A 60,948-nucleotide genomic window follows, 5' to 3' on the forward strand; every position below is an offset into this window, starting at 1 on the left:
CCTGATCTCAAGTGATCTACCCGCCTCGGTCTCCCAAAGTGCTGGCATTACAGGCATCAGGAATGAGCCACTGTTCCCAGCCCAAGCTACTTTTTTTTTGAGACGGAGTTTCACTCTTGCTGCTCAGGCTGGAGTACAATGGCATGATCTGGCTCACTGCAACCTCCACCTTCCGGGTTCAAGCAATTCTCCTGCTTCAGCTTCCCAAGTAGCTGGGATTACAGGCATGCGCCACCATACCTGGCTAATTTTTGTATTTTTAGTAAAGATGGGGTTTCTCCATGTTGGTCAGGCTGGTCTCAAACTCCCAAACCTCAGGTGATCTGCCCACCCCAACATCCCAAAGTTCTGGGATTATAGGTGTGACACAGGAAGTTTGAAAGGAAATTTCATCTCAAGGCATGGAAAATCATCCTGGCCTCCTTACAGAGAATCCTCTTTGGTGGCAGAAAGTGCAGGTGCCCGCTGGAGAGGGCAGGTCAGGGGCCACCAGGTCCTCAAGTGCAGCTCCCTGTGGAAATGTGGTTCTTCTGACTCATCCATCATCTGCTGGGGGTTGATTCCCCACTGTACCCTCAGGAGGTGGGCATTCTTTCAAAGCTTTGGGGCTCCTGACCGAGTCTTCCAATACAATATATTTCACAATGAGGTTACACTTTGTAGTGTATTCAGTGTGCTTTACAGCCGTTTATTCTGCCTTCTTAAATCCATAGAGAGCAATCAGGTACTCTTCTGATGCCCAGCATGGTGGCTCACATCTGTCATCCCAGCACTTTGGGAGGCCGAGGCAGGCCAATCACGGTCAGGAGATCGAGACCATCCTGGCCAACATGGTGAAACCCCATCTCTACTAAAAATACAAAAATTAGCTGGGCATGGTGGCATGCCTATAATCCCATTTACTCAGGAGGCTGAGGCAGGAGAATCACTTGAACCAGGAAGTTGGAGGTTGCAGTGAGCCCAGATTGCACCATTGCACTCCAGCCTAGAGACAGAATGAGACTTTTTCTAAAAAAAACCCCCAAAAAACAAAAAACACTATACGCAACACAGTGAGACCCTGTCGTCACACACAAATACAAAATTAGTCAGGCATGGTGGTGCATGCCTGCAGTCCTAGCTACTCAGGAGGCTGAGGCAGGAGGATCACTTGAGCCCAGGAGTTCTGGGCTGCAGTGAGCCATGATCGCACCACCACACTCCAGCCTGGGTGACAGAGGGAGATCCTGGCTTTAAAAAAAAATCACTTCAGAAACTCGGGGTACCCATACCCAAGGGGTCAGTCACTTGCGCTTACTAATTTCCGGCTGGAATGCAAGTGGCACGATCATAGTTCACCCCAGCCTCCAACTCCAGGGCTCAAAGGATCCTCCTGCCTCAGCCTCTAGAGTAGCTGCCACTACTGGCGTGCATCACCACAGCCGGCTAATTTTGTATTTATTGGCAGAAATGGGGTCTCGCCATGTTGCTCAGGCTAGTCTCCAACTCCTGGCCTCAAGCGATCCTCCTGCCTCAGCCTCCCAAAGTGCTGGGATTATAGGCGTGAACCACGGCGATCGGTCATGATTCTCACCTTCCAATATCCTCAAACCTAGTCCCTTCTTTCTGTCCTCACTACCGCTTCCCTGACCCCGGGCCCCATCTCTTGCCTGGATTATGCTGTCTTGGAGCTGGTTTATCTGAATTCACTTTTGCCCCCTCTGATCTGTTCTCCACACAACAGCCAGAGAGGTTTTCGTTTGCTTTTTTTGTTTTTTTGAGATGGAGTCTTCTTTTGTCACCAGGCTGGAGTGCAGTGGCGTGATCTCAGCTCACTGCAACCTCCAACTCCCGGGTTCAAGTGATTCTCCTGGCTCAGCCTCCCAAGTAGCTGAGACTACAAGCGTGCGCCACCACGCCCGGCTATTTTTATTTTGTATTTTTAGTAGAGATGGGGTTTCACCGTATTAGTCAGGATGGTCTTGATCTCCTAACCTCGTGATCCTCCCGCCTAGGCCTTCCAAAATGCTGGGATTACAGACATGAGCCAGCGCGCCCAGCAGAGAGGTCTTTTAAATGCATGAATGGAATCACTGCTCCGCATAAAACCCTTCAAGGGGCCAGGCGCCGTGGCTCACGCCTGTAATCCCAGCACTTTGGGAGGCCGAGGCGAGCGGACCACCTGAGGTCAGGAATTTGAGACCATCCTGGCAAACATGGTGAAACCCCGTCTCTACACTAAAAATACAAAAATTAGCTGTGGGTGGTGGCGGGCGCCTGTAGTTCCAGCTACTCGGGAGGCTGAGGCAGGAGAGTCGCTTGAACCCGGGAGGCGGAGGTTGCAGTGAGCCGAGATTGCACCACTGCACTCCAGCCTGGCGACAAAGCGAGACTCCAGCTCAAAAACAACAACGACAAAAAACCTTCAAGGACTCTCCATGGCACTGGGAAGCAGCCAGCCCGACGGGCGCACCCTTTTCGTGGGTGCGGGTCTCTGACCTCGGACCTCATGTCCTCCCTGTTTGAGGGGTCACGCTCCTCAATCCAGGGCTTCATAGCTGCCCTGGGCGCCTCCCGCACAGCCACTTACTCAATGTTGTTCTCCCCCTTGGGTCCTGAGTAGGGTCCAGCACACAGTAAGCGCTTAATGTCTGCATGCCTAACAGACGAGCGCAGGATGCCAGAGTTCGGCCCCGAGCCGCCGCTTCTGGGCTTTCTGTGTGGAGGCGAGACGAGCGTTGACAGCACAGTTCCCTCGCGCTCGCCTTTTCCACCTCCAGCTCCCTGCAGCCCCCTACAGGTGCGGTTAGACACCTCGTCCGGAGCGGGATGCAGACGCTTCAGAAAAGAAGCGCCAACACAGACAGAAACCCGGGTGGACCCCGACCCGGAAATCAATTCTAGGCCGCGACCTTTTCCCACCTAAGCAGGCGGGCCGGAAGTCTGCCTGTTACCCGCCCCCGAGCTGTCATTGGGTGGAATACCCGGAATAGGGCAGGGATGTAGTCAAATTCTGGTTCTTTATTGGCTAAAAAGAATGAAATCGAACCCCCCCACAAACACACACACACAGACTGTGAGTCGACACTTCAGGAACACACCTGTGAATGAAAAAGAGACCCTTGCCTACTTCATCTACACGGTGAAGAGTAACAAGAGTAGACTGGACCAGAAATCGGAGGGTGGCAAGCAGCTTGAGTGAGGATGAAGCACATCTTAAAGGAATGAAGTGTAATGCTTGATGCACAGGTGATAATCTGCTACATTTAAGCCCATAAAGACTGTTAGATATTATTGTAAATAAAAAAAAGTTTGAACGATGGAAAAAAAGGAATGAAATTGGAGAACGTGGGACCTACCTTCCTCCGGAATTCTCATTGGCTAAAAAAAAAAACTCGCTCGGCCTTCGGATTCACATTGGCTGAAGTCGAGGGAAGGTGGTGTCTTATTATCCTCCGGGTCCCTCGATGGCTAGTGGGAGAGACTGGTGCTTGCCCCGCCCCGTGGGCTAAGCCGCTTATTTTTAAATAAAAAGTCGAGGACTTGGCGATCGTTTCCCCAGAAGCCACGGGGCTTTTGCTCCCCGGAGGCCCTCGAGTCTTGCTGAGCTCGGGAGTTAGGGAGACGCGAGCAGTGAGGGAGCCCGGAACGATTTCTTCGCGGAACCATTGAGCCGACGCCTCTGGGAGCACTTTGTGGGACGAACCGTGGCGTGCCTGGCTAGACGCGCAGGGATGGCGGCGGAGGCGGCTGATCCGGGGCTGGGGCCCGCCGTCCCCGTGGAGCTGCGGCGGGAGCGACGCATGGTGTGCGTGGAGTATCCGGGCGTGGTGCGTGACGTGGACAAGATGCTGCCGACTCTGGGCGGTGAGGAAGGCGTCTCCCGGGTAAGGGGCTGGGCATCTCCGGGACACCGGGAGAGAGACGGAGTCGCCTGACGGCGGCCGAAGGAGAGCGAATGAATCTGGGATGTGTGGTTTCCTTGGCAACGGAGCGTGTGGTAGACTCTGGGCGGCCAGTGGGGAGGGCTTTGCTATCTGTGATTGCCGGGAAGGGGTCGTTTTTTACCCAGGGAACAGAGGGGAAGGGACTGTGAGGGAGACCCCTAGGGGCTTTTTTTTTTTGAGATGGAGTCTGGCTCTGTAGTCCAGACTGGTGTGCAGTGGCGCGATCTCGGCTTACTGCAATCTCCGCCTCCCGTGTTCAAGCTTTTCTCCTCCCTCAGCCTCCCTAGGAGCTGGGATTACAGGCACTCACCACCACGCCCGGCTATTTTTTGTATTTTTTTAGTAGAATCGGGGTTTCGCCATGTTGGTTAGGCTGGTCTCGAACTCCTGACCTCAGGTGATCCGCCCGCCGAGGCCTCCCAAATTGCTGGGATTTTCGCTTGAGCCACTGCACCCAGCCCTTAGGGCCTTTTTTTCATTCCATCCCTAAAAGTAAGCCACAGCCTTGGCACGGGTGCCAGGAACGCAACTCTGCAGCCTCACAGGGTGTGTTGCGCTGCCTCATCCTCGTTACACGGAGTGGAAAACTGAGGCACGAGAAGATGAAGCTTTCTTGACTTAATTGAGAGGGAGAGACTGTTAGGTTATTAGGATTAGAGGTGGTGATAGTTGACATTTTATTCTGTGCCACGTACGGCTCTGGGTGCCTTACTTACAGTCCATACTCCTTAGAACCCTACCAGGTAGGAACTGTCAATGTCTGTATTTTACGAGGGAAGGAATGTCACTTGTGGTCACACAGCAAGTGGAGCAGCTGGAGGATGCTCTGTGTAAGTTCTTTACATGTAACAAAACTGGAAACGTCTCTTCTTTACAGAAATTTTCCCTCATCACTCTAACTAAAGTGGCCACTGCCAGTTATCTACCTCCTCATCCTGTTAATTCCAATGTGAAAGTGTTTTAAAATATTGTCTTTTGACAAAGGCTTATAAATTATAAAACATTTAAGAAAAAAAGGAAAAAAAACTTTATATTGTCACTCTTGGCCCCTTGGCCCTATCAACTCCATGAGAGTAGGGACTTCTCTTGTTCAATTCTGTATTTCTTTATTTTTATTAATTTATTTATTTTGAATCAGGATCTCATTCTGTCACCAAGGCTGGGGTACAGTGGAGCTAATCATGGCTCATTGCAGCCTCAACTTCCTGTGCTTAGGTGATCTTCTAACCTCACCCTCCCAGATAGCTGGGACTATAGGCATGCACCACCACGCCCAGCTAGTTTTTTGTATTATTTGTGGAGAGGCAGTCTCCCTTTGTTGCCCAGGCTGGTCTTGAACTCCTGGGCTCAATCCACCTGCCTTAGCTTGTCAAAGTGCTGGAATACAGATGTGAGTCACCATACTGGGTGCAGTTCTCTGTTCCTAACATCCGTAACAGTGCCAGGTTCTGTAATTACTTGTCAAATGCATGATTGAGTCTTTACAGCAATCTAGTGAGTTAGATGCCATTTTTATTCACATTTTTCAGATAAGGACACAAGAAAGTTCAGGTCAAACATCTCCTACATGGTATAAGGGGATTTGAACTCATGCCTTACTCTAGAGTCTGAGCCTTTACCTGCTGCTTTCTCATCCTTTATGAATATGGAAAAGCCTTAAATTCATTAAGCATGGGATACCAGTACAGCCCCAGTTAATCATGTTTTCTTCTTTTATATTATTCACTTGACTTTTGGCTTTGACAGAATCCTTACTCTTGCTAACCCCAGGGATTATCTGTACCCAACTACAGTGTAAGCGCTTTGGGAAGGGACCTTCATCACCCATTCACTCTTCCCATGTTTCTTGAGCCCTCCCCTGTGCCAGGCCCACCTTTGGGTTCATTCCCACCCCATCAAGACTCAGAGGTGTGTGTTTCATGAGGAGGAGATTCCTGAGCACCAGGCCTTCTTTATTCCCTCTCTAGATAGTTCCTGACCACTTCCTAAGGGCCAGACCCTGTTCTGGGTGTTGGGAGCCAGCTCACCAGTATGTAGGTGATCTTGTCCCATTTCACGTTGTTGGTGCTTTCAGATGCACACATCCGATGCTCGCTGTGACCCAGCATGCAGCAAGCATTCATTCACATGTAGGTGGCAACATATTGAATGTCTACCATGAGACAAGTTAGGCACCAAGCTCTGTGCTTTATACATATTTAATCATCATAACAATCATATGACATAGTTGCTATTCCTGGGGTTAAGAAGAGGGACCCAAAAAGGTGTTGGTATTCAGTGTCATGTGCTTGGAAGGCTATAGGTGGCAGCAAGTCAGAGCCCAAATGGGAATTACTGATTGATTTAATCTCATTTGGACCTCAGACCATCTGCATATGAGACTGAATACTGAGATCTTTTATGGTGGATGGTAGTTAGAGTAGGTAGCCCTAGACAAACCGTTCCACCCCACACCAAGCTGAGTGACCTCCAAGATAAGGGTGATAGTACCACCCTCGAATATTACCATAAGAATCACTGATGCCCCACACTGAACAGAGACGGGATGGATGATGGCATTTACTTAATGGGCAGTTGTCGTCTCCAACTTTACAACCTCTTAGAAGGAAGGAGAAGATTCTCATTTTCTCCACTGGATACACACTAAGCTACAAGGGTTTAAAAAATGAGCCTTTGGGAATTAAGAGCCCAGAATGAAATGTGAGCCTCTTGGCCCTTCCTGGGTCACCATCGGGTTTTGTGGAAAGAGGAGCAGCTCCTCACTGGCCGCTTACTCATCATTGCTTCACTGTCTCCTTCGGCTTTGCCACAGATCTACGCGGACCCCACCAAGAGGCTGGAGCTGTACTTCCGGCCCAAGGACCCATACTGCCACCCAGTGTGTGCCAACCGCTTCAGTACCAGCAGCCTGCTGCTCCGCATCAGGAAGAGAACAAGGCGGCAGAAAGGGGTGCTGAGCACTGATGCCCACCCCGAGGTCACATTTGACATGGAGATCCTTGGCATCATCTCCACCATTTACAAATTTCAGGGTAACTGAAATCTACTCTTGCAGCATCTGGTTATTTCAGGGTTGGTTATCCCAGCTGCCTGCAGGAGCTGTGTGGGTCATCTGTACCAGTAAGGGGGGCCAGGATATGCCCAGGCATGAGGGCAGGGGCTGCGGTGACACAGCAGAGCACAGGCCCCATCCAGAAGGCAGCCTTTCTTCCCTCCAACCAATAGTTCCCAGAGACTCTGGGTTCATTGCTGCCCAATCTTCAGTGTTCTTAAACTAGAAATCTTCTAATTTTTAATAAAACCATTGTATGGGACCAAATTTGGTCAGTAGACCTTTAGTCTTTACCCCCTCCCCATAGTGTTTTGAATCTTCTCTTGGTCTGGGCTGCTGTTGGTCTTGCCCTCCTAGCTCCTGAAGCCTCTTGGGACCTCCTACCCCTTTGAACTCTCAGCAGGTTGAAGGTCCCTCATGGAGCCCTCAATTAGGTTTGCCACCTACCAGGAACCCCAGTGAGGAGGCAGTAAGGCGAGGGAGGGAGACGGGCGTGAGAAAGACACAGACTTTGGCATCGTGCCTGCCTGAGCCCTGCCAGTTTCTTTGGAAGGTGGCTTGTATTCCCTCAGCCTCAGTTTCCTTGTCTGTGCAGTGTGGGCTGCAGAGCCTGCATTCCTTAGGCCCTTGTGAAGATTCTGGGAGGCAGTGCCTGTGAATGGACCAGGCTCTGGCCCACGGGAGGTGCCTGGCCTATTACTAACAAGCCTTAGAAATAGCTGAATTACAGCTACAGTTTTAGGCAGAATCTGAAGAGTGTAAAGATTGAGAAAGGAAAGGAGGACTAAAAGGAGAAAAGAGGGGAAGAAGAAAGCGAAACAAAGGACAAGCAGAACCTGGTTCCAATGGGTCAGCCATTTTGAATTGCAGTCATTCTGCTGGGTCATGGCATTCACCTAAGAGGGCTGTTCTTTCTGGAACAAGGTTTCCAAAGTGATTGATAAAACTTGACACGTGTTTTTATCGAATTGAACCAGTACCTTGCTGCCCAGTGTGTGTCTCCAGACTGGCAGCATCAGTCTCACCTGGGAGCTTGGTAGAAATGCACCATCTCAGAACCTACATTTAGCAAGATCCCGGGTGATTCATATCATATTATTAGGTTGGTGCAAACATAATTGCAGTTATTACAGTTAAAAGTCACATACCTTTAAGAAGCACTGACCTGAACTCCATCTTCACCGATTATGTAGCTCCCCACCTCCCCAAAATAATTTGTATGTAAGTGACTTAGACTACACTGAGCCAACTTTGCAGAAGCATTTGGGAAGGGTGTGTTTCCCTGCCACCCTCACCCTGCAGCCTCCACCACACGGCCCACTCAGCACCTCCCTAAGCAGATGTGGGTGTCAGTTTGTGGCAGCTACCCATTCCTGAACGGGTATCCCTGGACTCATTATCTGCCGTCTGGCTGCCTCTCTTTCTAGGGATGTCTGACTTCCAGTACTTGGCCGTGCATACGGAAGCAGGCGGCAAGCATACGTCAATGTATGACAAGGTACTGATGCTCCGGCCCGAGAAAGAGGCCTTCTTCCACCAGGAGCTGCCACTGTACATCCCCCCACCCATCTTCTCCCGGCTGGATGCCCCGGTGGACTACTTCTACCGACCAGAGACCCAGCACCGGTAAGTACCCCTCTAGGCAGCCTCAGTTCTCCATCCTGAAAATGGGATGGGCTGGGTGCAGTAGCTCATGCTGGTGGTACACACCTGTAATTCCAGCTACTCAGGAGGCTGAGGCAGGAGAATCACTTGAACCTGAGAGACAGAGGTTGCAGTAAGCTGAGATCACGCCAGTGCACTCACTCCAGCCTGGGTAACAGAGCAAGACTGTCTCTAAAAAAAAAAGAAAGAAAATGGGATGATAGTAGTATCTACCCACCAGAGGTATTGGGATTGCATTTAAATAGTATGTGCAGTTTTCAGCACAGGGCTGAGCACAGAACAGGGCCTTAGTAAGCAGTGACCTATGGATCGCCAAGTCGGCCTCACTCCTAAGGACTCTTACAGTGCGGAGAACTCGACTGTGGGACATGTGAGTTCCTGCTGAGAAATGTCCTTTGGTTTACCCCACCTGATCATTGCTGACCAGCCACTCCCTGGACCTTGCTGTCACCAGTAATGACACTACCTAAGCAAGCCACTCTGACCCCAGCTCTTTCCTTCCTCCTTTTTTTTTTCAATTGAGATGGAGTCTCGCTCAGTAGCCCAGACTGGAGTGCAGTGGCACGATCTTGGCTTACTGCAACCTTCGCTTCCTAGGTTCTGGTTCAAGCAATTCTCCTACCTCAGCCTGGCAACAGGCACGAGCCACCATGCCAAGCTAATTTTTGTATTTTTTAGATGAGATGGAGTTTCACCATGTTGGCCAGTCTGGTCTTGAACTCCCAACTGCGTGATCTGCCCACCTCGGCCTCCCAAAGTGCTGGGATTACAGGCATGAGCCAGTGCGCCCGGCCTCTTTCCTACCTCCTTTGCTCCCCATGGCCTCACCGTCCCTGTCCCTGGCAGAGATTTCACAGCCTCTTTATCATCTGTCCTTCCCCTACCCTGCTCTCTTTGCCACACTCACCTGCCAAGCCTTTGCCCCACTTCATCCCAGCTGTTTGCCTTTTCCTGGTCTGCCCTGTGCAGCTGGAGGTCGCTTCAGAGAACCCCTGATCCTGCCCATCACCCAGTGCCATCCTTCTCAAGGCATCTGTGACTGTACACAGCTCTCGCCTGCTCTGTTCTTGGTAATGGTTTGTGTCCCCTCTGGAGCACAGTGCCTCTCCTGAGGTCAGGCACGCACTCACTCTCTCATCAGTGATGGGTTTCTCCTTCACTGAGAGCTATGAAAGGCCACATGGACGTGACTCACAGTGCACCCACTGCCACCACCTGCCACCCACCACCACACCGCCCGTGTGCACAGCTCTCCCAAGCCCATATGTGATTCAGATGACATGAGTTCTTTAATTTGGACCTTCGTGACATAATTAGAGACCCCAGGGGCTGTTGGAAAGGCAGACCTGGGCATTGTCAAATGTTGTCAAATGCTACCCACTGACATGAAAGAATAGGATTTCCTTTATATAAAATCCAAGATTGAATACTATGAAAACAAGTTTGAAAATACCCAACTGGGGATGAATAGTATTGACCAGCTTCACCGCCAGTTATTCCATGTCCCTGTGCAGCAGCACAGTGAGTGTGTCTCACCCCAGCCTGGGAGCATTCCCCAGGGTTCCTCATACCCCATCGTACACACAAGGAAGCCGAGATGTGGGGTCAGCGCCAGGTCCTGTGGGCAGCACTGCCCCGGTCTCTCCCTCTCTGCAGGCTTTGCTCGTGGCCCAGTGCCACACTATCCTGATTTTTGTGTGCTCTACTTTCTAAAATTACACACAAAAAGTCAACATGAGGGCCGGGCGTGGTGGCTCATACCTGTAATCCCAGCACTTTGGGAGGCCGAGGCGGGTGGATCACGAGGTCAAGAGATCGAGACCATCCGGGTCAACATGGTGAAACCCTGTCTCTACTAAAAATACAAAAAATTAGCTGGGCACGGTGGCACGTGCCTGTAATCCCAGCTACTCAGGAGGCTGAGGCAGGAGAATTGCCTGAACCCAGGAGGCGGAGGTTGCGGTGAGCCGAGATCGCGCCATTGCACTCCAGCCTGGGTAACAAGAGCAAAACTCCGTCTCAAAAAAAAAAAAAAAAAAGACAACATGAAAAAAAACTTGCCCTTTTAATAAAGTATGCTTCCCAGAAGCAGTGCCTTGGCCTGCTTTGGTCTCTGTCATAGCCTCAGTGCCCAGAGCAGAGCCTGGCTGGTGAGAGGCACTCAGCAAGTATCCGTGGGCTCACATTTAGGGGAGCAGGATTACTACAAATTGATGAGCAAAGCAGAAAGGACTTCGGGTTTTTATTTTTTGAGAGATAGAGTCTCGCTCTCACCCAGCCTGGAGTGCAGTAGCGTGATCTCGGCTCATTGCAACCCCTGCCTCCTGGGTTCGAGTAATTCTCCTGCCTCAGCCTCCTGAGCAGCTGGGACTACAGGTGCCTGCCACTGTGCCCAGCTAACTTTTGTATTTTTGGTAGAGATGAGGCTTACCATGTTGGCCAGGCTAATCTCGAACTCCTGGCCTCCAATGAATGAGCCACACGCCTCGGTCTCTGAAAGTGCTGGATTACAGGTGTGAGCCACAGCCTCTGACCCGAAAAGGGCTTTCAGAACTGGCCCAGGTGATGTTGTTTGTTGAAGAATTGTTCCATAGCATGTTTTAAGCTTCCAAAAATGCAGCCCTCAAGAGAACGGGCTTGGGCCTAGTGTAATGTGGCTCACACCTGTAATTCCAGTGATTTGAGAGGCCAAGGTGGGAGGATCACTTGAGGCCAAAACTTTGAGACCAGCCTGGGTAACACAGCAAGACTCCATCTCTACAAAAAACTAAAAATGTTAGCTGGGCATGGTGGCATGCACCTATTGCCCTAGCTACTGGGGATGCTGAGGTGGAAAGATTGGTTGAGCCCAGGATTCTGAGGCTGCAGTGAATATGATCACACCACTGCACTCCAGCCTGGGTGACACAGCAAAACCCTGTCTCAGAAACAAAACACCAGACGAAAAGGAGAGAGTGGATGGACTCTGTGGACTGATGGGGCCCATATCTGGGTGGCTCCCTTGCTCTATGACAATGGCAGGTGTAAGACTAGATTCTGTGGAATAAAAATAAATGGTGGTGTGATAACAGAAGCCTAGAAAACTCTGGAAGACTTTGGGCTCAGAGCAGTTTTCTCTGAAGAGGTCGGAGGACTTTCTCATTCCTCATTGCTTATTTCCTTTAACACATCCTGACTGAGCACCTGTGGTGGCCCAGGGCACTCCCTGAAGCCTGGTGTCCATGGGACCCAGACAGCACAGCAACTGGGGCGCAGTGCAGGCAGTGGGAGCTAGATGGAGCGTGAGTACATAGCTGGGTGCCTTAAGGAGATCATGGTGAGTGGGCCGCAGTGGAAGACAGTGGGCCAGGTCAACAGGTGGCAGCGAGGGCCCTCAGAGGAGCTGACATGTGGAACTGAGACAGAGCCAGCCAGGTGAAGATCCAGGGACCCAACCAGAGGATTGGCGCATGCAGAGGAAGGCTAGGGAGGCTGCTATACCCCAGAGCAGTTGAGCCAGGGTATGGGGGTGGGGAGTGAAGACCAAGGCTTAGGCTTCATCCTCAGGAGAGGCTGTGTTCTTCTCTACCTTCAGAGAAGCACTGCGGAAAGGTTCAGACACACCTCAGAGTGGAGAGAATGGAATTGTTTAGTAGCCCCTGCGTACCCATCATGAGCGTCCAGTGGGCAGCATTCTGCCCTCTCCACCCCAGTGGCACAGTGCTGCCTTCAGAAACAAGCAGTGCAGATTTCAGACAGACCCGCAATACCTGCAATACCAGTCTCCTACCCAGCAGAGTTAGCAGCGCTCCCCATGCCACCCACACCCAGCCTTTGTTCAGGTTTTCCAAATTCTCTCAAAAGCCACTCAGGAGCCAGACAAGGGCCACACACGTTGCTTTGGTTGCTATCCCCTAGTCTGTTTAATCTGTAATGCCCCAACCACCACTACTCCCTACTTTTTTGTGATTCTTAGAGTAAATTGTACCTATTAGAAAAATAAAACAAATTGCAGGAATGTGTAACTAAAAAGAATCAAGTCACTTTGCCTCCCTGCAGAAAACTCTTGCATATAGAATTTTGCAAGGTGAAGGTCCCTGGATCTTCACCTGGCTGGCTCTGTCTCAGTTCCGGATACAATTTTCTGTACGTCTATTGTACTCACTGTAGAGTTTGAAGCAGGGGGCGACATGATCCCTTTTTTTTTTTTAATCTTAAGACAGAATTTCCCTCTTGTCCCCCAGGCTGGAGTGCCATTGTGCTATCTCAGCTCACTACAACCTCTGCCTCCTGGATTCAAGCAATTCTCCTGCCTCAGCCTCCCAAGTAGCCACAATTACAGGCGTGCTCAACCACACCCAGCTAATTTTTGTTTTTTTGGTAGAGATGGGGTTTCACCATATTGGCCAGGCTGCTCTCAAACTCCTGACCTCAGGTGATCTGCCCGCCTTGGCCTCCCAAAGAGCTGAGATTACAGATGTGAGCCACTGCACCCAGCCTATTTTTTAAAGTTACTTATTGGCTCATGCCTTAGAGAAGTCGGGGTGGGAGGATTGCTTGAGGAAGTTTGAGAACAGACTGGGCAACATAGTGAGACCTGTATCTACAAAAAAATGTTTAAAAATTACTCGAGCACGGTGGCATGTGTGCCTGTGGGCCCAGCTACTTGAGAGGCTGAGATGGAGGATGGCCTGAGCCTGGGAGGTCAGTGCTGCAGTGAGCTATGATTGCACCACTGCACTGCAACCTGGGTGACAGAGTGGGACCCTGTTTCAAAAAACAAAACCTTTTTTTCCCCACCACAAGCAGCATACTCTTGTCAGAAACAGAAATATAGAAAAAACAGCGCTGTCTGCACTGCCGCCCCAGCACTAGATAGCAGCATCTAAGTCCTTGCTCTGCCCTGTGCGCCAGTGGGCAGCTGTTCTCAAGCTGCTGGGGTAAGATGAGGGAGGTGGGCCAGCTGCCCCAGCCCCGAGGCCTCCTTCCTCCCCATGTGGTTTATCGGTTTCCAACACATGGAATGAACCTGTCTTTTCTCCCAGGGATGCTATCAATTCTCCTGCCCTGCTGACCTTGCTGGGTGTGTGAGGACTGGCAGGGAGGTGGCCTCACCACCGCCTCCTCGGCCCCTGCCTGGGGTGGTTGAGCTTCCCACAAACCAGGTAGGGAAGCAGAGGCTGCTGGGCTGGGCTGACAGGGTCCTCCTAACTGGAGGATGGTGGGTCCCTGCTGCTCCTAAGGGACTCTCCAAGGTGTTCCTGTTGACTTAGCCGTCAGCACCTTTCGACCCCTGCCAGCAGTTCCCCACCTACTTAGAATCATGTTGACACAGACCACAGCCTGAGGCTGTCATGGGGAGTGGGCTGGGGGTGCAGCCGAGACCCCTCCCTACAGGGTCAGGCACAGGTGGGCTGCTCTGAAGGTGCTGGCCAGCTTTCCTTGGGGGCATCTTTGAAAACGGTATAGTGCTCACCTGTCCTGTGTGGTTTTTTTTAAAAAGAAGGCCCAGACTTGATCCCATCTTTCTAGTTTTGTTTCATAAGGTGAAATTGCTGTTACTCTTTATAAGTGTGTCAATGGTATGTACTCATGTAGAAAACTAAGGTAAGATGGAAACACATTTAAAAGGTAATCACCTGAATGAATTCTATGATGTCCAGGACATATTTTAAAATAATGGGTTATACTTCAAAATAGTGGGTTGTGTGGAGGTTCAGAGGAAAGGAAATTAATCACGTGGTAATCGTTGTTGACACTGGTAGCGGGCTCACAGGGTCATTACACTGGCTGCCCTGCTTTCGTGTAAGTTTGATGTCCAACCTTAAAGAGGTGACCACTATAAATATTTTGAGGAAAACCTGCCTAAGGATGTTCTGTGCCAACACACAAAGACAGTTTTAGAATCTGTTTGTGTGTGTGTGTGTGTGTGTGTTGTGTGTGTTGTGTGTGTTGTGTGTGTTTTAAGACTTTATTTTTGAGATGGAGTTTTGTTCTTGTTGTCCAGGCTGAAGTGCAATGGAGCGATCTTGGCTCACTGCAACCTCTGCCTCCTAGGCTCAAGCGATTCTCCTGCCTCAGCCTCCCGAGTAGCTGGGATTACAGGCATGTGCCACCATACCCAGCTAATTTTTGTATTTTTAGTTAGATGGGGTTTCTCCATGTTGGTCAGGCTGGTCTCGAACTCCTGACCTCAGGTGATCCAGAAGGCACAGCGATTTCTCCTATTCCCCCTAGCCCCCTTCCCCCCAACAGCCTCCCCCATTATCAGCATCTCTGAAGAATGGGGCACTTGTTACAGTGGATGAGCCTACACTGATACATCGTCACCCAGTGTCCATAGTTGACACTGGGGTTCCCTCTTGGTGTTGGACATTCTTTGTTTGGACAAATAGAATCCTTGGCTTTCAGCCCTTTGTTTTATGGCGATGCCATTTGGTGAGATCCTTTGTTCATTCACCTACACGTGGTGGAGATGCTTCTGAGCCATAGGCCTGCTGTGTTGGGTGGCAGGACAGGTGTGTGATGGGATGTTCCCAGCCAGGCTCCTGGATGGGAGTCCCAGCTCCTTCCTGGGAGCTCCGTCTCTGGGCAAGTTTCCCAGTCCCTGTGGCTTTAGCTGCTTTATCAGAAAATGGTCCCTTCCCTGTAGGATTAGTTTGAGGGTTAAATAAGTGCATTGCATATAAGCACATGTCAGTGAGTGCAGCTCTTGTCCTTGTTTTCACAGTGGGTCGTGTTCTCTCATGCAGCTGTGCCTTGAGTGATTTCACCATTGCCAGCTGCCGGACATTAGACTCTGTCCAGTTTTTCACTGGCTGGACAGTGCTGCACCTGACTCTGCACTTGTGAGACCACCAGCCCTGTGGCGGGTGCCCTTTTCTGCACTCCAGCCTCTAGGACCTTTTGGCCTTTCCCCAGCTTGAGAGCCTCAGGCCCTGGGCTTCTCTGAGTTGTCACAGGCAGTTGTGGCCGAGTTCCTTCCTCTGTGAATACAGATACCCTAAGCAGCTGGCTCTGGGGTCCTTTCCCAGCACAGATGTCCAGGGAGAGGCACACATGGTGGCTGTGGACCTTGCCGGGTTCCTGGGCTCCCTGCTTGGTCCAGCCTGGCTGGTGCCTGGGATGGTCCGTGGTGCTCCTGTTCTCACCTGTGCTCTCTGCCCCCAGGGAAGGCTACAACAACCCCACCATCTCGGGTGAGAACCTGATTGGCTTGAGCAGGGCCCGGCGCCCCCACAATGCCATCTTTGTCAACTTTGAGGATGAAGAGGTGCCCAAGCAGCCACTGGAGGCTGCAGCCCAGACGTGGAGGAGAGTCTGCACCAACCCCGTGGACCGGAAGGTGGAGGAGGAGCTGAGGAAGGCGAGTCCCACGCCGCGCCCGGCCTAGTGGCCCCAGCCTCTGTGTGGGCCGCTTGTGTTTACCCAGCTGCTCCCTGTCCCGGCTGTGGGTTAGCTGCACTGACCTTTTCAAAACCCATTCCTTAGTGTATGGGAAATTTCCACCTTCAGATGTCATGTCTAAAGGCTGTGGCGGTATAAGTTCCACATTCCCAAAGTTGAACATGTTTCTTAGAGTTCTTGAGGAAAATATGTGTGCACTATTCCAATGTGACCTAAACATAGAGTTCTGGGATCCACTGAGCTCTTATTCATCCAGTCATTCATTGCAGCAAACCCACTGGGGCACCTAGTGTGCCAGACCCAGCATTTTTTTACCCTTAGAGTTGGAACCACGCCGCCAGGCAGCCCGCCTTCCCTGGGCTTGTAGGTGCTCTGGAGGCCTGCATCCCCATAGGCGTGAACAGCAGGTTCACAGTGAGGCCACACCACTGCCATCTAATCCTGGCTCCTCCCTTATGCAGCACGCCTGTGGGAGGTCTCTCTGAAAGAGACCGTGTGGATATCAGTTGATTTCTTGTTGATTTAACTGGGGCACTGTCAGTGGTTCCTCATTGTCCTCTGGGCACAGCCTACATTCCTAAACTGGCTTGTAAGACCCACTGCCCTGGCCCTCCAGCCCTCCACACTCTGGCTACACTGACCTTTGCAGTCCTCCCCAGGCCAGGCTGTCCTCTTCAACCCTGACAATGTCCCACCTCAGGCACCTGTTTTCTAGATTGGGGCAGCGGGGGACCCTGGGACTCTAGCATGTCTCCCCTGAGCCTGCTTTGTGCTGCATTGTGGGTTGTATGAGGACAGCGACCATGTCCCTTGTGGTCATTTCAGGGCCCCAGCCCCATAACTGCACTTGGCACAGGCTAGGCATGCAGTCCAGGCTTCCAAGGGAAGGGATGAGTGAGTGCAGTGTGACCTAGGGCCACACCCTGTGTGTCCAGCCCCTGCCCTCCACCCGCTCCTCTCTGGAGGGGCCACTGGGGTCCAGACCATGCTGGGGAGTCCAGGGAAGAAGGGTGGAAGTTACTCGTGCTCATCTCAGCCTCTGCCCTTGGCCTCCCCAGCTGTTTGACATCCGTCCCATCTGGTCCCGGAACGCTGTCAAGGCCAACATTAGTGTCCACCCAGACAAGCTCAAGGTCTTGCTTCCCTTCATAGCCTATTACATGGTAAGTGTCAAGCCCGCCCATCTGCCTTGGTTCCCACCCGAGTGCTCCCTGATGTGATGTCTTAGAGCCACAGTAAGAGCAGCCAGCCCCTATCCTGGCCCCTATCCTTGCTGCCCCACCCCCATCCTGGCCCATCCTTCCTACCCACCCCTGGCCTGGACCCCATCCTTCCTGCCCTACCCCCAACCTAGTACCTGCCCTGTCCCGGCACCCCATCCTTCTTCCCCCCGATCCTACTATTTCTAAGACAGCTTATTAAAGCCAGCTAGGAAAGTTTCAGGTCCCTGAGTCCAGGCTGCTCTCCATAGCCTGTTGGGCTACAGGCCCAGCCCCTGACCACAGCAGCCCCAAGTCAAGTCCTCCCACCCCACAGGTTGAGTGGGGTTCAGTGGGAGGCAGATCTATCTTTGATCCATAAGCACGTAAGGATGGGTGTCAGGAGGTTCCCAAAGATGTGGATGGGAAAGGGATCCTTTCCCACTGTAGGGACACACAGAACATAAGGGGAGGCCAGTGTAAGCATGACCACGAGGTTCTGCAGCAGGCAGCAGGACACAAGAAAGACCTCCCTGCCGTGTGGGACCCCTGGCCCAGGAGAGCACCTGTGCTGAGGGTCTGCAGCAGGCAGTAGGGCACAAGGAAGTCCTCCCCGTGTGTGGGACCCCGGCCCAGGAGAGCACCTGTGCTGCTCGGCATTGACTTTTTAGTTTTTATTATTTTATTTTATTTTTTATTCTTTTTTGAGATAGAGTCTCACTCTGTCTCCCAGGTTGGAGTGCAATGGTGGGATCTTGGCTCACTGCAGCCTTCGCTTCCAGGATTCAAGCAATTCTGCCTCAGCTTCCCATGTAGTTGCGACTACAGGCACGTGCCACTATGCCCAACTCTTTTTTTTTTTTTTGCATTTTTAGTAGAGATGGAGTTTTGCCACATTGGCCAGGCTGGTCTCAAACTTCTAACCACAAGTGATCCACCAGCCTTGGCCTCCCAAAGTGCTGGGATTATAGGTGTGAGCCACCACGCCCAGCCAGCATTGGCTTTTTAGATATACGCACTTCAAAAGCACCCTTGGGGATGCAAGACATCTCTGATTAGGCCACTAGTAACATTGGGCACTTAATATGTGCCGGGAACCATGCTAAAGGCTCCACAGGCATTATCTCATTTAATCCTCTAAGAACCTTGGGAAGTCAGGCACAGTGGCTCACTTCTAAAATCCCGGTACTTTGGGAGGCTGAAGTGGGAGAATCGCTTGCATCCAGGAGTTCAAGGCCGGCCTGGGCAACATAGTGAGCCCCTAACTCTACAAAAAAATTAAAAATTAGCCAGTTATGGTGGCTTGTGCCTGTAGTCCCAGCTACTTGGGAGGCTGAGGTAGGTGGATCACTTGAGCCCAGGAGGTCGAGGCTGCAGTGAGCCATGATTGTGCCACTGCACTCAGCCTGGGCAACAGAGTGGGACCCTGTCTCAAAACAACAACGAAAAAACCCATAGGAAAGGGTGTTTCTGTTCCCTCCATCTGATAGGAAGACCAAGGTTTGGAAAGCCCAAGTACCCTCACCAAAGCAACAGGGGCTGTGCATGGCAGAGCAGGGCTGGGCATCCAGAGCCCTGTTCCCAGCTCCGGACAGGACAGCCCTGTCCCCACCTCCTGAGCTCTTTTGCTGCCTCAGTGTTGGCTCTGCCCTGCCCAGGGACCCAGGCCTTCACCTCGCCTCACATTCCCACCTTTTCTATCTCCAGATAACAGGCCCCTGGCGCAGCCTATGGATTCGATTCGGGTATGACCCCCGAAAAAACCCAGACGCCAAGATTTATCAAGTCCTTGATTTCCGAATCCGTTGTGGAATGAAACACGGTAAAAACTCCTGAAAGCTATGGTTCCTGCCTTTCTCTATATATGCCTTTCAGTTTCTAGCATTCTCTTTTGTAGTAAGAATCTTTTCATTTGGGGAGAATAAAAAATCCTTTTGCCCCCTTGCCTCTTTTGGATGCAGAATGCCTGGAAACAAAAGTTGCAGCTCTGTGCTAGCCCCACCAGGGACCGCCTGGTTTCTGAACCACGTCCCTCACTGAGTGACTGCAGGTGCCCTGTGGTCCTGTGACGCAGGCCAGGCACATGTGAGAGCTTTGGTGCCCGCCCGCCTGGGAAGCCCTGGGATTCGTTGGTGACCACAATGGCATGCTTGGCAGCCTGGGGTGCCCTCTTGGGAGCTGGCCCCATGGATCCAAGTCGCATCTCCAGTGTGAAGCCAGTGTGGTTTGCTGACAGGCCCTGTGCCCACCTCCTGACATGCCTGCCCTTGCCTGCAGGTTACGCCCCCAGCGACTTGCCAGTCAAAGCAAAGCGCAGCACCTACAACTACAGCCTCCCCATCACTGTCAAGAAGACGCGTGAGTGTGCCGGGTGCCCTCTGTGGGTCAGGAGTATTTGCCAAGGAAGTTGGGGCACCTGGACCCAGACGGGGAGGTGCTTCCTGGGGGTCACTCCAGGGCTCTGCCGGCCATTCCTCTCCTAGGAGTGGGAGGGCAGGCAGGAGGGCAGTCCAGGGTGGTTGGGAGAGACACCTCCTCCCCACCTTGCATGTGCCAAGGCACTGCTGTTGTCCCCACGCAGCCAGCCAGCTTGTCACCATGCATGACCTGAAGCAGGGCCTGGGCCCATCGGGGACAAGCGGTGCTCGGAAAGCAGCCTCTAGCAAGTACAAGCTCAAGGTGGGCGCCCTGAGCCCCGGGAGGGGGTAGCTCCCAGCGGAGGCTGGGAGTGGACAGGAGGACCTCCCCCTCAGGGTCGAGCATCCTGTGGGCGACACCTAGGGGACTGTGATTGGGGCAGCTCTGCCCAGCAGGGCCTTGGCTCCGTGACTGCTTTTGGGGCAGCCTTTAGACACTGAGGGCAAGAACTTGGTGCAAAGCCCCTGGGCCTGTAGGTATTGGGGACATGTGGCAAAGAGGTGGTGACAAGTCTCAGGGAAGCCTGGCACCAGCAGCTGCATGTGGCTGTCCTTCTCAAGCCCTTTGGGAGCCTGGGCCCCTGCTGAGCCATGTGACCACCGCTGGAATGATTAGAATCGGGCACACGCAGGACAGAGCCAGAGCAGGCCATGTGGGCCGCAGCTGTGGCAGGAACCTCACTGGCTCATGTTTCTGTCAGTGCAGTTGCCCAACAGGGGTTGCTCGACGGGGGTTGGCAGTGTCCAGAGCTGTCCCCACATTCAGGCTCCCGCAAGCCGCTCCACAGTCCTGGGGGAGGCCGAGAAGGGCTCATCCCCTTAGGTGGAATCACCTGCCAAGGGAGTGGGTGGCAGAGACGAGTACAGCAGAGACAGGTGATGTGAGGGACTCACTGTCCCCCAGCATCTGGGGCCCCTGCCTGCTCCCCAGGCTTTTCAGACCTTTACTGTCTTCCCAGTCAGGGGTGACCATGTCACAGCCTGTGTGGCCTGCCTTCTCCTCGAGGCCTCTCCTGTGAGGCCATTATCCTTACCTCTAGAACTACCTAGCTGGGTAGGGAGAGTAAACACTTGCTAAGCCTTGCTTTCCCCTGAAAAGATGTCAGGGCAGGCCACAGGGGGACACAGGATAACAGTTTAGCAGCAGTGGGTGAGGAATGAAGTCAGAGTGCAAGAAGGCACAGAACACAGAGCCTGACGAAAGGCTAGTGCCAGCCCCATGTCATGGGCGCCATGCCTGCTGTGCAGGCAGGCTCACTGTTTCCAGTGACCCCGGGAGGGCCTGGGTGCTCCTCTAACTCTCCCAGAGCCTCCCAGGGAGTTGGACCTCATTTTTTCCTCAACTGCTCCTAGGCCCTCTGGCCTGTCTGCCAAGCCTAGTCCTGGTGACCAGCCAGCTCCTTGGAGAGACCCAATGGGAGTCTACATGGAGTCTCCAGCTCCGGCACCCTCCAGAGCTCTGGCTGACCTTTCCTGTCTCTCTTCCCCTTTTTCACCAGGACTCCATCTACATCTTCCGGGAAGGGGCTCTGCCACCCTATCGGCAGATGTTCTACCAGTTATGCGACTTGAATGTGGAAGAGTACGTATGGGGGGTGCTGAGGCAGTGAGGGGGGCCTGTGGGACCTGAGGACCAAAGTGTTCACAACTCTTCCACTTCACGTCGGCCTTAATCTCCCTCTAGAAGACTCGCCCATCTGGGAGTTTGGTTGGTGCTGCGGGGAGCCCTGCTGTGCCAGCAGCCCTCACAGAGGCGGTTCCCTGTAAAAAGCCTTGGCTCTGAGCTGCGCAGAGACAGTTCTTGCTGTTCTGTCCTTGCCCCTCTTCCACTGTCCACATGAAGACCCATGAGCTGGTTTCTAATCCCCAAGACCCATTAGATCCCAGAACCCTTTTATCAACTTGTTATTTGTGATGTTTAAAGAATTGCAGGGGGAGGGCACTGGGTGGGAGAAGATGGGAACGTGCCAAATACACGTTGAAATCTACTGAAAGCCATGGCTTGCCAGAAGCATGTGCCAGGGTACACGCCACGCTTTGAGTGTGGTGAGGGTCCAGGGACCACACAGGTTCAGGGCCCCAGCCAGAAACACAGTCTTGTCTCCAGTTCCTCTGTAGACCTCACTCTAGGGGCCGCTCTTCTCAGTACAGGTCTGCCTCTGCCAAAAACCGACACTGGCATCTCTTCGCAGAGACCCCACCCTGGGACTTATGTCCCACCCCTCTTCCCCACCCCCAGGTTGCAGAAGATCATCCACCGCAACGATGGGGCAGAACATTCCTGCACGGAACGGGATGGGTGGTGCCTCCCCAAGACCAGTGATGAGCTCAGGGACACTATGTCCCTCATGATCCGGCAGACCATCCGCTCCAAGAGGCCTGGTGAGAGCCGCTCAGGGTCAAGGGGGACCAGGATGCCTGGGGATCCCCTCAGAGGCAGCAGGTGTCCCTCAGGGGACTCATCCCTGAGAAATTGCACCCAGGTGGCATCATCTTGCCCCTGGCCCTGGTGGGAGGTGGGCAGTGTGAGCCAGAGTAAAGTCCAGGAGCCGGAATCACCCCAGTTGCCCACAGAGGCTGCCTCGGTTGAGGCCCTCAGCCTTGGAGTCTAGGGTAGGAGGCAAGCCCAGAGGGGAAGGGTGCACAGCGCAGCACTGCCGCTGGGCCTCCACCTGCCACCCTCACACTGGCCCACGTCTTCAGCCGTGCATGCACAGGCTCTGCCTCTGTCTTCTTCCTGCTCCACGTGGCTCAGCCTCTTCTGGAAACAGGCAGCCCTGGCAGGGGCGAGGGCAAGCTGCAGGGGAAGGGAGGGGGGTGGCACCTGCTGGGCAGTGGATCTGACGAGGCTGAGGAGAGTCATAAGAGGCCCCCCCCTCAGGGGATTCCTCTCAGGCTTAGGGAAGGGGCATCCTGCACCCATTCATGCCCCCCAGATCTGACTGGAGCAGGGGTTCTTGGTCTGCTTGGAATCCAGACTCAGCCCCCTTTTGGAATCTAATCAAGGGTATAGACCCTTTCCCAGGGAAAATGATGTGTTCACTCTCAGGGGTCCCCAGGCCCTTGAAGCTGCCCGTGGCTCCCCTATGCAGTGTTTCTCTGAGTGCTTGTTAAATTACAGCTTCCTGGGGGAGCCTCCATCCCATGCTTCTTCAGAGCTCAAATCTCAGAACCTTATAGTAGAAACAGGCTCCCCAGAGCCTGCATGGGACACCCATGGCCTTGTCCCCCCTCCGGTCCCAGCTCTCTTTTCCAGCTCAGCCAAGGCTGACGGTGGGAAAGAGCAGCTGACCTTCGAGTCTGGGGAAGACGAGGAGGAGGATGAGGAGGAAGAAGAAGAGGAGGAGGAGGATTTCAAGCCATCAGACGGCAGTGAGAATGAGATGGAGACAGAGATTCTGGACTATGTGTGACAAGGCCTGAGGCTGGGCCTCCCTGACCAGGCCAGACTGGTATGGCCTAATGAGGGAGCCAGGGCTCCCACTGCCACCCACAGTGCCCGGAGTGGCCCTAGGAGGCCCTCTGAGGACAACTGGCGTCCCAGCAAAGGGTGCAGCAGACTCTAGCCCTGGGTGTGCCCCACTGCTTGGTGCAGCCTCTGGTCCTGAGGGGTTAGGGACATCCCCAGTGGGTATGCCCTGACCCCGCCACCCATGAACCAGCCCAGCATCCAGCCAGTGAGTGGGCACCCAGTGCTTCTCAGGCTGAAACCAGTTTGATGTGGAGCTGGGCAGCTTGGGGGCCAGGCCACACGGCAGTCTCCACTTGGCTCTCCTGACTGTGTGGTGGAGATAGTGTGGGGAGCCTGGTGCATGGTCCCAGGTGGCAGGAAGTGCCCTTGGCTCTGGTCCCATCTGTTTAGCGCAGCTTTGGTCACAGCCAGGCCTTGCTGGAATTGCTCTTATTAAACCAATTTCCCAAGAAGTCTTGGTTTCTCACTGAGTGTTGGAGCCACAGGGGAGTCTCTTCTTGCCTTGGGGCTTAGGCCCCCTTAGTCCCTTCATTTGTTCCTTCATTCATTCAGTGACCTCATGCTGGCAGTGCTGGCCTGTGCGCCCTCACCTGTGGTCAGATGAGGTGAGGGCAGCCAGGAGGACTCCAGGCTGGGGCTCATTTTTTCTCTAAATGAACGCCTTCTTGACAAGGTCATGGGAAAATGGGAAACGGGCCCTGCTGTCTCATGGTTTCCCAGCATCAAGCCATTCGGTCCTGAGCCCAGCAAGCCTGCCGCCTGGCTCTGCTCCCTGTGTTGTCCTTGGCCGAGGTGCCTCTTGTGTCTGCAGCAGACTCCCTCCCCACCTGTGTGCGTTCCAGGTATTCGTTGAAGAAAGGAGGTGGTTTGTCTAGAGAACGGCCCCATTCTGTATCGGCTGGCTGCTTCTGTGTGGTGCTGAACTGCTCTCCTCTCCCTTGTATTTCCTGTGGACTGGTGGAGGCTCAGCCAGAGGCAGGTTCAAGGCCTCTTCCTAGGCTACGTTGGTCTGCAGGCACAGGATGTCTGCTGAGCCCCTTTGGTGACACTAGGATTGACTGGCAGGTTTAGGTGTTGTCAGCCTGATTCGTTGGTCTTTAGGCTAACAGTTTTTTGTCTTATTTGTGGGGTTTTTTTTTTTTTTTTTTTTTTTTTGAGATGGTCTTGCTCTGTTGTCCAGGTTGGAGTGCAGTGGTGCAATCAGGGCTCACTGCAGCCTCAACATCCTGGGCTCCAGTGATCCTTCCACTTCAGCCTCCCAAGTAGCTGGAACTACAGGTTGTGCACCACCATGCCCAGATAATTTGTACATTTTTTGTAGAGATGAGGTCTCACTAATGTCCAGGCTGGTCTCAAACTCCTGGGCTCAAGAGATCCTCCCACCTCAGCCTTCCAAAGTGCTGAATTACAGGTGTGAGGCACTGCATCCAGCCTAGTGAATGGCTTTTGAACAGCTGTTGATAATTGCCTGGACTTACTGCTTCCTTAAGCATGCAGAATGGTGATTTTTTAATTTATATTGTTCCCTCTGCCTTTAGTAGCTGGAATTCTATAAAGGAACCTTCCTCATCTATTTGATTACCCTGAAATGCCATTTGGACAGAAAGGGAGGGAAAATATCTGTTCTCATTTCTGTCAGTTTTCTGAACAATGAGTTAGTGCCCTGGCAAGGGCTAGTGACACAGAAGGCAGGGCGAGGGCTGTGTTTCCTGGGTGTCCTGGTGAACTCTCAGATCTGTCAATTGCAGGCTTGCTTTTTCATGCCCAGCTTGTCAATCTTTGGCCAGAGGCAGCCTCAGGTTGCCTTCTGTAGTCCTTTGAGAACCCTTGGGTCTTGGTCACCTTCCTTACTTGCCAGCCACCAAGAAGCTGCAGGCTCCAGCCCCTCCCCGGCATTTCCTGCCCAGGACCCAACCCAGCCATCTCCCCAGGGTGCGGTCCTGTGTTGGTGTGAATATGGTGTTTGGAGACCCCAAACTGGTCATGGGGATGGTGGTTGCTCATGGGGTTTCTTTACTGCTAGGGCTTTGGAAGAGACCGAGCCAGGAAATAAGTTTGTTTTTTTTTTTTTTTTAACCAATAAAAAAAGTATGAGGCCGGGCACAGTGGCACACACCTGTAATCCCAACACTTTGGGAGGCCGAGGCAGAAGGATCAATTGAGGTCAGGAATTCGAGATTAGCCTGGCCAACATGGTGAAACCCTGTCTTTACTAAAAATACAAAAAATTAGCCAGGTGTGGTGGCATGCACCTGCAGTCCCAGCTCAGGCAGGAGAACAGCTTGAGCTTGGGAGGTGGAGGTTCCAGAGAGCCGAGATTGCACCACTGCACTCCACCCAGGGTGACAGAACGAGACTCAATCTCAATAATAATAATAAAAAAGTATGAATTCATGCAGGTATTTCCCAGTTGTAAGATTGTCAGGCTTTACTTCTCTGATTTTACACCTGTTTTTCTGCCTATGCTGAAAATCTGGGTTCCTGACAGCATTAGCATAATTGCTTATGTTCTTTTTCCTATAACATACATATGCTAGTTTCAAAATATAATATATCATAATAAATCATGTTATATTTAAAGTACATGAATTTTAAATGACAAATTATAAATTATATATCATAAAACAGATCCACTAAGGATCATTTAAGATCAGTTTGCTCATTCTCCTGAAATTCTCCCACCGAATATGCAATTGTGCCTCCAGGTCCCTTAAGTCACTCTGTGATTAGGCCATTTTCCTACCAAGACCAGCTCAGCCATAGAGACCCCCACCCAGGCGGCACTGAAGGAATTTAGAAGCAGACACCCAGATAGAACAGCAAAGTGGGTCTATCCAGGGGGCCAGCAGCCTACTGAGCTGAGATCCTGGGCTGACAGCATTCCAGGCTGAGGACCCAAACAGGCTCTAACCCATGCATTTATTCTCTCTGAACAGGTGATGGTTATTAACAAACAGATGTTCAGTATTTTCTCAAAACAAAAATATACCAAGTAGGCAGCTGGTACCCACTTAACATTGATCACAGACAAACTAAAAAGTTTTCTCCATGAGGGAGCCTCGGGGGCAGGGTCAGCTACCCCATGCTTAAAGAATTGTTTTAACCGGTGTATGATATTAGTATACTGTCTTGCCACTTTAGAACACCCAAACAGTTCTCTACTTGGCAGGGGCCAGCAAGGTTTTCCTTGCCACTGTTCTTAACAAATGATGTATTTTATCATATGCTCAGCATTTCTCAACAACTACTGATACACAGTTAGATGGAACTTTGGGGTACTTTTTAATCATGCAGATGTAGGAACCTACCCACGACTTTTGTGTTCTTTGAGACAGTTTTGCCCTTGTCACAGGCTGGGGTGCAATGGCATGATCTCAGCTCACTGCAACCTCTGCCTCCTGGGTACAAGTGACTCACCTGCCTCAGCCTCCTGAGTAGCTGGGACTACAGTTGTGTGCCACTATGCTGGGCTAATTTTTATGATTTTGTTGTTGTTTTTGAGACATTGTGTCACTCTGTTGCCTGAGCCGGAGTACAGTGGTGTGATCTCAGCTCACTGCAACCTCCACCTCCCCGGTGCAAGCCATTCTCCTGCCTTAGCCTCCTGAGTAGCTGGGATTACAGGCACCTGCCACTAAGCCCAGCTAATTTTTTGTATTATTAGTAGAGACGAGATTTCACCATGTTGGCCAAGCTGGTCTTGAACTCTTGACCTCGTGATTTACCCACCTTGGCCTCCCAAGATGCTGGGATTACAGGCATGAGCCATGGCACCTGGCACCTGCCTAGGACTTTTAAGTGGATGTTCCTCTGCCTGAAAGCAAAGTTTAAGTGTTTATTTTACAGCAACTTGTAAACAATAACTGTAGACCCCAATATTTGTTGTGCCGCAAACTTCTCATCCATAGTTTCTCTGAGTGAAGGTATTGATGGGGAAATGTGAAATTCAGAGAGGCAGGCCACACAGCTGTGGAGCAGCAGCATCGGGTGGGACCTGTGTCGGATCTGCAATTCTGCCTTGTGTGACGTAAGCTGGACTTACATTAAAATCAAAAATTGCTGCTCTGCAAAGAAAACAAAGACAAGCCACAGACGAAAAATATATTAGCAAAAGACATCTGATAAAGCACTGTTATCCAAAATATACAAAGAGCTCTTAAGACTCAATAAATAAGAAAACAACCTGATTACAAAATGGGTCAAAGACATCTCGCCAGAGAAGCTAAACAGGTGGCAAATAAACATCTGAAAAGATAATCCCACGATTGGTGCAGTGGCTGATGCCTGGAATCCCATTATATTCAGAGGCCAAGGCAGGAGGATCTCTTGAGCCTAGTAGTTCAAGACCAGCCTGGACAACAGCAAGACCCCATCTGTATTGTCTGTATGAGATATATCCACATCATATGTTGTCAGGGAAATGCAAACTTAAACAGTGAGCTACCACTGCATACCTGTAATAATGGCCAAAATCCAGAAAACTGGCCAAACACCAAATGCTGAGGAGGAGGTGGAGCAACCAGAACTCCCATTCGTTGCTGCTGGGAATAACAAATGGTGCGGCCACGATGGAAGATGGTCTGGCACTTTCCTAAAAATAAAACCCATTCCTACCACGTGATCCAGCACTCTCAGTCCTTAGTATTTACCCAGCCTGCAAGCAGATGTTTATAGCTGTAAACCAAAACTAAAATTCCAAGCCCCCCAACTGACTGAATTAACACCCTTTCAACCAGGGGGACCCAAAGGAACCTGAAGGTTCAGGCCGTGATGGGCAGTAGGGATCGGACATGTCTCATACTCTCTTCCCTTTGGAATTCAGGCACAGCTGATTGACCTTAAAACAGAGATCTGAAGACTGACATAACAGACTCTGTAGAAATAAGATATAAAATTCCAACCTGACTATAGTATAGCATCACAAGACAGACAGATGGCAGGCCATGAAAGAAATTGAATTATTTGGCCCCAAAATGTATTTATTTGACATATTTTGGAATGGCCCTGCACAGCTGTCTCTTGTGGAGGAAATTTGCTTTCTGTAGAGCATACCAGGTCATTTCTGAAGAGTTTAGCACCTTTTAGAGGTCAAGCATAGGAAATGTGCCGTCTATGGCCTCTCAGGGCAGCCATCTATGAAACTTCATCTACATAACAAGAACCTTGGTCTCCACAACATTTTATCTTCACGGAGACCCTCCTTTCTGTTGATTCCAGGTTTTTGGATAATAACTCAACAAATGGTTAATCAGAAAATCTTTGAATTCACCTATGATTTGTAAGTCATCCCAACCCCTCTATGAGCTGCCCACATAGACAAGTAGGCTGGGAGCTTGCATGGGTGAATGGCCACAGGAACTGGGGACTAGACATGTTCAAGATGGCATCTCCATCTTCCCGTCTCTGCCAGCCGTGTGAACAGTAAGAAGCAGACAAGACAGTGCTGTTCAACTGGAAAGCCTGTTTGCATAATCAGATTAGGGTAGGGCCACCAGCCTTCCCTGTGTGCTATGTAAACGTCATACCTGATAGAACCAATCTGTGAGTTCTATGTAAATCAGACTCCGCCTCCTCAAACCTGACTATAAATTCAGCGCATCTGCAGCCCACCAGGCCTTTCCGCTTGGAGAAGAGACAGCTGTTGCTGTTTCTCTTCACTTCTGCCTATTAAACCTCCTCTCCTAAACTCCTCGTGTTTGGCCCTGTCCTAAATTTTCCTGGCGCAAGACGACGAACCCCAGGGAATATATCCCAGACAACGTAGCTGCTTCAAGGGTTTGGAGTGAGGAAGGATTGAATCAATGGAGCCCAGGGGATTTCTAGAGCATTGAAACTTCGTGATGATACTGTGGGGGCCAAGGGAGAGCTATCCCCTTCACCCTCTGAAGGGGCCTCTGAAGTGGCACTGGCATGGGGCACATTGACTAATAGGAGAAAGAGCATGCATGTTTGCTTAACGTGTATACACGGGAGCCTTTGAAATGAAAACCCAACTTCCCAACAAAGCTCAGAGCTTAGATGCCATCGTGAGGTTACACAAAGAAGGAGGGGGGTCAGAGCATGGCCAAAACTAAGTTACAGGCCAGGCACAGTGGCTCACGCCTGCAATCCCAGCACTTTGGAAGGCTGAGTCAGGCAGATCTCTTGAGCTCAGGAGTTTGAGACCAGCCTGGCCAACATGGCAAAACCCTGTCTCTACTAAAAATACAAAAAGTAGCTGGGTGTGATGGCACACGCCTATAATCCCAGCTGCTTAAGAGGCTGGAGAAGGAGGATCCCTTGAGCCCAGGAGTTCAAGGCTGCAGTGAGTTGTGATTGTGCCACTGCACTCTAGCCTGGATGACAGTGAGACTCTGTCTCTAAAAAAAACCCCAAAAAACCCGAAATCTGTGGACTCCTGGTGATTATGACATGTCCATGTGGGTGCATCAGGTGTAACAGATGTATCCCTTGATGGGGGATATTGATAAATGGGGAGACTGGGGTGGGGTGAGGACACATGGGAAATCTCTGTAACCTTCCAATTTTGCTGTGAGCCTAAAGCTGCTCTAAAAATGTATCTATATTGACCCAGCAATCCCATTACTGGGTATATACCCAAAGGATTATAAATCGTTCTATTATAAAGACACATGCACATGTATGTTCATTGTGGCGCCGTTTACAAATAGCAAAGACCTGGAACCAACCCAAATGGGCATCAGTGACAGACTGGACAAGGAAAATATGGCACATATACACCACGGAATACTATGCAGCCATAAAAAACAATGCGTTCTTGTCCTTTGTAGGGACATGGATGAATCTGGAAACCCTCATTCTCAGCAAACTGACAGAAGAACAGAAAATCAAACTGCATGTTCTCACTCATAGGCAGGTGTTGAACAATGAGATCACATGGACACAGGGAGGGGAGCATCACACACTGGGATCTGTTGGTGGGGCTAGGGGAGGGACAGCGGGGGGTGGGGAGATTGGGGAGGGATAACATGGGGAGAAATGCCAGATATAGGTGATGGGGGGATGGAGGCAGCAAACCACCTTGCCATGTGAGTACCTATGCAAACTCTGCATGATCTGCACATGTACCCCAGAACCTAAAGTACAATTTTTTAAAAAGTGCTGCCTTCCTTTCCCTCTCTTCTGCCCCCAGCTCTCTCCCTTACCCACTTCCTCTCCCTGCTGCCTCCCCTCTGCCCTCCTGTTTCCTTCCCATTGTAAATAACACTGCAGTGAATATCCTCGAGCACAAAGGGTCTGTGTCCCAGATCAGAATTACCTCCTTTATTTACAGCAGGTTCTCAGAACTAGAGTATCGGGGCAAAGGCCTGATGCAAAGGCATTTGCTCTGGTGCACCCCAGCCACCTGCAGGCCCCTTCTTCCCCATGGCTGAGCTCCTCCTCCCACCCTCCAGCCTTTCCCCAGCCTCCCTTCACCACTAGGCCTCCTGAATTGCTGGGCACTGGCTACGGTTGACAGAGGGACAGTTGTGGCTCTGGAGGTCCACTGGATCCCTGGCTGCAGGTGCAGGGGTGGCAGAGCAGGAATGTGGTCTGTGTGGGAAGCACAGGCTTCAAGTCTCCCAGGGGGCTGGGAGGGCTCTGGCTGCTCCCACCTGTCCCCACCGCTGGAGAGGAATGTGCGGTGGCTGGAGCTGCCACTGCGTGTCTCCGTGAGGGTGACTTCAGACGGACTGAGCTTCTTAAAGGCCCCATCTGAAGACATTGTTCATGGGTGTTTCACCACTCATAGCCTTTCCTGACTCAGGGAGTAATACGCGGTCACAGAAAATACAAGTGGCCTCCTCCTCCTCCTCCATGACCTCACGCCTCATGCTCACTCCTCCCACTGCCTCTTCTCCCATCCCTCCCGCCAGCTTATTTCCCTCCCCTTCTGTCTTTCTGGCTGGTTGAGCCCCAGGGCCTTGGCTGGGCCCTTTCTTTCCTCAGGGAAGCCCTCAATGCTGGGATAAACACCCCCACCCCCAACCCCAGCCCCAGCCACAGCATGTCCCCCTGAGCCTCTCATCCTCCCACCCAGGACACATCAGGCTGCCTGCTGACACCTCCCCACCCTTGAGCGAGGCTGCATTGTGCTGGTCTGGGACCTGCACCCAGCTTGGACTGCCCGATCTGTGGGCCTCAGGAGTAGCTCATACAGATAAGGTCAGCCACATGGGAGAGGTGCCTGGCAACATGTGGCCCTCTCTGTCCCAGAAGTCATGTGCTCGGTCCCCTGCGAAGCCCATTTGGGGACCTGGGGCAGAGCATGGAGACAAAGTATGCCATTTTCTCTGACAGTGACGCCAAGCCCTGTGAACTAACCAGAAGGCAAGGTACTGTGCACCCTGCCCAGCGCTGCCACCCGCTTCCCGCTCACCACCGTGCCACCTGCCTCTGCTCCCAGGTAAGCGGTAACCTGCACCCTGCACTAGAATGAGTGGTGGGGAGGGGATGTTGGAGAGCACATGACCCAGCATGTGACCTTGGCCCCAGCTCAATAAATACCCGAGGCCCAGAGGGAGGGCCACCCAGAGGCTGACGCACACCATGGGGCGCCTGCAGCTGGTTGTCTTGGGCCTCACCTGCTGCTGGGCAGTGGCCAGTGCCGCGAAGGTAAGAGCCCAGCAGAGGGCAGGTCCTGTATCCTCCCAGCTCAATCCTATCTGGAAAACTTGGGGCCAGGCTGAGGAAGAGAGCCCAGCACAGCCCCACAGCAGTTCCTGGCGCTCACCCTCATTTCTATGGGGACAGGTGCCAGGTAAAACACAGGATGACCAGTTCCATTTGAATTTCAGATAAACTGCCAAGAACTGCTGTGTAAGAATCTCCCATGCAATATTTGAAACATATGGGCTGGGCGCCGTGGCTCACGCCTGTAATCCCAGCACTTTGGGAGGCCGAAAAGGGCAGATCACTTGGGTCAGGAGTTGGAGACCAGCCTGGCCAACATGGTGAAACTCTGTCTCTACTAAAAATACAAAAATTAGTCAGGTGTGATGGTGTGTGCCTATAATCCCATCTTCTCAGGAGGCCGAGGCAGAAGAATTACTTGAACCTGGGAAGGGGAGGTGGCGGTGAGCGGAGATCATGCCACTACATTCCAGCCTGGATAACAAGAGCGAAATGCTGTCTTAAAAAAGAAAAAAGAAAAAGAAAAAAATGAAACATACTTATTCTAAAAAAAAAAAAATCACTGTTTACTTGAAATTCCAATGTAACTGGGCCTCTTGAAGTTGCATTTGCTAAGCCTGGTGATCCCACCTACAAACCTCTCTGAGGTTGAGGTTGTTCCCATTTTATAGAAGGGGAAATGGGCCCAGGGGCAGGGAGTGTGGAGAGCAGGCAGAGGGGGTAGAGAGAGGCAGGAAGAGAGGCAGGAAGAGAGACAGAGAGGCTGGCAGGCAGGTTGCCCAGCATTGCACAGCTGCTACCTCTTGTTCCTGAGCAGGAACCCAAAACCTGGGCTACTCCACATGGGAATCCTGGTCCCTCCAGAGGGAGAGCTGGCAGGCAGGAGCTCCCTCCAGGCATCTCAACAGGGTGACTTCAAGCCCAAGAGCTTCGGAGCTCAGTTCCCTCAGGGACAGAGGGTAGATGAGCACCGACCTCCACGCTTCTTGTGGGGATGGACAGATTGGCGCATAGAGGTAGTTCTCATGGCACAGGTCCCTAGAAGGGTCTTTATCAGCAGGGGACACAGGAGCTGTGGGGACTTGGGTGTGGGGCCATTGACTCTGTGCCCAGCCAGCTAGTGCTGGGAGATAAGAGGAGGAGAAAGCAGGCCCCACCCCTCAGGAAGGAGGAAGGTTGGTGTGAAACATTCCAGGGACACTGAGCATTGGGTATGCTCCTGCTGGGAGCTGGACAGGCCTCCCATCTGATGGCAAACAGGCTGACAGGAGACAGGGCTGTGGCTCGTCTTCCACATGGGGAAACTGAGGATCATAGTCAAGGCTGGGTGGCCATGGCCAGAACTCACACCTCCAGCCCACCTCCTGGAGGGCTACCTAGTGGGAACACTGGTTGAACCAGTTTTCTTTAAGATTCTGGGAGCAGGACAGCCCCAGGGATAAGGAGGGAAGCAGGAATCCTCAAGCCCTGAGCAGTGCAGGGCAGGGGGTGCTCCTGGGTCTCCTGTGCAAAACTGTCCCACTTTGAAGCTGTCTTTGCCTCTGGACACCTGGAGTTGGCTTCCCTTCCTCCCTCTGGATTCAGGCCTATGGGGCCTGAGCCTGCCTGACCCTGCCCGTGTCTCCCTCCTAGCTGGGCGCCGTGTACACAGAAGGCGGGTTCGTGGAAGGCGTCAACAAGAAGCTTGGCCTCCTGGGCGACTCTGTGGACATCTTCAAGGGCATCCCCTTCGCGGCTCCCACCAAGGCTCTGGAAAACCCCCAGCCACACCCCGGCTGGCAAGGTGGGAGTGGGTGATACTGGGCTGGCCCTGCGGTAGTGGGGTTGTCAAGGGTGGCTGCCTTCCTCATGTCAACTCCTCCTGCCACCCACAGGGACCCTGAAGGCCAAGGATTTCAAGAAGAGATGCCTGCAGGCCACCATTACCCAGGATGACTCCTATGGGCATGAAGACTGCCTGTACCTCAACATCTGGGTGCCCCAGGGCAGGAAGCAAGGTCTGCTTCCCCACTGCTCCCCAAGGGAACCTCCCAGGCCACCAGAGCCCTGGCCCTGCTCCTGCTCCTGGCTTGGGTCTGGGGGCTGCAAAGCTGAGCTTCCCTGAAATCCTGCAGAGGCAGGGAGGGGAGCGTCCTGTGGTGGTCCCCCAGCCTGGGGTGGGGCAGCTCCTTGGAGCCTCCCTGTCTGGATACCAGGCACCTGCTGCACAAGGAACAGGCACCAGGTGGGGAGAGGGCTCGGGGGCATCTGGGGTCACCAGCAACTACCCCATCTCAGTCTCCCGGGACCTGCCTGTGATGGTCTGGATATATGGAGGCGCCTTCCTCATGGGGGCCGGCCACGGGGCCAACTTCCTCAATAACTACCTGTATGACGGTGAGGAGATCGCCACGCGAGGCAACGTCATCGTGGTCACCTTCAACTACCGCGTCGGCCCCCTTGGGTTCCTCAGCACTGGGGACGCCAACCTGCCAGGTTCGTGGGCCTCTTTGGCACAGAGGTGGGGTGGCCGGCGACAGCCCAGCAGGAGGAGGCTCCTCATTGCCCATCACCCCAGAAAACCAGTGGCGGTCCCACAGAAACACCCAGAAACTGGAGTAGAATCACAAGATACAGGAGGCCCTTGGCAGCAGTAGCAAAGTAATAGGTGCTGCAGAGGCCAGGCAAGGTGGTTCATGCCCCTAATCCCAACACATTAGGAAGCCAAGGCAGGTGGATCACTTGAACCCAAAAGTTCAAGACCAGCCTGGGAAACACTGGGAGACCCAATCTCTAACAAAAAGTATAAAAATTAGCTGTACATGGTGGCTTACGCCTCTGGTCTCAGCTACTTGGGAGGCAGAGGTAGAAGGATCGCTTGAGCCCAGGGGGTTGAGGCTGCAGTGAGCCATGATGGTGCCACGGCACTGCAGCCTGGGTGACAGGGTAAAACCCCATCTCAAAAAAAAAGGGTCCATGGGACAGACAGGGAGACAGGCTCAGACTCAGAGAGAGACCAGGAGAGCAGAGCCCAATGAGGGACAGAAAATGATACCTTTCGGCAGAGACAGCTGTGGACACAGAAGTGGCAGAATACAGACAAGAGAAAATTAGGCAGGGGCAGGAGAGGTGCACAGGCCTGACCATCCTGCTCCCCATAACCCAGCACCCCACTGACTCAGCCTCCTGGGGACCCACCCCCTCCAGCAACCCACCCACCCAGCCCCTTAGGAACCCACTATTTGCCAACCTGGGCTTCTCCAGGGCCCCAACTCTGTTGAGGGCATTTCCACGCCTCCCACACTGGTCTCCCCCACCTGCAGGCCAGGCCTGGGCGCTGGTCTCTAGCACCCCCTCCCCTGCCCTGCCCCCAGGTAACTATGGCCTTCGGGATCAGCACATGGCCATTGCTTGGGTGAAGAGGAATATTGCAGCCTTCGGGGGGGACCCCAACAATATCACCATCTTCGGGGAATCTGCTGGAGGTGCCAGCGTGTCTCTGCAGGTCTGGGGACCCCCTGGAGGGAAGGGCCTGCCCCAAAGGTTGCCAGGAAGCTCAAATGGGAGGGAGAGGGTGGGAGGGGGAGTGTGGAGCTGGGACTGTGGTGCTGGGGTATCCTTGGCCCAGCCTGGGGTGGGTGGAGTCAGGAGCGGCTTTGGTGATGGGATTTCTGGGTGTCGTAGACCCTCTCCCCCTACAACAAAGGCCTGATCCGGCGAGCCATCAGCCAGAGCGGTGTGGCCCTGAGCCCCTGGGCCATCCAGAAAAACCCCCTCTTCTGGGCCAAAAAGGTAAACAGAGGAGGGCAGGGGTGGGCAGGGAGGGGCTGGTTTGATACCCAGGTAGGGGCTGTCCTCATTTCCATTCTTTGTCCTGGACCCTGTTCTTGCCTTCAAATGCACTGGCCTCCTCCCATCTGCCGGCCTTGATCCTGCCCCCAGGTGGCTGAGAAGGTGGGTTGCCCTGTGGAGGACACTGCCAGGATGGCCAAGTGTCTGAAGGTGACCGACCCCCGAGCCCTAACGCTGGCCTATAAGATGCCGCTGGCAGGCATGGAGTGTGAGTAGCTGCTCAGGTTGGGACATGGGGTCTCGAGGTGGGGGTTGGGGTGGGTACTACCAGGAAGTACTCTGGAAAAGAGAGGAAGGTGCCAGAGCTGCGGCCCAGTCCTGTCACCAACAAGCTGGTGTGTCCCCTCCAAGGCCCCAGCTGTAAGAAAGAGAAAGGAGGAGACATTTCTCCTTTTTTTTTTTTGAGACAGAGTCTTAGTCTGCTGCCCAGGCTGGAGTTAAGTGGTGCGATCTCAGCTCATTGCAACCTCTGCCTCCTGGATTCAAGTGATTCTCCTGACTCAGCCTCCCATGTAGCTGGGACTACAGGCATGTGCCACCATGCCTGGCTATTTTTTGTATTTTTAGTAGAGATGGGATTTCGCCATGTTGGCCAGGCTGGTCTCAAATTCCTGATCTCAGGTGATCTGCCTGCCTCAGCCTCCAAAAGTGCTGCGATTACAGGCCTGAGCCACCTCGCCCAGCCCATTTTTTCTTCTAATCTCCCATGAGTCACAGACTCCCTCTTTGAGAAACTGATGAACATTTGGGGCCCACTCCCCCATCTCATGCATTCATATGCTGTCATTTGCATACAATTTTAGGGAGATTCATATAGCCCAGACCAAGAGCCTTTTTGCTAGATGACCTTTCATTCATTCATTCAGCAAACATTTACTGAACTGTCCACTGGGGCCTCCAGCTCCACTATTCTGTACCCCAGGAAGGCCTGGGGACCCCTTCCACAAACACCTGTGAGTGTCAGCCTCACCAGCTTGCTAGGCTACACTTCTCCCTTGCTCATTCTTTCATGGAAACGTGCCATGAAGCCCCATCATCTGCATGTTTACCTGACAGGAACTCAACTGCACGGGCTGGGCAAGTCTGAACAAAGCAAGCAGCACGGCCCAGCTGGAAGCAAAGCCCGTTGTGCTGGGCCCATGACAGCTGAGACCCTCTGTCTCAGCAGCCACGGGGCCCTCCAGGGGCCAGCCCAGGGGTGTGGAGGGCAGTACAGACCTCACACCATGTTTGGCTAATGGACTGGAACCCAGCCCTGCAAGAGGGGGCTCCTTCTCCATCAGTTCCCTCTTGGCTTCTATGTTTTCCTCCTTCCTGATTCAGGCCCAGCAAAGAGAGAGAGAGGACAGGGAGGGGCTGCCACTGAAGAGGACAGATCTGGCCCTAGACAGTGGCTCTCAGCCTGGGGACATGTGGCAAGGCCTGGAGACGTTTGTGATTGTCCCTGTTGGGGAGGGGGTGCTCCTGGCACCTCGTGGGTCGATGCTCTTGATGCCCTAAACATCCCATAGGGCAAAGGATGTCCCCGATGGGGCAGAATCCTCCCTGCCCCAAGTGTCCATAGATCAGAGAAGGGAGGACATGGCCAACTCCAGCCCTGAGAGGCAAGGGGCGGCTCAGCGGGACACTGGAAGGTACTAGAACCTGCTGGCTCTCCCACCCAGACCCCATGCTGCACTACCTGGGCTTCGTCCCTGTAATTGATGGAGACTTCATCCCCGATGACCCCGTCAACCTATACGCCAACGCCGCGGACATCGACTACCTAGCAGGCACCAACAACATGGACGGCCACATCTTCGCCAGCATTGACATGCCTGCCATCAACAAGGACAAGCAGGAAGTCACAGAGTAAGAGGCAATGGCACCGGACCCAGGGGAACCCATGTTGGAGTTGGGCCAGCCTGGACGAGGAAGGCGTTGAGTGGAGGATTGGGAGTGAGAAAGTTAGCACTAGTGTGGTTGGGTATGCAGACACCTTTCTGTTGGCACAGGAGGAGTGTCAGTGCCTACTTGTTCCCCACAGGGAGGACTTCTTCAGGCTGGTCAGCGGGCTCACCGTCACCAAGGGGCTCAGAGGTGCCAAGACTACCTTTGACGTCTACACCGAGTCCTGGGCCCAGGACCCATCCCAGGAGAACAAGAAGAAGACTGTGGTGGACTTTGAGACTGACATCCTCTTCCTGGTGCCCACCGAGATTGCCCTGGCCCAGCACAGAGCCAACGCCAGGTAAGGATCTAGGAAGGGGGCGGGTCCTGGGGGACCCTCCTGGGGTGCTGCATTTCCAGCCGAGGCCTCTATGTGGATAGCTCACAGGCGTCTGGGTTGTCTGGGAAGGTGGTGCTGGAGTCCCCTCCTGTGCCTGCCTGATCCACTTTGCTGAGGCCTGGCCATACTTGAGGGCCTCTTTTCCTCCCAGCCTCTAGGGGTTTTCCAAACCCCAGGATCCTCTGCCCTGCTCAGCCCCACACCCCACAGTCCTTGTCACTGGAGAGTTACTGAGCTACCTTCCATTCCCCATACTGTGTAGATTGAGAGAACACGGGACAATGGTTTTTCTATTCAGTGACTCTTAGAGGCCTTGTTGGAAACAGAGGTTGGAAATAGATGCTCAGTGCTTCCAGGAAAAATTAGTACTGAGAACAAAGGATATTTCAGCAATGCAGTTTTTACTTCCTGAACCGCAGGAAGGGTACCTCGCTAGCCTTTGTGCCATGAGAGTACAATGAACAAAGGAAAACAGACAAATTTATCCTTTATGTATTTGGGGTCATCCTTACTGCTGTGTCTGATCTCCATTGGCTGGAGCCAGACCTCACAATCTAAACTAAACCCCGATTGGCTAACAACTTAAAACTTTCTAAACAGGTAAAAGCAGTGGAGAGCTGGGACACGCCTGTGAGCACGTCCAGCACAGATATCTTGGTTAAAACACAAGGACATAGAATGTACAATGTGACTGTAAGCACGGCATGTCTAACCGCTACACAGGATAGGGCTTAACAAGTTATTAGCACACTTACTCTTTAACAGGAAAGGAAACTTTAAAAAGGAACTTTTCTACTTCCCACAATTCCCTCCTGTTTTACTTTATAATTTTCCTTTGTAAACTTTTTTTTTTAACACGTCTTGGCTTAGTTGTTCTGCCTGAGTTTTTAAAAGAAAAAGCTTCTCTAGCTTTTCACTTTACACCATTTCTTTCTTTAGTTTTACTTCCTGTCTCTTTCACACACCCTTTCTCTCACAACCTTTTCACATACTTTTAATTTCTTTCTGACTTTTTAGCATTTTGCCGCAGCAGGACTCGGGCTGCTGTAGTTGCTGCTCGTACTACTGATCTTCTCCCCTGCTGGCACAGGTGCTGCGCCTGTGTGCCCTGCAAGGTTCCCTGCGCTCTACCTTGGACCGACTTGCTGCTGCTGCTGCTGCTGCTGCTTTCCGGCCTCTCTCCAATCCTCCGTGGTGCCCCTGGCCACGGCCCTCACGGGCGACCTCCACTGCTACCTTCCATGCACACAGGCCACTCACCACTCCTGGTGCCACTTGTGCCACTTCCCTACTCCCGGTCCTGGTGCCCGCCGGTGAATGCCACTCAGAGTGGCCTGGCCCCTGTGCACCTGCAACCTCTGCCAACCTGGGCCCCACCTCAGCAGGTGGCTGACCCAGCCACAGGCACTGCTGGGGCACCTCAGGGGGCCTTTACTGGGGCTCCTCTGGAGCTGTCTTGGCTAGTTTTTGCCTTTCTTTTTCCAGGAGAGGAGTCTAACTATCATCCCCCGCCCTTTCGGAGGTCACTCCCACTCCTCTCTTTACTTTTGCTTTGCTCTCTCCGGCCTCTGCCATATGAAAGGATTACAGATTTTGCAGAGGAACCACTCACACTGCTCTCTTGCATGCATACTTACACATACTTCACCTTTAGAATTTTGATTAAAGCTTGAAGCCTTTCTTTTCCTGCGTTGCTGAGAAACCAGGTTGACTTATCCCTTGTACCAGGTGGGTCTTGGCTGGAGACCACTCTGGAGGGCAATGTGTCCCATCTCGGTGGCCAATTTGTTGGAAATAGATGCTTGGTGCCGCAAAGAAAAATCAGCACGGAGACAAAGGATCTTTGAGCAATGCAGTTTTTACTTCCTGGATTGCAGGAAGGGTGTTCTTGTGACAAAATGACTAATGAGAGTACCCTTCCTGCAGTCCAGGAAGTAAAAATTGCATTGCTCAAAGATCCTTTGTCTCCGTGCTGATTTTTCTTTGCGGCACCAAGCATCTATTTCCAACAGGCCTCGACTTTGCCAATTTACAAAATATTTTCAGGCCACAGCCACCTTAACGATCTTTATGCAACAATAGCCTATTAAAATAAAAAATAAGGCCGGGTACAGAGGCTCATGCCTGTAATCCCAGCACTTTGGGAGGTCGAGGCAGGAGGATCACTTGAGGTCAGGAATTTGAGACCACTCTGGCCAACATGGCAAAACCCCGTCTCTACCAAAAATACAAAAATTAGCCAGGTGTGGTGGTGCACACCTGTAAACCCAGCTACTCGGGAAGCTGAGGCAGGAGAGTCACTTGAACCCAAGAGGTGGAGGTTGCAGTGAGTTGAGATTGCACCACTGCACTCCAGCATGGACAACAGAGCAAGACTCTGTCTCAAATAAATAAGTAAAAGAAAATAATAAGAAAAATAAAAAATAAGAAATGCTAAAAAGGAAGATAAAAGTATGCCAAGAAGTCTAGGATGAAAGCTTTGCAGCAACTAAGCAATCCATTGAGCTGTGAGCCTCCTTTCAGTCAAGGCAAAAAGGGAAACAGTTGAAGGCCCATGCTTTGTCCAATCCAACCGAAGAACACACACATTCACTTGGAGAGAAAACTGTTTCTCGATACTGAATTATAGAAGGAAGGCGCCTCACAGTGTTTTGTGGAGGTGAATATGAATTCAGTTGAAACTGCAGAACCCATGAATCCATGAATTTGGTCCACAGCTTTCCCTTCCCTGGGTGTAAGAAGCCGAGTCTCTTCATGTGAATTCCCCAGCCCCTTCCCTGCCTGCTGCCCATGACCTCCCTCTAGAGCTAGTGTCTGGGCTGGGTGGTCCCTGGTGGGAACTCTGCCTACTTGGGTGGTCTCTCCCCTCCAGGAGTGCCAAGACCTACACCTACCTGTTTTCCCATCCCTCTCGGATGCCCACGTACCCCAAATGGGTGGGGGCAGACCATGCAGATGACATCCAGTATGTCTTCGGGAAGCCCTTCGCCACCCCCCTGGGCTACCGGCCTCAAGACAGGACAGTCTCTAAGACCATGATCGCCTACTGGACCAACTTTGCCAAAACAGGGTAAGGCATGGGTTAAGCGCAGAGGGGAGGACCATAGACGTAAGGGCCTCCTGCCAGCAGGCCCCATTCCCTCACTAGCCAGGGGAGGGACTTTGGGTGAGTCACTTAACCTCCCCCAGCATGGGAATCTATGTGTGTTTCCGAGGATAAGAGCTACTGGCAGAGCCCCAAGCCCGTGCACATGCACAGCCAGTGCCCAGTATGCAGTGAGGGGCCACGGTGCCCAGGGCCAGTTCAGAGGGCAGGGATGGCTCAGGTGTGTGGGTGCAGAGCAAAGCTTCAGTCCCCAGTCCCCTGAAAGTCCCCAGCCCCTGAACAGCCTCTTCTCACTCTGCAGGGACCCCAACATGGGCAACTCAGCTGTGCCCACACACTGGGAACCCTACACTACCGAAAATGGTAGTTACCTGGAGATCACCAAGAAGATAGACAGCAACTCCATGAAGCGGGGCCTGAGAACCAACTTCCTGCGCTACTGGACTCTTAGTTATCTGGCGCTGCCCACAGTGACTGATCAGGGGGCCACTCCCGTACCCCCCACAGGGGACTCTGAGGCCACCCCTGTCCCCCCAACAGGTGACTCTGAGGCCACACCCACGCCCCCCTCGGGTGACTCTGAGGCCGCCCCTGCGCCCCCCTCGAGTGACTCTGAGGCCGCCCCTGCGCCCCCCTCGGGTGACTCTGAGGCCGCCCCTGCGCCCCCCTCGGGTGACTCTGAGGCCATCCCTGTCCCTCCCACGGATGATTCCGAGGCCGTCCCTGTGCCCCCCACAGATGACTCCAAGGGAGCTCAGATGCCTGCAGTCATTGGTTTCTAGTATCCCATGAGCCTTGGTCTCAAGAGGCCACAAGGGTCGGACCTCAGGGGCTCGTCTCCCCTCTTGAGCTCTTCCTGAATAAAACCTCATTCCCCTGTCTGGCGTCTTTCTTTGCTCCCAGGACTACTGCAGGATCTGTCTGTCAATTGCAGGCTTGCTTTTTCATGCCCAGCTTGTCTGTCTCTGGCCAGAGGCGGCCTCAGGTTGGCTTCTATAGTCTTTTCACACAACCCTTGGGTCTTGGGCACCTTCTTACTTGCCAGCCACCAAGATGGTGCAGGCTCCAGCCCCTCCCCGGCATTTCCTGCCCAGGACCCAACCCAGCCATCTCCCCAGGGTACGCTCCTTCGTTAGTGTGAATATGGTGTTTAGAGACCCCAGTCTGGTCACGGGTGGTGGTTGCTCCTGGGGTTTCTTTACTGCTAGGGCTTTGGAAGAGACAGAGCCAGGAAATAGTAATAATTACTTCTTTAACCATTAAAAAAAATATGAAGCCATACACAGTGGCTCATGCCTGTAATCCCACCCAGCACTTTGGGGGGGCCAAGGCAGGAGGATCACTTGAGGTCAGGAGTTCGAGACTAGCCTGGCCAACATGGTGAAGCCCATCTCTACTAAAAATACAAAAAATTAGCCAAGTGTGGTGGCATGAACCTGTAGTCCCATCTCAGGCAGGAGAATTGTTTGATCGCATCACTGCACTCCAGCCTGGGTGACAGAGCAAGACACCAAATAAAATAATAATAATGAAAGTATGAATTCATGCAGGTATTTCCCAGTTGTAAGATTGTCGGGTGTTACTTCTCTGATTTTACACCTGTTTTTCTGCCTATGCTGAAAGTCTGGGTTCCCGACAGCACCAGCATAATTGTTTATGTTCTTTTTCCTATAACATACATATGCTAGCTTCAAAATATAAGATATTGCAGTAAGTCATATAAGTTATAAAGTACATGAATTTAAATAACAAATTATAAATTATATAAAGTAATATATCATAAAACAGTAAGACCCACTAAGGATCATTTAAGATCGGTTTGCTCATTCTCCTGAAATTCTCCCACAGAATATGCATTTGTGCCTCCAGGTCCCTTAAGTCACTCTGTGATTAGGCCATCTGCCAATACAGTTAGTTAGAACTTGGGGGTTTTCAAATCATGCAGATGTAGAAACCTACCTATGACTTTTTTTTTTTTTTTTTTTGAGACTGAGTTTTGCTCTTGTCACCCAGGCTGGGGTGCAATGGCATGATCTCAGCTCACTACAACCTCTGCCTTTTGGGTTCAAGTGAACCTCCTGCCTCAGCCTCCTGAGTAGCTGGGACTACAGGCATGTGCCACTATGCTAGGCTAATTTTCTTGTACTTTTAGTAGAGACAGGGTTTCACCATTTTGGTCAGGCTGGTCTCAAACTCCTAACCTCAGGTGATCTGCCCACCTCAGCCTCCCAAAGTGCTGGGATGATTACTGTCATGAGGCACCATGCTCAGCCCCTACCTAGGACTTTTAAGTGGATGTTTCTCTGCTTGAAAAAAAAAGTTTATGTGTTCATTTTAGAACATCCTGTAAATAATAACGTATGGACTTTTCATCCATTGTTTCTCTGAGTAAAGGTATTGATGGGGAAATGTGAAATTCAGAGAGGCAGGCTACACAGCTGTGGAGCAGCAGCATTGGGTGGGACCTGTGTCAGATCTGCAATTCTGCCTTGTGTGACGTAAGCTGGACTTCATTAAAATCAAAAATTTCTGCTCTGCAAAGAAAACAAAGACAAGCCACAGACTGGAAAAATATATTAGCAAAAGACATCTGATAAAGCACGGTTATCCACCTATACAGGTGGCAAATAAGCACCCGAAAAGATATTCCAGGCTGGGTGCAGTGGCTCAGGCCTGGAATCCCATCACGTTCAGAGGCCGAAGCAGGACGGTCTCTTGAGCCTAGTAATCCAAGACTAGCCTGGACAACATAGCAAGACCCCATCTGTATTTTCTGTGTGAGATATATCCACATTATATGTTGTCGGGGAAATGCAAATTTAAACAGTGAGCTACCACTGCATACCTGTAATAATGGCCAAAATCCAGAAAACTGGCCAAACACCAAATGCTGAGGAGGAGGTGGAGCAACCAGAACTCCCATTCGTTGCTGCTGGGAATAACAAATGGTGCGGCCACGATGGAAGATGGTCTGGCACTTTCCTAAAAATAAAACCCACTCCTACCACGTGATCCAGCACTCTCAGTCCTTAGTATTTACCCAACCTGCAAGCAGATGTTTATAGCTGTAAACCAAAACTAAAATTCCAAGCCCCCCAACTGACTGAATTAACACCCTTTCAACCAGGGGGACCCAAAGGAACCTGAAGGTTCAGGCCATGATGGGCAGTAGGGATCGGACATGTCTCATACTCTCTTCCCTTTGGAATTCAGGCACAGCTGATTGGCTTTAAAACAGAGATCTGAAGACTGACAGAACAGACTCTGTAGAAATAAGATATAAAATTCCAACCTGACTATAGTATAGCATCACAAGACAGAGATGGCAGGCCATGAAAGAAATTGAAATATTTTACCCCAAAATGTATTTATTTTATTTTTTACATTTTTTTTTTTTTAAAGACGGGGTTTCACCATATTGGTCAGGATGGTCTTGAACTCCCGACCTCAGGTGATCTGCCTGCCTTGGCCTCCAAAGTGCTTGGATTACAGGAGCGAGCTACCGCCCCCGGCCCCCAAAATATATTTCTTTGACATATTTTGGAATGACCCTGCACAGGTGTCTCTTGTGGAGGAAATCTGCATTCTTCAGAGAATATCTTTCCTTTACCAGGTCATTTCTGAAGAGTAGAGCACCTTTTAGAGATCTGAGATGGAAATATTTGTCATCTATTGTCTCTAAGGGCCGCCATCTATGAGACTTCATCTACATAATAAGAACCTTGTTCTCCACAACATTTTATCTTCACCAAGACTCTTCTTTCTATTGACTCCAGGTTTTTTGCTAATAACTCTTTCAACCAATTGCTAATCAGAAAGTCTTTGAAATCACCTGTGATTTGTAAGCCAACCCAAACCCTCTCCATCCCCAGTTCGAGTGGTCTCCTCTTTCCAGACAGAACTAATATATAGCTCAAATTGTTCATTCATGTCTTATGTCCCCCTGAAATGTATAAAACCAAGCTGTAACTCCACTGCCCTGGAACTCTTGAGACAGTGCGTCTGGCCATAATCAATCATATTTGGCTCAGAATCCATCTCTTCAAATATTTTAGTTTGGCTTTTTTGGTCAATGTAACAGATGTTTATAGCAGTTTTCTTCATAATTGCCACAACCTGGAAGTAACCAAGATGTCCTTCAGCAGGTGAAATACAGTATATCCAGACAATGGAATTTTTTCAGCTCTAAACAGACAAGAGCTGGAAGACATCTTAAGGCAGTTAAAGAATAAAAAGAAAGAGAAAGCTATCAAGCCAAGAGAAGACACGGAAAAAGCTTGAATGAGTCTTACTAAGTGAAAGAAGCTCAGCCTGAAAAGACTGCCTACCGTATGATTCCGCCTCTGTGACACTGGGAAAAGGAAAAACTAGAGACAGTTTAAAGGTTAGTGGTTGTTAGGGTGATACAGGAGTTAAGAAGAAATCACTTAGGCTGATAGTAAGGGTAGAGGAGTCCTTGGTAAGGCTTTTCTTTTCTTTCTTTCCTTTTTTTTTTTTTTATTTGAGACAGAGTTTTTGCTCTTGTTACCCAGGCTGGAGTGCAATGGCACGATCTCGGCTCACCGCAGTCTCTGCCTCCTGGGTTCAGGCAATTCTCCTGCCTCAGCCTCCTGAGTAGCTGGGATTACAGGCACAGGCCACCATGCCCAGCTAATTTTTTGTATTTTTAGTAGAGACGGGGTTTCACCATGTTGACCAGGATGGTCTCGATCTGTTGACCAGGATGGTCTCGATCTCTTGACCTTGTGATCCACCCTCCTCGGCCTCCCAAAGTGCTGGGATTACAGGCTTGAGCCACCGCGCCCGGCCTTCTTTTTTTTTTTTTACATGGACTTTCGCTCTGTCGCCTGGGCTGGGGTGCAATGGCCCAATCTCGGCTCACGGCAACCTCTGCCCCCTAGGTTCAAAATTCTGCCTTCAGCCTCCTGAGTAGCTGGGATTACAGGTGTCTGCACCATGCCCGACTAATTTCTTGTGTTTTTTTTAGTAGAGATGGGTTTCACCATATCGGCCAGGCTGGTCTCGAACTCCTTGTGACCCGCCCACCTCAGTCTCCCAAAGTGCTAGGATTACAGGCTTGAGCCACCGCGCCTGGCCAATGCTTTTCTTTTTAATGAAAAGCAGCCCCAAATCATTTTCTAACAAAGAGCAGCCTGCAAAGTAGAGTAGCAGACATAGACAAGCAGCAGGCTGGGAGCTTGCACGGGTGAGTGCCCACAGGAACTAAGGACTAGACATGGTAAGTTGTGGCTCCATCTTCCCATCTGTGCCACCCACGTGTACAGTAAGAAGCAGACAAGACAGTGCCGATCAACTGGAAAGCCTATTTGCATAATCAGATTAGGGTAGGGCCACCAGCCTTCCCCCTCGTGCTTTGTAAACGTCATACCTGATAGAACCAATCTGTGAGTTCTATGTAAATCAGACTCCGCCTCCTCAAACCTGACTATAATTTCAGCGCATCTGCAGCCCACCAGGCTTTTCCGCTTGGGGGGAGAGACACGTGTTGCTGTTTCTCTTCACTTCTGCCTATTAAACCTCCTCTCCTAAACTCCTCGTGTTTGGCCCTGTCCTAAATTTTCCTGGCACACGACGACGAACCCCAGGGAATATATCCCAGACAACGTAGCTGCTTCAAGGGATTGGAGTGAGGAAGGATTGAATCAATGGAGCCCAGGGGATTTCTAGAGCATTGAAACTTCGTGATGATACTGTGGGGGCCAAGGGAGACCTTTCCCCTTCACCCTCTAAAGGGGCACTGAAAAATCACTGGCATGGGGCACATTGACTAATAGGAGAAAGAGCATGCATGTTTGTTTAACGTGTATACACGGGAGCCTTTGAAATGAAGACCCAACTTCCCAACAAAGCATAGAGCTTAGATGCCATCTTGAGGTTACACAAAGAAGAGGGGGTCAGAACACAGCCAAAACTAGGTTATAGGCCAGGCACGGTGGCTCACACCTGTAATTCCAGCACTTTGGAAGGCCGAGTCGGGCAGATCTCTTGAGCTCAGGAGTTTGAGAACAGCCTGGCTAACACAGCAAAACCCCGTCTCTACTAAAAATACAAAAATTAGCGGGTGTGATGGCACACACCTGTAATCCCAGCTACTTGAGAGGGTGAAGCAGGAGAATCCTTGAGCTCAGGTGTTTCAGACTGTACTGAGCTGTGATCGTGCCACTGCACTTTAGCCTGGGTGACTGAGTGAGACCATGTCTCAAAAAAAAAGAAAAAACAAAACCCTACAAAATCTGTGGTCTTCGGGTGATCATGACTGTGCGACCTGCCGGGCCCCACCATCCTCCTTCCTGTCCGCCACCGTGATGCCTGCCTCTGCTCCCAGGTAAGCAGTAACCTGCACAGGTGCACTGTGGGTTTTGGGGAAACTGGATCATCCCTGCCCCAGAGTGGGGTGGCGGGGAAGGGGTGTCTGAGTGCACATGACCCAGCATGTGACCTTGGCCCCAGCTCAATAAATACCGGAGGCCCAGAGGGAGGGCCACCCAGAGGCTGACGCACACCATGGGGCGCCTGCAGCTGGTTGTCTTGGGCCTCACCTGCTGCTGGGCAGTGGCCAGTGCCACGAAGGTAAGAGCCCAGCAGAGGGCAGGTCCTGTATCCTCCCAGCTCAATCCTATCTGGAAACTTGGGGCCAGGCTGAGGAAGAGAGCCCAGCACAGCCCCGCAGCAGTTCCCGGGTGCTCACCCTCATTTCTGTGGGGAGAGGTGCCAGGTAAAACACAAGATGCCCAGTTCCATTTGAATTTCAGATAAACTGCCAAGAACTGCTGTGTAAGAATCCCCCATGCAATATTTGAAACATGTGGGCCGGGCGCCGTGGCTCATGCCTGTAATCCCAGCAATTTGGGAGGCCGAAAAGGGCAAATCACTTGGGTCAGGAGTTGGAGCCAGCCTGGCCAACATGGTGAAACTCCGTCTCTACTAAAAATACAAAAATTAGTCGGGCATGGTAACAGACACCTGCAGTCCCAGCTTCCTGGGAGGCTGAGGCAGGAGAATCACTTGAACCTGGGAGGTGGAGGTTGGCCTGAGCTGAGATCAGGCCACTGCACTCCACCCTAGGTAACAGAGCGAGACTCAGTCTTAAAAAAAATGAAACATACTTATAGTAAAAACCAATTTACTGTTTACCTGAAATTCCCATGTAATTGGGCCTCTTGAAATTGCATTTGCTAAGCCTGGTGGTTCCACCTACAAACCCCTCTGAGGTCGATGTTGTTCCCATTTTATAGAAGGGGAAATGGGCGCAGGGGCAGGGAGTGTGGAGAGCAGGCAGAGGGGGTAGAGAGAGGCAAGCAGAGAGGGTAGAGAGAGGCTGGCAGAGGGGTAGAGAGAGGTTGGCAGAGGGGTAGAGAGAGGCTGGCAGAGGGGTAGAGAGAGGCTGGCAGAGGGGTAGAGAGAGGCTGGCAGAGGGGTAGAGAGAGGTTGGCAGAGGGGTAGAGAGAGGCAGACAGGCAGTTTGCCCAGGATTGCACAGCTGCTACCTCCTGTTCTGAGCAGGAACCTGAAACCCGGGCTACTCCACACCAGGGTCCTGGTTCCTCCAGTGGGAGAGCTGGCAGGCAGGAGCTCTTTTGAGTCATCCACAAAATCTGCCCTCTCTGCCTGTGAGGGACAAGCCACAGTAACCCCAATCCCCACAGGAAGCCAGCGAGGGTGCCCGGCCCAGGCCCCATCTCTAGCAGGACTCACACAGGGGACCCCAGTCCCTGACCACGATGTTCTCCTGCCTGCTGCCTCTCAGGCCCTGGGGATGTCTCGCTCCATCCCCCTCTGCCTGCTCGCCACACTCCCTATCCCTGGGACCTGGAGGTTTGGGCAGCAGTCCTGGGCTTCTGACTCTGAGGTCACCCTCTTCTTGGGCGAGCTCTTCTTAGGGTGTGACAGGGCTTCAGCAGGTAAGACCCCTCCCCATTCCCCCATTCTGAGGCCCTTAGGCCACTCTCATACCACAGGGATGCTTTTGGAGGTGACTTCCCTACACCCCCTCCCAGAGGTGGGGTGGGGCTGGGGGTTGCTGGCACGAGGAGGCACAGAGGCCTCCAGGGGTTGCCTGTGGTGCCTGCAGGGGCTGGTTTTGGCTTCTTTTCTCCAGCGGCAGGAGACCTCAACCCGAAAGCTGCCAAGTCTCAGTTCCCCAAGGGACAGTGGGTGGATGAGCCCCAACCTCCAGTCCCCTTGTAGGGTTAGGCAGTTTGGTACACAGAAGCAGTTTTCATGGCACAGGGAAGGGTGGAGAGTCCCGAGGGGAGATCTTTACCAGCAGGGGTTCCAGGAGCTGTGGGGACTTGGGTGTGGGGCCATCGACTCTGTGCCCAACCAGCTAGTGCTGGGAGATGAGAGGAGAAAGCAGGCCCCACCCCTCAGGAAGGAGGAAGGTTGGTGTGAAACATTCCAGGGACACTGAGCATTGGGTATGCTCCTGCTGGGAGCTGGACAGGCCTCCCATCTGTTGGCAAACAGGCTGACAGGAGACAGGGCTGTGGCTCGTCTTCCATATGGGGAAACTGAGGATCATAGTCAAGGCTGGGCAGCCATGGCCAGAACCCACACCTCCAGCCCACCTCCTGGAGGGCTGCCTAGTGGGAACACTGGTTGAACCAGTTTCCTGTAAGATTCTGGGAGCAGGACAGCCCCAGGGATAAGGAGGGAAGCAGGAATCCTCAAGCCCTGAGCAGTGCAGGGCATGGGGTGCTCCTGGGTCTCCTGTGCAGAGCTGTCCCACTTTGAAGCTGTCTTTGCCTCCTGGCCCACAGAGTCAGCTTCCCTTGCTCCCTCTGGATTCAGATCCAGGGACCCACCCCCTCCAGCACCCCACTGACAGCCTCCTGGGGACCCACCCCCTCCAGCACCCCACTGACCCAGCCTCCTGGGGACCCACCCCCTCCAGCACCTCACCCCACCCAGCCCCTTAGGAACCCACTATTTGCCAACCAGGGCTCCTCCAGGGCCCCAACTCTGTTGAGGGCATTTCCACCCCTCCCACACTGGTCTCCCCTCCTGCAGGCCAGGCCTAGGCGCTGGTCTCTAGCACCCCCTCCCCTGCCCTGCCCCTAGGTAACTATGGCCTTTGGGATCAGCACATGGCCATTGCTTGGGTGAAGAGGAATATTGCAGCCTTCGGGGGGGACCCCAACGACATCACCATCTTCGGGGAATCTGCTGGAGGTGCCAGCGTGTCTCTGTAGGTCTGGGGACCCCCCTGGTGGGAAGGGCCTGCCCCAAAGGTTGCCAGGAAGCTCAAATAGGAGGGAGAGGGTGGGAGGGGGAGTGTGGAGCTGGAACTGTGGTGCTGGGGTATCCTTGGCCCAGCCTGGGGTGGGTGGAGTCAGGAGCGGCCTTGGTGACGGGATTTCTGGGTGTCGTAGACCCTCTCCCCCTACAACAAAGGCCTGATCCGGCGAGCCATCAGCCAGAGCGGTGTGGCCCTGAGCCCCTGGGCCATCCAGAAAAACCCCCTCTTCTGGGCCAAAAAGGTAAACAGAGGAGGGCAGGGGTGGGCAGGGAGGGGCTGGTTTGATACCCAGGTAGGGGCTGTCCTCATTTCCATTTTTTGTCCTGGACCCTGTTCTTGCCTTCAAATGACAGGTGGGTGAGAAGGTGGGTTGTCCTGTGGAGGACACTGCCAGGATGGCCAAGTGTCTGAAGGTGACCGACCCCCGAGCCCTGACGCTGGCCTATAAGATGCCGCTGGCAGGCATGGAGTGTGAGTAGCTGCTCAGGTTGGGACATGGGGTCTTGAAGTGGGGGTTGGGGTGGGTACTACCAGGAAGTACTCTGGAAAAGAGAGGAAGGTGCCAGAGCTGCGGCCCAGTCCTGTCACCAACAAGCTGGTGTGTCCCCTCCAAGGCCCCAGCTGTAAGAAAGAGAAAGGAGGAGCCATTTCTCCTTTTTTTTTTTTTTTTTTTGAGACAGAGTCTTAGTCTGCTGCCCAGGCTGGAGTTAAGTGGTGCGATCTCAGCTCATTGCAACCTCTGCCTCCTGGATTCAAGTGATTCTCCTGACTCAGCCTCCCATGTAACTTGGATTACAGGCATGTGCCACCATGCCCAGCTAATGTTTGTATTTTTAACAGAGATGGGGTTTCGCCATGTTGGCCAGGCTGGTCTCTAACTCCTGACCTCAGGTGATCTGCCTGCCTCAGCCACCCCATTTTTTTCTTCTTACTTCCCATGAGTCACAAACTCCCCCTTTGAGAAGCTGATGAACATTTGGGGCCCACTCCCCTACCTCATGCATTCATATTGCTGTCATTTGCATACAATTTTAGGGAGATTCACACACCCCAGACCAAGGGCCTTTTTTCTAGATGACCATTCATTCATTCAGCAAACATTTACTGAACTGTCCACTGGGGCCTCCGGCTCCACTATTCTGTACCCCAGGAAGGCCTGGGGACCCCTTCCACAAACACCTGTGAGTGTCAGCCTCACCAGCTTGCTAGGCTACACTTCTCTCTTGCTCATTCTTTCATGGAAACGTGCCATGAAGCCCTGTCATCTGCATGTTTACCTGACAGGAACTCAACTGCATGGGCTGGGCAAGTCTGAACAAAGCAAGCAGCACGGCCCAGCTGGAAGCAAAGCTGAGATCCTCTGTCTCAGCAGCCACGGGGCCCTCCAGGGGCCAGTCCAGGGGTGTGGAGGGCAGACCTTGAACCATGTTTGGCTAATGGACTGGAACCCAGCCCTGCAAGAGGGAGCTCCTTCTCCATCAGTTCCCTCGTGGCTTCTCAGTTTTCCTCCTTCCTGATTCAGGCACAGCAAAGAGAGAGAGAGGAGAGGGAGGGGCTGCCACTGAAGAGGACAGATCTGGCCCTAGACAGTGGCTCTCAGCCTGGGGACATGTAGCAAGGCCTGGAGACGTTTGTGATTGTCCCTGTTGGGGAGGGGGTGCTCCTGGCACCTCGTGGGTCGATGCTCTTGATGCCCTAAACATCCCATAGGGCAAAGGATGTCCCCGATGGTGCAGAATCCTCCCTGCCCCAAGTGTCTATAGATCAGAGAAGGGAGGACATGGCCAACTCCAGCCCTGAGAGGCAAGGGGCGGCTCAGCGGGACACTGGAAGGTACTAGAACCTGCTGGCTCTCCCACCCAGACTCCATGCTGCACTACCTGGGCTTCGTCCCTGTAATTGATGGAGACTTCATCCCCGATGACCCCGTCAACCTATACGCCAACGCCGCGGACATCGACTACCTAGCAGGCACCAACAACATGGACGGCCACATCTTCGCCAGCATTGACATGCCTGCCATCAACAAGGACAAGCAGGAAGTCACAGAGTAAGCGGCAACGGCACCGGACCCAGGGCAACCCGTGCTGGAGTTGGGCCAGCCTGGACGAGGAAGGCATTGAGTGGAGGATTGGGAGTGAGAAAGTTAGCACTAGTGTGGTTGGGTATGCAGACACCCTCCTATTGGCACAGGGGGAGCGTCAGTGCCTACTTTTTCCCCACAGGGAGGACTTCTTCAGGCTGGTCAGCGGGCTCACCGTCACCAAGGGGCTCAGAGGTGCCAAGACTACCTTTGACGTCTACACCAAGTCCTGGGGCCAGGATCCATCCCAGGAGAACAAGAAGAACAAAGTCCGTGGTGGATTTTGAGACTGACATCCTCTTTCTGGTGCCCACTGAGATTGCCCTGGCCCAGCACAGAGCCAATGCCAAGTGAGGATCTGGGCAGGGGTGGCTCCTGGGTGCTGGGACCTGGGCAGGGAGTGGCTCCTGGTTGCTGGGGCCTGGGCAGGGGTGGGTCTTGGGTGCTGGGACCTGGGCAGGGGGTGGGGTCCTGGGCGCTGGGACCTGGGCAGGGGGTAGGTCCTGGGTGCTGGGACCTGGGCAGGGGTGGGTCCTGGGGTTCCCTCCTGTGGTGCTGCACCTTTCAGCTGAGGCCTTGCTCTGGGTGGCTGACAGGTGTCCGGTTGTCTGGGAAGGTGGTACTCAAGTCCTCTCCTGTGCCTGCCTGATCCGCTTTGCTGAGGCCTGGCAAGACTTGAGGGCCTCTTTTTCTCCCCCAGCCTCTAGGGGATTTACAAACCTCAGGATCCTCTGCCCTGGTCAGCCCTGCACCCTGCGGGATCACTTGAGGCCAGGAGTTTGAGACCAGTCTGGACAACACCGCAGAAGTCTGTCTTTCCTAAAAATGCAAAAATTAGCCAGGTGTGGTGGTGCACACCTGCAGTTCCAGCCACTCAGGAGTCTGAGGCAGGAGAATCACTTGAATCTGGGAGGTGGAGGTTGCAGTGAGTCGAGATTGCGCCACTGCACTGCAGCATCAGCAACAGCGTGACAGTGTCTCAAATAATAAGTAAATAAATAATAAAAATTAAACATAAGTTAGGGTGCTAAAAAGATAAGAAGATAAGAGTATACCTAGAAGTCTAGGGTGAAAGCTTTGCAGCAGCTAAGCAATCCACTGAGCTGTGAGCCTCCTTTCAGTCAAGGCAAAAAGGGAAACAGTTGAGGACCCATGCCTTGTCCAATTCGACTGAAGAACGCATATTCACTTGGAGAGAAAACTATTTCTTGATACTGAATTATAGAAGGAAGGTGCCTCACAGTGTTTTGTGGAGGTGAAATATGAATTCAACTGAAATTGCAGAACCCATGAATCCATGAATTTAGTCCACAGCTTTCCCTGGGTGTAAGAAGCCCAGTCTCGTCATGTTAATTCCCCAGCCCCTTCCCTGCCTGCTGCCCATGACCTCCCTCTAGAGCTAGTGTCTGGGCTGGGGCGGGTCGTATGGATGAAATCCAGTATGTCTTCGGGAAGCCTTTCACCACCTGCCTAGCCTACTGGCCCCAACAGGACTGTCTCAAAGGCTATGAACACCTACTGGACCAACTTTGCCAAAACAGGGTGAGGCGTGGGTTGAACACGGGGCAGAGGGCCACAGACGTAAAGGCCACCTGCCAGCAGGCCCTGTTCCCTCACTAGCCAGGGGAGGGACTTTGGGCGAGTCCCTCCCACCGCATTCAGAGAGGTGGCATATCTGCATTCAGCTGCATTCAGAGAGGGAGCTGGGCTTTGGCAGGCTGTGACCCCCTCTGGACCAGGGGAGCCCAGCCATGCCCACGTCCTCTGGGTGCAGGGAGTGACATCTGTGTTCTAACTGGGGTCTGGGGAACTTGCCTGGGAAGAGAAAGGGATTCTGCTCCTGCAGCTGGATTCAAGTCAAAGAAAGAATAACGCCTCACCCCAGAAGGTTGGAAGCAGAGGATGGGAAGGGTGCTGGGCAGTAGGCACTGGGTGGTGAGCCCCTGGGGGATGCCCAATGGCTCTGGCAGGGTTGGCGGGGCAGAGGGCAGAGTGAGAACCACTCCTGCCTCTGCTGGATCCAAGCCCAGGCACGCCACCGAGCACTTGACCAGCCTGATCTCACCATGGCCTTGCCAGGTGGCATAGTACACACCCCCTTTTAGACATTTATAGGTATCTAGAGGAAAATGAGGCCTGAGAAGGCATCATGTGCCCAAGGTCACTCAGAGCAAGGATTTGAACCCAGTTCCCGGACTCCAAAGCCAGTGCTCGGAACCACATTGGGGGTCTTTTTCCCACTCCTCACTCACCTTCTAAACAGGCACTGTGGGGTAGGGTGGGTCTCAGATGAGAGAAGATTCTGGAATCCTTAGCAACTTTGCCTGTAGGGGCCTCCATGGCGGGAAGCAGCAACACCCAAGGACCAGCCAGCCACTGTCTCCGCCCCTCCAGCCTACAGATGGGAGAGTAAGGCTCAGGGAGGGTGTGTCCTGTGGCCCCATGCAGCAGAACTGAGCCGGGGCGAACGCTGTCCCCCAGAGAAGCAGGTGACACCCTGGCTGTGACCACTTTGGTCACCCTGGGTTTCCTGGGTTGGTCGAGGGGTGTGTGGTATAAAAAGGAGACTCCCTGTCACAGACCGAGTGAGACAGACCCACCTGGCAATGTGGGCCTCTCCCAGTGACTGTCCCTCTTGGGCAATGGAAGCCCGAGGATGCAATAATGTGTCCCTTCCCTGGCCACACTGGTACCCACGATAATTATTGTGTTTCTACCTGCTGAGTCAGCTCTCAGGACCCTCCAGCACTGAGAGAAAGCCCTAGGGACTGACACTAGTCTCTTATTGAAAGAAAGCACAGTCATGCCTACCTGTGATTCAGAAAATCACATCCCTGGATGGCCAGGCCGCATCGGAAGGGGTGGGCTGTGGGGATCCAGGTGTGCTCCACCTTTGGGCTGCACCCATCATGCCTCTGCTTTGGTTCGAATGCTTGTCCCCTCTAAAACTCATGATGACATTTAATCCCCAATGTGGCAGTATTGAGAGGTGATGCCTCTAAGAGGTGACTGGATCATCAGGGCCCTGCCCCCATAAAGGGATTCACGGGTTCATGGATTCATGGGTCATCATGGTAGGGTAACTGGTGGCTTTGTAAGAGGAATAGAGATTTAAGGAAGCACGTGAGCAGGCTCAGCATCCTCCCCAGGTGATACCCAGTACCGCCTCGGGACACCAGAGTCCCCACCAGCAAGAGACAGCCTCTCTGAGGCAGGAGAAGAGGGGATTAAGATAGCCAAGGGTTGGGGCAGAAGCAAAGGAACAGCAGGTGCAGCCAGTTCTCATAAGCCAGAGGACAGCAGGTGCAGCCAGTTGCAGGCAGGACTGGGCAGCATGCGGGCCACATCCCCACTCCTGTGATATCAAGACAGGAGCTTCCACTTAAACCTCTGATTGACCGGGGCCAAGCCTCCACTTCATCCTCTGATTGGCCCAGGATAATTCTTCATAGGGTATAACCAATTGGAGGCCTCTAAAGGGCAGCTAGGGGCCCGAGAGCCATTCTTTATAAAAACCCTGAGAAGCAGTGCGGTAGGGAGATGCCTGCGCCGTTTGCTGAGCCCACCTCGGCCCCGTGGATTGTGTTCACTTCTTCAGTCTGTGCCTTTGGCACGCTGTTATTTTGTTGCTTTGTCTTTTTGTTTTTGGGCATCCAGAGTGACCAATGTCTTTTATTTTTTTTCTTGAGATGGAGTTTCACTCTTATTGCCCAGGCTGGAGTCCAATGGGACAATATGGGCTCCCTGCAACCTCTGCCTCCTGCATTCAAGCAATTCTCTTGTCTCGGTCCCCCAAGTAGCTGGGATTACAGGCGCCTGCCACCAAACACAGCTAATTTTTTTGTATTTTTAGTAGAGACGGGTTTTACCATGTTGGCCAGGCTGGTCTCACTCCTGACCTCGGGTGCCTCGGCCTCCCAAAGTGCTGGGATTACAGGCGTGAGCCACCGCGCCCGGCCGGCTGCTTTGTCTTTCGTTGCCTCGTTCTTTTGCTGCTTTGTTTGTGCGTTTTGTTCACTTCTTTGTTCAACACGCCGAGAACCTGGACAACTCACAGTCAAGACCTTCCATCTGGTAACACTTCAGACTCTCAGCCTTCATGACTGTAAGAAATTCCTTTTCTTTATAAATTACCCAGTTTTAGGTATTCTGTTATAAGCAACAGAAAATGGACTTTAAAAGCCTCCCTGGCAGAGGTGAGCGCTGCTGTGTGTCTAGGTGACACTTGCATCCATCGAGAGGGAGGGCACAGCTCAGAGTCACCTGCAATCCATCTGGCTCTTGCCATTACAGACTCCAGGGGATGAAGTTGAAAATACAAGGGCAGGCTGGAGGCCACCTGGGGTCCTGCTGGCTCCCAGTCCCAGGAAGCCTGGGAGGGCACTGGGGTGGGCTCAGGCCGGCACATGCTACTGTCACAGGGGTCACATTTCAGTGCTTTGTTGTAAGGACGTGGTCTTCTGTGTATGTGGATCCTGTCTCAGTGGCCTCCCTCTTCCCCGCCACAACTCCTGTGTTGCATGTTTAACTCCCCCACGCAGCACCAGGACATAACCAAAGCCCAGGCTGTGGACAAAGAATACAGAGTGAAGGGCCTGGGGCTTTCCAAGGTGTTTCTGGATGACATCAGTCACACAAGGAGTTGCAGGGATGCTGGAGTCCTGGTTCACAGGTGGACGCTAGGATAACACATAGCTCTGGAAGGTCAGAAGCAGAGGATGCCAAGGGTGCTGGGTGGCAGGTGCTGGGTTGTGGGCCCCTGGGAGGTGCCCAATGGCTCCGGAAGAGTTGAGGGGGGCAGAGGTCAGAGTCGGAACCACCCCCACCTCTGCTGGGTCCAAGCCCAGGCACTGCAATGAGCACTTGACCAGCCTGCCCTGAGCATGGCTTTGTGAGGTGAGCACTGTGGGCAGGAATGCTATGGAATGAGGCCGACTGCAGCCCTAAACAGCACCACAAGCCTTTCCCCAGAGAGAAAGTGGACAGGCAATGGAAATCTATGGTTAGGAGCAACGATTCCCATCTAAGAAAATGGGTGGACCACAGGCCTCTGGAGGGGACTGCGGGGGCAAAGTCCTGCCCGTCCACTGGCTAACACTCTTCCTTTAGCTTTTTCCATGCTTTCCATATTGTACATATTATCTGTTTATAATTTTTCCCTTAGTGCTGACTGAATTCCAGAGTTGACCTTGAAATCCACAGGTTCCTTATTGGTGGTCAAAAGAAACCTCAGGAAGACAAGCAGAAAATGCTCCTCTTCCCCTAAGGCTGTAGAAAGGCAGCCACCAGCCTGGCTAGGAAATGGACCTTGCAGATATTATTTTTTTTAATTGTGGTTAAAATATATATGTAATATAACTTATGCTCATTTAACTGTTTTTAAAAGTAGAGTTAAGTGGCATTAGTTCCATTCCATTGGGCAACCATCACCACTCTCTATTTCCAGAACTTTTTCATCACCCCAAATAGAAGCTCTGTATCCGTTAACTAACTCCTCATTCCCCCTCCCTCTAACCCCTGGTAACCTCTGTTTCTGGTTCCATAAATTTGCCTGTTGGAGATGTTTCTCAGAAGTGGAACTATAATGTTTTCAAAGTTCATCCATGTTGTAGCATGCGTCAGCACAACATACCTTTTCTTTCTTTTTCTTTTCTTTTTTTTTTTTTTCTAAGTACAGAGTTTCCCTCTTCTTGCCCAGGCTGGAGCGAAGTGGTGCGATCATGGCTGACAGCAACCTCTGCCTCTGGGGTTTAAGCGATTCTCCTGCCTCAGCCTCCCAAGTAGCTGGGGTTACAGGTGTGTGGATAATTTTTGTATTTTTAGTAGAGATGAGGTTTCACCATGTTGGTAAGGCTGGTCCTGAACTCCTGACCTCAAGTGATCCACCCACCTTAGCCTCCCAAAGTGCAAGGATTACAGGTCTGAGTCATTGCACCCGGCTGCCATTCCTTTTTATGGCTGAATAATATTCCGTTGTATGTTGCTGGCATGCAATTGTGTTTTCCCTTTAAAGCATTCTTTTATATCTGTTAGGAATGCTCCCAGTTTCATTGCAAATTTTAGTAAAATGAGTCTTGTCCCTTCTTTGTTGATCTAGGTAAAGCATTGTCAATTTTGTTCTTTAGAAAGAACCAATTTTTGGTTTTATAGATTTTCTGTATTGTTTTTCTATTCTCTATTTTGTTTATCCAGGCTGTCCTTATCACTTCCTTCATGCTGCTGGCTTTGGGTTTTGTGCACTCTTTCTAATTCCTTAATGTGTGAAGATAGGTTGTTGATTTGACAGCTTTTTGCTTCTTTTAATGTAGTCGTTTACAGCTATAAATCTCCCCCACGTACTGCTCTCGATTTCGCCGCCTGCTATAGGTTTTGGTGTGTTGTGTTTTTGCTTTCATTGTTGCAAGGTGTCTTCTGATTTCCCTTGTGACTTCTTTTTAGACCCATTGGTTGTTTAAGAGTGTGTTAAGGGCCGGGTGTGGTGGCTCATGCCTGTAATCCCAGCAGTTTGGGAGGCTGAGGCGGGTGGATCACGAGGTCAGGAGTTTGAGACCTGCCTGGCCAACACGATGAAACCCTGTCTCTACTAAAAATAGAAGAGTTAGCTGGGTGCATTGGTGGGTGCCTATAATCCTATTTACTTGGGAGACTGAAGCAGGAGAATTGCTTGAGCCTGTGGGATAGAGGTTGCAATGAGCTGATTTGGTGCCACTTCATTTCAGCCTGGGTGAAAGAGCAAAACTCTGTCTCAAAAAGAAATTGTCTATACAGCATATAGATAGATCATGTTCTAGAAATCCATTCTACCAATCTTTTTTTTTTTTTTTTTTTTTTTTCCTGAGACAGGGTCTTGCTCTTGCTCTGTTGCCCAGGTTGGAGTGCAGTGGCATGATCACAGCTCACCACAGCCTTGACCTCCTGGGCTTAAATGAACTTCCCACTTCAGCCTCCTGAAAGCTGGAACCACAGATGCACACCAGCATGCCTGGCTAATTTTAAAATATTTTCATAGAGATAGAATCTCACCATGTTGCCCATGCTGGTCTAAAACTAGTGAGCTCAAGCCATCCTCCCACCTCAGCCTCCCAAGTACAGGTGTGAGCCACTGCACATGGCCCAATCTCTGCTTTTTAATTGGAGAATTTAACCCATTTATGTTCATAGTAATTAATGAGAAAACCTTTACTTTTGCCATTTAGCTGTTTGTTTTCTGAATGTCTTTTTCTTTGTTTTATTTTATTTTACTTTATTTGAGACAGTTTTGCTCTTGTTTCCCAGGCTGGAGTGCAATGGTGTTATCTTGGCTCACCCCAACCTTGGCCTCCTGGGTTCAAGTCATTCTCCTGCCTCAGCCTCCCAAGTCACTGGGATTACTGGCTATACTTTTTAGTTATTTTCTTACTGGTTAACTTTGGAATTACAAGAAATATCTTAAACATAAAACAATCTACTTTGAATAATACCAACTGAATTTAAGTAGTATATATTGCTCTTACACATCTTCCCTCTTTATAATGTCATTGTCATAGGTAATATCTTTATAGTTTGTTTCCATTAACATGGATTTATAGTTTTACAAATTTTACCTTTAAATTATAAGAAAAAGGATGCATTACAAACCCAACGTGCAATAATATTGGCTTTGCTAATTACCTGTTAGTTACCTCTACCAGTGTTCTTTAGTTTTTCATATGGCTTCAAGTTACTGTCTAGTGTTTATTTCAGCTGGAAGGACTCCCTTTACCATTTATTGCAGGGCAGGTCTACTAATAAAACTCCCTTAACTTTGATCTGAGAATGTCTTAATTTCTCCTTCATCCTTAAAGATGTTTTGCCTCTTCTTTCAGGACTTTTTTTTTTTTTTTTTTAAGAATCTTTTTTGAGACAGAGTCTTGCTCTGTCACCCAGGCTGGAGTGCAGTGGCACAATTTTGGCTCACTGCAAGCTCTGTCTCTTGGGTTCATACAATTATCATGCCTCAGCCTCTCAAGTAACTAGAACTACAGGTGTGTGTCACCATGTCTGTCTAGTTTTGTATTTTTAGTAGAGGCAGGATTTCACCATGTTGGCCAGGCTGCTCTGGAACTCCTGACTTCAGGAGATCCACCTATCTCAGCCTCCCAAAGCGCAATAATTACAGGCATGAGTCACTGTGTCCGGCCTTCTTTCAGCACTTTAAATATGTTGTCCTATTACGTTCTAGACTCCATGGTTTCTGATGAGAAATCAGTTGCTAATCTTGAGGATCTCTTGTATGTGATAAATCGTTTCTTGGTGCTTTCAAAATTTTCTGTCTTTTGACAATTTGACTAATAAATTTGGGTATGGATCTCTTTGAGTTTATCATGATTGAAGTTCATTGAGTTTCTTGGATATGAAGATTTATGTCTTTTATCAAATTTGGGAAGTTTTGGACCATTATTGAAATAATCCCTGCCTTTCTTTTATTTCTGAACTCTCATTAAATGTATGTTGGTACATTTAATGGTGTCCCACAGGAACCTCTGGTCTCCATTCCTTTTTCTTTCTGCTCCCTAGACAGAATAATTTCTATTGCCTTATCTTCAAGTACACTGATTCTTTCTTTTGCCTGTTCAATCTGCTGTAGAACCTCTCTAGTATATTTTTCTTCTCGGTTATGATACTTCTCAG

At 51.8% G+C, this 60,948-nt stretch overlaps 3 protein-coding genes and 1 pseudogene across 5 annotated transcripts; 3 read left to right on the forward strand and 1 right to left on the reverse strand.

Moving 5' to 3' along the window:
• The first annotated feature begins 3,701 nt into the window (after window positions 1-3,701).
• Window positions 3,702-23,569, forward strand: GTF3C5 (general transcription factor IIIC subunit 5). Of its 2 annotated transcripts, none has more exons than XM_009004731.5 (11): window positions 3,702-3,866; window positions 6,739-6,958; window positions 8,406-8,604; window positions 15,793-15,988; window positions 17,088-17,192; window positions 18,936-19,050; window positions 19,506-19,586; window positions 19,810-19,907; window positions 21,145-21,227; window positions 21,885-22,027; window positions 22,889-23,569. In XM_009004731.5, exons 1-11 carry the CDS (start codon window positions 3,714-3,716, stop codon window positions 23,056-23,058), a joined length of 1,563 nt encoding a protein of 520 aa, XP_009002979.1. In that variant the 5' UTR covers window positions 3,702-3,713; the 3' UTR covers window positions 23,059-23,569. The 2 variants fall into 2 exon arrangements, with proteins under 2 accessions (XP_009002979.1, XP_009002983.1); XM_009004735.4 differs by having other exon boundaries at window positions 3,702-3,846.
• A 6,822-nt stretch (window positions 23,570-30,391) lies between these two features.
• On the reverse strand, window positions 30,392-30,952 carry LOC108593494 (uncharacterized). Its single transcript, XM_017977127.4, is given in 3 exon segments — window positions 30,392-30,531; window positions 30,534-30,853; window positions 30,855-30,952. Coding segments are annotated over 3 exon segments (525 nt in total). The 3' UTR covers window positions 30,392-30,424.
• A 380-nt stretch (window positions 30,953-31,332) lies between these two features.
• On the forward strand, window positions 31,333-41,837 carry CEL (carboxyl ester lipase). Of its 2 annotated transcripts, none has more exons than XM_009004746.5 (11): window positions 31,333-31,524; window positions 33,384-33,534; window positions 33,626-33,748; window positions 34,029-34,226; window positions 35,105-35,235; window positions 35,415-35,522; window positions 35,673-35,790; window positions 37,247-37,433; window positions 37,609-37,812; window positions 40,724-40,921; window positions 41,259-41,837. In XM_009004746.5, the coding sequence occupies exons 1-11, from the start codon at window positions 31,387-31,389 to the stop codon at window positions 41,737-41,739; spliced, it is 2,037 nt and encodes a 678-aa protein (XP_009002994.1). In that variant the 5' UTR covers window positions 31,333-31,386; the 3' UTR covers window positions 41,740-41,837. The 2 variants fall into 2 exon arrangements, with proteins under 2 accessions (XP_009002994.1, XP_017832605.1); XM_017977116.4 differs by lacking the exon at window positions 31,333-31,524 and adding an exon at window positions 31,647-31,733.
• Window positions 41,838-47,482: 5,645 nt separating this feature from the next.
• On the forward strand, window positions 47,483-54,806 carry LOC128932334 (bile salt-activated lipase-like; annotated as a pseudogene).
• Window positions 54,807-60,948: the final 6,142 nt, after the last annotated feature.

This window comes from Callithrix jacchus, chromosome 1 (assembly GCF_049354715.1).
Source record: "Callithrix jacchus isolate 240 chromosome 1, calJac240_pri, whole genome shotgun sequence".
In the NCBI taxonomy this organism is placed as follows: Eukaryota; Metazoa; Chordata; class Mammalia; order Primates; family Cebidae; genus Callithrix; species Callithrix jacchus.

What these genes read in the sequence shown, in the direction of transcription:
- CEL (XM_009004746.5), top strand. Translation starts at nt 31,387, where the DNA reads ATGGAGACAAAGTATGCCATTTTCTCTGACAGTGACGCCAAGCCCTGT. An exon ending in GTGCCAGCGTGTCTCTGCAG is followed by an intron (nt 35,236 to 35,414) that starts GTCTGGGGACCC and finishes TGGGTGTCGTAG; the next exon opens with ACCCTCTCCCCCTACAACAA. An exon ending in GCCGCTGGCAGGCATGGAGT is followed by an intron (nt 35,791 to 37,246) that starts GTGAGTAGCTGC and finishes TCTCCCACCCAG; the next exon opens with ACCCCATGCTGCACTACCTG.
- GTF3C5 (XM_009004731.5), top strand. Translation starts at nt 3,714, where the DNA reads ATGGCGGCGGAGGCGGCTGATCCGGGGCTGGGGCCCGCCGTCCCCGTG. An exon ending in GTGAGGAAGGCGTCTCCCGG is followed by an intron (nt 3,867 to 6,738) that starts GTAAGGGGCTGG and finishes GCTTTGCCACAG; the next exon opens with ATCTACGCGGACCCCACCAA. An exon ending in CTAGCAAGTACAAGCTCAAG is followed by an intron (nt 19,908 to 21,144) that starts GTGGGCGCCCTG and finishes CTTTTTCACCAG; the next exon opens with GACTCCATCTACATCTTCCG.